The sequence below is a fragment of the Ahaetulla prasina genome, chromosome 1 (genome assembly GCF_028640845.1).
Source record: "Ahaetulla prasina isolate Xishuangbanna chromosome 1, ASM2864084v1, whole genome shotgun sequence".
Classification (NCBI taxonomy): Eukaryota; Metazoa; Chordata; class Lepidosauria; order Squamata; family Colubridae; genus Ahaetulla; species Ahaetulla prasina.
This window is the reverse complement of record NC_080539.1, coordinates 49,760,244-49,820,368: the sequence shown is the minus strand read 5'-3', so window position 1 is coordinate 49,820,368 and position 60,125 is coordinate 49,760,244. Positions and strand designations below refer to the sequence as shown.

The following is a 60,125-nucleotide window of genomic DNA, read 5'->3' as shown; positions in this document are numbered from 1 at the left end:
AAGATAAGATTAATGCTAGGGAGGGAGGATAAGAATATTTTTAACACAACAAAAATCAGAGTAGTTAAAGCAATGCTATCTGTAATGATAATACACAGCTATGAAAACTGGACATTGTGAAATACCGTGTGAGATAAAGAAGATTGAATTATAGATCTGAGGGTGGCTACACAAAGTACAATGGACTGCAAAAGGACATAATCAATCAATCCTGACTAAATAAAGGCTAATTGCTTCCTTGAAGTAAAAATCAACAGGTAGAAACTCATATTCTGAGTATGTTATATGAACAGATAAACACTAAAAAGATCACGGTGCTTGACAAGGTTGAAGGAAGTCAAAGGAGAGACAGCAAATAAAGGGGCTGGGAAGTTTCAGAGAGATTACAGGATGTAGCCGGAAGAGCTAAAGATTATTACTAGAGCCGTGTCCAAATGACGACAATTTGTCCATGGACTCACTACCGGTAGGAAGAGAGGTCAAAGGCATCTCACTAAAAAATAAGTTTTAAAATTTATTTTATGGACAAAGAGGGTTGGATTTTATACCACCACCCCCCCAAGAATCTCAAAAAAGATTCAGGCTTTTCTTATTCATTTATATATAATTTCCCCACGTTTCAGGTACAGAAATCTTCAGGCAGTAGAAAAATACAGAAATCTCTGGCCAGACATTTTGTCTGGCTTTTTGCCCCATAGAAGTAGTACAACCATATATGTTAGCCAAGTATGTTAGACTCATCTTCACTCACCCTTAATCAAATTATGAATTTGCCCTAGTAATCATTTTCTAAAGGCAATAGTGAATCAATCCTTTCTATTATATAGGTGTTTGATGGTTGGCCATGCCCATCTTTTCAAACATTTGGTAAAAATATTCATAAGATTTACATAACTAGCCTACACACAAAAAAATCCCTATGAATATTTTTATCATTTTCACTTCTCTGCCACTATCTAGTGAAGATCCAGATTTTTGTAGTCCAGAAATAGTAGTCCTATAAAACATACTTCAAAAATTCCAACTGTGTTCACAGACACCAAAAGTTTGGGACTTTCTGACTATGTTTCTTTAATAGTAAAGGAGAAATGAGTTCTGGTCTTGTAAGAAATCGTATCAGTTGCCAGAATCATCATCTTTATAAGTATCTTTCTACAGCGACATAGGAAATTCATATAAACTGTCCCTAACATTTTGTGTTGAAGAATTGTTTTCTTCATTTCACTTCACTTCACTTAACCTTCATATGCAGTGTTTGTAATCTAGGATTAATTGACCACCTTTTTGATTCCACAGCAGTGACCCTATTTGGCAGCTCAGCTAATTTCTTTCCAGGTCAACTTTGCAAATCAAAATAATGCAAATCTATTTTTCAGCTGAAATTCTGGAGCTTCATGGAGCTTTGGAGTGGGATATTCTCCCGTAGCAGAAGCTCTCACCTCTCATCTCCCTCCTCTCATATAACCATGGTTTCCTGATGCTAAATGTGATCATTCACCATTCTTTAAAATTGATATCATGCTTGCTTTCCCTCATTTCAATGGCTACAGCATGTTTTGACAAACTTCATTCATTCATTCATTCATTCAATTAATTAACATATATACCACCCATCTTACCTAAATGATTTTGAGCAGTTTATAGCCAGTCATTTAAAAATAATGATTCCAGAATGAGAACTGTGGTATTGTGAGACACTTTTCATGTATTCCCATTGACTATCTGGAAGACTTACTTCCAGATGTGAAGTTCTTTGCAATTAGAGGCTGGTTGTACTGAGAACAATTATGAGCCAGTCTGAAAGAATTTCTGAGAGTTTGGAAACTGAAAACAGTGCTGTGGAAGAAAACTACATAAAAAAAATAAATCATAGACACTCATCTTAGTGAAACTACAATTATTATTTTTTTCCCCGTCTATGGATCTTCTCTTGGCCTTTCACTGAGTTGACTTTTATTGGTGCCATTCCTCATCTCTACCATCTTCTTTTATATCTTTTCTCCATTTGCACTGAAAATGTACGGTGAAAATTGAGGGATCTACATAGCTTGTTTGTATACATATGCTTTTTCACTGTATTTCTCCACACTTTCCATGATGAGTTTCTACAGTGGCATTGATGAGAACTAGATATTTTCATTTGTTCAGAACAGAATCAGTTTGTTCTGGGACCTAAAACTATTTGAATGTGTATTGGAAGGAAAGAAATCTTTTCCTTCCATATATTACGCAACTATAATTTTCAATGTCTGTTATCTGCTATCTTGAGGTACTAGAAACATCTGGAGGGCCACAGCTTCTCCACCTCAGATATAGAGAGAAAGATCAAGATATAGTGTTAATTAGGCTAACACAGAAATGTATGCATGATGTCCCCCTCCATTTCTTATGTTTTAGGAAGTCAGTGAAGTTATGCCAGTGTGTCCTGCCAACCTCTCTGTTATGACTGATAATCTGGCTAATGGAGATCAACAGATGCTCTTAGAGACCCTGCAGCAGATAGAAATCATAAACAGTCCTTTGCCATTAGAGGCAGTTTTCAAAAAGGAGAAAAATGTCCACAAAGATGAGAATTATGACTACGCTGAGGAGCAAGAACAACGAAAAGCCAGGCACACGCAAACCCATGAAATGGACAGTGAGATAGAGAGGATGCGGTTGGATTTTGAACTGACCGTACTGAAGCGGCAGCATGAGGAGAATGACAAACAGAGGCTGCATGAGGAAAAGATGGAGCACATACGCCAGGGATCTCCCTCCAGGAGTGGTGCTCATGTGGAAGAGGAGCAATTTGGGGGTAAGCTGGACCCCATTACAGAAATTGAACTGGAGAAGTTGCGCATGGAGTTTGAACTGGCCAAACTGAAGCACATCTCTGAGGAGAATGAGAGGCAGCGACAACATGAGCAAAAACTATATGAAGAGAAGGAGAAACAGAGACAGCATGAAGAGAAAATGGAGCAAATGCGCCAGAGGCAAGGAAACCCCCATATAGTGAGCCAGAAAGTATCTGGGTGTGGCCCAGCAAAAGCCACAGCTGAAACAGCTTCTGTGGCCTTTGCTGAGATAGGTAAGATGAGGATAGAGCTCCAGCTGGCTTTGGAGGTATACAGGCCAGAGATGAAAGAAAAGAAGCTCTCCAGTGAGCAAAATGGGCATCAAGGGAGCCCAAAATGTGAACAGCAATTGGAAACCACTTCAGAGGTAAAAAAAGTTGATATGCCCCCAGAGCAACGGAATGATGGGGTGACTGAACATCTGGGCCTGCAGGTGCCACGCGTTGTGGTCAATGGGGCAAAGTCACAATGGTCAAGCAGCAGGCTGGACTTAGCCATCGAGACAGAGCTGGAAAAGAGGCGGATGGAGTTTGAACTGACGAGGCTGAGATATGAGCATGAAGAGAATGAACGTCAGCGCCAGCATGAGCAGAAAATGGAGCAGTTGCGTCAGCAAGTATCACCTAAGGATATAGCATAGGATGTACAGGGTGTGGGTAAGAAAAAAGAGAGCCTGTGGTGCCCAGATTTTGCCCTTTTTACTTGAGGATCCATGTACTCTGACCAAGGGGAGGATGGCAAATGATAAATAGTACAATTTTCCAATGGGGATGCTAGGATTAATAGTCTGAGTGCCATTTGGTTTGAAAGGAAACCCCACTAGGCATTTGCTAACTACACAATGCTATCTCCTAACTAATAGCTAACTAACTTAACTAATGCATGTTAAGAAACTCTCTTTGGGACAAGCATAGATCTAAGCTAATTCAAAGCTTGGGAATGGATGCAAGAATATAACGGTAGTCCTTGACTTACAATAGTTCATTCAGTGACCATTTGAAGTTACAATGGCACTGAAAACAGTGACTTATGACCGTTTTTCACAGTTATGACCATTGTAGCATCCCCATGGTCATGTGATCAAAATTCTGATGCTTAACAACTGATTCATATTTATGACGGTTGCAATGTTCTAGGGTCATATGATCCCCTTTTGCAATCTTCTGATAAGCAAAGTCAATGAGAAAGCCAGATTCACTTAACAACCGTGGTTACTAACTTAACAATTGCAGTGATTCATTTAGCAACTTTGGCAAGAAAGATTGTTGTAAAATGGGACAAATCTCACTTAACAAATATCTCGCTTAGCAACAGAAATTATGGGCTAAATTGTGGTCCTAAGTCAAGGACTACCTCTACTTTGTATTAACTTAGCTGGATCATTAGAAGACTAAATCAACAATCATCAGGAATTCAATAACATTAGTAGCGTTGTAAACCCTAGTTCACAGAATGGGAATTTAGCCACACACACACACACTTCACAGTTGCTTGTCGGGTTTGAGTCAATGGGGGCTTTTCTCTTGAATTACAATATGAAAGAGGTTGAATTTATGGATACCCATCTGTACAATCTAACACATTCATTCTTTTTCATCCCTACAGTGTGAATGAGGAATCCATGTAATTGCTGCTGTACACCTTCCATTAAAAGGCTGTGTTATCAGTGGCTGGGATCACTGTTCTGTATCACTATAATCCTTCACCTTCAATTGCCAAGGAGCATATTATAATTTACTGAAATACTCTGCTATCTGTGCATTGTGTTTTTCTTCATTAAATAAGTATTACAGAGTGTTTTGGAAGATAAAAGTCTTGGGTTCAAGATGTTTCCCTGGTCAAACCTGTTTTGAGAAGTTTTATGGGGAGTCAACTAATTCTGTGGAACTGCATACATCGAACTGTAATTCAGGTTCTCTGGAACAATGTTATGAGTCCAGAAATTCCATAATGAAAGAATAGGTTTCCTGTAATGTATTATTTGTGTCGCATCTAGCTGCTACAACATCTTCTTTTTAACATATTCCATCTGTGGCATCTTCCTGTTCTTTCTAGTAGTCATAATCAGTAGATTTTAAATGTCTATGGAGATTCTCAGTCATCCAGGTCAGAGTTATCCCAAAGGTGCTTTTCCAAGAGGCAACTGGACTTCCTGGTTTTTCTTTGAAGACATTTGACTTCTCATCCAAGAACTTCTTCAGCTCTGTCTGGATGGTTTCCATTCCCCTCCAACCAGTCAGAGTTGAAGAAGCTTCTCAGATGAGAAGCGAAACCTCTTCAAAAAACAAACAAACCAGAAAGTCCAGTTACCTGTTGAAAAAGTATCTTTGGGAAAGTAGATTTTAAAGGCTGAACTGATCTTAAAAAGATCATAACCAACCACAGACATTCAACTGCTCTGTGAGAAATATTGCTGTAGATGACTCAGAGAGAGAGAGAGAGAGAGAGAATGTTTTCCAGATTTTTTTGGAGGGGGGGTAGTATGACTTGACATGTGCATAGGTTAATACCTCATCTTTGACCATTCTAGTGTTGTTATTGCTAGCAGAAATGTGACTGTATGTAGGGACAAAGATTAGTGCAACTCATCTGCTAAAAAGACTGGGGCTTTTTCCTCCCTAATCTCCCTTAGTGAGATCCAACTATTGCTGTGTGGAAGTAGAACAAGCTGCCTGCATAAAATTATCTCGTCCTGCTCTCTTCCCTTCTAACATAATATGCAAGGTTACTTTATTTATCAAGAGATTGTCTTCTATTGTTCTATCGTTTATCTCCCCATCTATGAGGTGAAATCCGTTTCTTCTAGTTTATTAATTAACTATCTTAATGAGAAATGAACTGTGTATTAGGATATCCCAGCACCAACTTTCAGTTTAATAATCTTCTTGCAGCATTCAAGATCTGCAGTCACTGTACAGAGAACTAAAAGGCAAAGTTTTGAAAGTAAAACCTAGGGCATTACTAATAGCACAGCGGCAAGTGACCCAGTACTTCTAGCATGCTAAGCATGTGCCACAATGAAACAAAAATGGAATCACAGTACATGGGAACACTGCCTCCTGTTGCCTATGTGTGGTGTTATGTTCATTTTGTGGATGCAATATTTTAAATTCATGGGAAAGTGTGTTAAATCACAACACCCACACTTGTTTTTGAGTAAAAACCATTTTATACAGGACTACAAACTTTTTCAAGAGAGGAATGGCTTTTGTAAAAATCTGCTTTATTTTAAACTGCCATTGGATAAAAAGTTGAAACCCTGTTCATAAAAATACATTTCGTCATGAGATGGACAGTCAGAGATATTGCTGACTACCAGTCATGTACATACAACATTTTCTAGAGAGAAGAAAAAGAACAGTTACATCCCAACTGTATTGAAGTACAATCAGTGAATTGAAAAAATTCTGCACTTAGGCATCTACAAATGCCTATTCTTTTCTCTGAAATGTTGAAAATTGTATATGTTCTTGGAAGAAATATCCATCTGGTTCAGTTCCAAGCCGGGAGAAAGGCACTGGAAATAAAATGGTAGCTGGAGGCTGATTGGAAAGAAAGGTTCCATTTACTGATGAAGCAAAACCACCAACCACATATGATTTTGAGACAGCTGACAAAATGGAGTTGAGACTGGCTGGGTTTTTATATCTTCTTTGGGCTTTGTATTTGAGCTTCCTTTTCCTGTGCAAGAACATGTCCTTTAATATTCTATTGGCTCTTGTCAGATTCCTATGATGTCATGTAGGGGTTATGTAGGAGTCATAGCTGGCTCTATAGGCAAAAGAGGAAATGCACATCCTAGGTGCTTGTCTGAAGTAATCTGGTCACCCTCTGGCTTACTGTTTAGCTGAGCTACTAGGTTTCTGTGAGTTTGAGGTTTGGACCGCTCTAGGGGTGATGCAATGAAGGGGCTTGTGTTCTGAAAGGGCGTGGGGCAATTCCTATTGTGGCTAATGACTTTTGTCCTGTGTTGGATCTTGGGTGAGGGGGCTGCTTTCTAATCCTACCATTCTGACAAGGAGTTTCAAAATACCCTGTCTTGAATGGATTTCTGCCTACAGTATTTGCTTTGGTTATGAATACAACTATTTAGATACTTGTTTTCACTTTCAATAAACCCTTTATCTCTTAAGTGCTGGCATCTGCTATGGGCTATTAAGAAAGATCTGGGGGCTGCTTTCTGTCTTTAAGAGCATGTTTCTCCATTTCTCAATCAGGGAAATATAATATTCTGCTTTTTTAATATTTCCCAAATTATCTGATTCTTCTAGGAGGGGGGGATTCCCACAATGTATGTATGTATGCATGTGTGCATGTGTGTGTATGTGATTCTTTCAGATTACAAGTAGAAGGAAGGGAGGGAGGGAGGGAGGGAAAGAAAGAAGGAAGGAAGGAAGGAAGGAAGGAAGGAAGGAAGGAAGGAAGGAAGAAAGAAAGAAAGAAAGAAAGAAAGAAAGAAAGAAAGAAAGAAAGAAAGAAAGAAAGAAAGAGGCATAAATTTTCCAGACTTTTTGTGGGGAGGCAGTAGTATGACTTGACATGTGCATAGGTTAATACCTCATCTTTGACTATTCTAGTGTTGTTATTGCTAGCAGAAATGTGACTGTATGTATTAATCAACTGTAGGAACAAAGATTAGTGCGACTCATCTGCTAAAAAGACTGGGGCTTTTTCCTCCCTAATCTCCCTTAGTGAGATCCAACTATTGCTATGTGGAAGTAGAACAAGCTGCCCGCATAAAATTATCTCGTCCTGCTCTCTTCGTTTCTAACATAGTATGCAAGGTTATTTTATTTATCAAGAGATTGTCTTCTATTGTTCTATTATTTATTTCCCCATCTATGAGGTGAAATCCATTTCTTTTCTTTTATTAAGACAAATTCCTTGAGTGTCCAATCACACTTGGCCAATAAAATTTTTTATTCTATTCTATTCTATTCTATATTAATCAGCTATCTTAACGAGAAATGAACTGTGATATCCGGTGTCAGCTTTCAGTTTAATAGTCTTCTTAAAGCGTTCAAGATCTGCAGTCATTGTACAGAGAATTTAAAGGCAAAATTTTGAAAGCAATGCCTAGGGCATTACTAATAGCACAACAGTAAGTGACCCAGTACGTCTAGCATGCTAAGCATGTGCCACAATGAAACAAAAATGGAATCACAGTACATGGGAACACTGCCTCCTGTTGATGCCTATGTGTGGTGCTGTTCATTTTGTGGATGCAATATTTTAAATTCATGGGAAATTGTGTTAATTCACCTCACTCACACTTGTTTTTAATAAAAGCCATTTTATACAGGACTACAAACTTTTTTCAAGAGAGGAACTGGTTTTGTAAAAATCTGCTTTATTTAAAACTGCCATTAGATAAAAAGTTGAAACCTTGCTCATAAAAATACATTTCGTCATGAGATGGACAGTCAGAGATACTGCTGACTACCAGTCATGTACATACAATATCATCTAGAGAAAAGAAGAAGAACAGTTGTAGCCCAACTATATTGATGTACAGTCAGTGAATTGGAAAAGTTCTGCACTTAGGCATCTACAAATGCCTAGTCTTTTCTCTGAAATGTTGAATATATATATATTCGCCCACCCATTCCATCTGGTTGCTTGTATTGCCATGGCTGTGAAACAGGGGCAGGTGGAGCTTCCCCACAAGCCCCGCAATGGCTTACCTCAGGCCCTCCACAGCAGGCCCTCCACATCACAACACTTGCCTTGCGTCGGCAGCACCAACAGCTATGTGCAGCAGGAGCGCACGTGGCTACCAGCTTATTTCTACTTGCTCACAGCCACAATGGAGCAGGGGTGGAGTGGCGTGCAGGTGTCAATGCGTGGGTGGCCTGGCTGCAGGGGCCCTGAGGTAATCTGGTGCAGGGCGCATGGGGCAGCTTCACTCTCCCCTGCCTCACGGCACTGGCACTAGTGCACCGCGTGGCCTCTTGCCCCACTGTGAGCAAGCAGAAGAAGTGGTTCTCCCGTACATGGAAAAGAAATGACACCCCCAAAATAAGCCCTAATGCTTAAGAAAATTAAAATTTAAGAAAATAAGACTCTGTCTTATTTTTGGGGAAACACAGTAAATTACTACAATGATATACTCTGTGATTTACAGCACATAAATGAATATTGGAGGGCCAGTGTGGTATAGTAATTTAAAGCTCCTGGTTAGAATTCAGGAAATAGCCAGCTAGGTGACTTGGGCCAGTCACTCTCTGCCTTAAAAAGAAGGCCAGGGGCAAACCATTTCTGAAATGACCCATCTGAGCAGTCACCAGGTGTCAAAACTGACACAAAGGCATGAAAACGAGGACAAGACAAGACAGAAAGGTGGCCATCCCTTCAATAGCGATGCAATTCTAGACTAACAACCTCTGGTCTAATTAACTGATAACCTAATTTTCATCAGCAACTGTAGCTAAGTGAAAGTGTCCTGCTCTGTAATCTACTTCTCAGCCCCTTAGAGGCAACCTCCAACCAACTCCCCTCATCCCATTAAACAAGATGTCATCGCTGTTGGCCAGGCTTTGCCCCTTGCACAGGAGGTCTCTGCTCACTTTAAAAATGATTCAGAAAATGTATTAGGGATTTTAGCCACAAACAGCTCCTCTCTGCTATTTAGCATACTATCAGGCACCAAGGCAAGCCTGACATTAAAAAGAAGGGGAGAGGGGAGATTATAAAGTTTCCTTAGTTGAAAGAGAGGATTCCCTAAAGCACAATGTGCTTTATGTTGTAGCAGATAATTTTATGTACTACGCTTAGGTCAGACCAAGGCGGTATAGTTCTAAGTTGTCTAAGCCCAAAATTTCAAGACTGCTGGCATAAAATATTCTATTGTGAGTAGAGGAGTGGAGGACTCTTCTCGTGAAATATTTCTGGACTCTCTCAATTGTATTAATGTCCGATATGCAGTGCAGGTTTCAGACAGATGAGCTGTATTCGAAACTTGGTCTAGCAAATGTTTTGTATGCTCTAGTTAGCAGTACAATATTACCAGAGAAGAAGCTATGCAAGAATAGGTTAACAACTCTTAATGCCTTTTTGGCAATGTTGTTACAGTGGGCTCTGGCACTTAGATCATTAGAGTTGAGTATTCCAAGGTCCTTGACAGAGTGAGGGTTGTCTACGAGGTCGTATCCGCCCAGCTTGTATTTTGTGTTCTGATTTTTTTTATTATTATTTTTTTATTATTATTTTTTTTGCCAATATGTAAGACAGAGCATTTATTGGTTGAGATTTGGAGTGCCAATTGTTTGACCATTTTGACACATAGTCAAGGTCTTTTTGAAGGGCAATAGCATTGTCGGTGGTGTTGAATAGTTTTACATCATCAGCAAAGAGAACACAGTTGCTTATAATATTATCACAAAGGTCATTTATGTAAAGTATAAAGAGTGTTTTGTCCTAAGACGCTGCCTTGGGGGACAGCACTGTTAACAGGTGCAGGATTTGATAGGATGCTCCCTATTTTGACTAATTGTTGCCTGTTTGACAGGAATGCAGCCATCCACTTATGCAGGGATCCAGAAATGCCGTAAGATTTTAGTTTTAGAAGTAGTTTGTCATGTACCACTGAATCAAAGGCTTTACAGAAGTCTATGTAAATTGTGTCTATTGCTTTGCCCTGGTTGAGTTTTGAAGTCCATATGTTTTTGCAGTGTCTCCCACTTTGAGTCAGCAGAGGACTGGCATGAAACTTGTAATTGCTGATTCCTGTTTTTTCATCTGTGGCCTCTATTTGGAGCAATTGTATTCTCTGATTTTTTTTTCAAGGTAACAGATGAAAAACATGTAGCAGATGTTATAATATACATAAGGCTGCCATTCTTGAACAATATTAGAACATGAGGGAAAATTTTTATACTAGTATAGATAAAAACTGGTCTGTCGCTCTCACAGGATATGGACAAGATGAAGGCAATGTCATGAGGATGGAGCAGGAAAATAAATGTTGTCGGGAGAGGTTTTTCTATTATTAGATGAAAGTTTGAAAAAGCCCATAGCAAGCAGCTATGGAATATGAAATTGATTTCCTGATAGGCTTCTCCCTACCTGCAGAAACCTAGGAAAGAATATAATGTGATTACTTTGATCTTATTCAAAAGTGACAGCATAATGACTTTTTTTTTTCAAAAAGTTCTTTTTACTTTTAATTATACTTAATATTGCCCTGATTTAAAAAAAAAATAATATCCAGTCACCTTAACATCACGCCAACCTAAGAGGGTAAACCTATCATCTACTATACAAAGTATACTTCCATTGAGCTCTGGGCCAGTTGTAACAATAGGCAGGTTAAACATCACAGTGTAGAATCTGTGACATCAGCTTGACAGTTGGATCTGTAAACCTGGCTTTCCTGTGAGTATATTTTTCAGAGACCACAGTTATAGAAGTACATGATGGAAAATTGAAAATTAGTGGAATTGAAGGCAGCTTTTTGCATCTTCCAGCCTTTATATTCTTACTTCCTGCTGCCTTACATCTAAATTCATCATGGTAAGGTTTACACTTGTTCTTGAATAATAGAGAGCTTTAGCAAAATATTATGTGCTTAAATAATTCTTCACTGAAAAACAGCACAGAATTCCCAAACTCTCTGAATGGTTCAAAACTGCACAATTCAGAAACTGACATTGTTATATAAAGTCTGGACTACTGTAACACTCTCTACATGGGGCTCCCCTTGAAGGGTACCCGGAGGCTTCAACTAGTCCAGAATGCGGCTGCGCGGGTGATAGAGGGAGCACCTCGTGGCTCCCATGTGACACCTCTCCTGCGCAGTCTGCACTGGCTCCCGGTAGTCTTCCAGGTCCAATTCAAGGTGCTTGTTATCACCTTTAAAGTGCTCCATGGCTTAGGACCGGGGTACCTACGGGATCGCCTACTGCCACCAGTAGCCTCACACCGACCAGTGCGCTCTCACAGAGAGGGCCTCCTTTGGATACCGTCAGCCAAACAATGTCGGCTGGCGACCTCCAGAGGGAGGGCCTTCTCTGTGGGGGCTCCTGCCCTCTGGAACGAGCTGCCTCCGGGGCTTCGTCAACTCCCTGACCTCCGGACCTTCCGCCGCGAGCTGAAGACGTTGCTGTTTCGACGTGCAGGACTAGCTTGAACATAGTTTTAATTGGGGTTTTAAATTGGGGTTTTAAATGGGGTTTTTAATTGTATTTAAAAATTTTAGGCCATTTATCGAATTAGTTTTTTATACTGTTTTTAATCTGTATTATATGTATTTTGGTTTTATTGGCTGTGAACCACCCTGAGTCCTTTGGGAGAAGGGTGGTATACAAATATAATTAATTAATTAATTAATTAATTACGTAATTAAGTAATTAAGTAATTAATTAATTAATGGAATAACAATTTTCATGGTAATGCAGTTATAATTCCACCAATTTTCGTATTGTTTTTCTTCTTTTAATCATTAACTACCTAGTTGAGGTAGTCCTCAACTTACGACCACAACTGAATCCAAAATTTATGTTGCTGAGACATTTGTTAAGTGAATTTTGCACATTTTATGACCTTGTTTTGCCACAGTTGTTAATGAATCAGTACAGTTATTAAGTTAGTGACATGGTTGTTAAGTGACTCTGTTGACTTCCACGTTGACTTTGCTTGTCAGAAGATCGCAACAGTTGATCACATGACCCCAGGACACTGCAACCATCATGAGTCAGTTGGCAAGCATCTGAATTTTGATCACTTGACCACAGGGATACTGCAACGGTAAAAACGGTCATAAGTCACTTTTTCAGTGCCACTGTAACTTTGAACAGTCTCGAGGATTACCTGTATATGGTTTTGAAAATTATTTTCATTTTCTTGCTTACACTAAATTATCTTTGTTTTATATAATAGTAATTGGTATTCAAATTATTATAAAATAATTGCCAAATCACATTTACTGTACCAAGACCTGGCTTTATTTTTGAATTATTCAGAGTGTTGTTTTCATTTTGCTTTATATAACTAGTCCATTAAATATCTCAAACATCCACATCTTATTCTAGGAGGACAACCCTGAAAATGTATCTTCAGCAGCTGACAATGCGACTGAGCAAACAACAGGTCCTGATGATTTGACTGAGCCACCTTGTACACCTAATGATGTGACTGATCCATTGGACATTAGAGATGAAGAAGCACTCATCAGGACAAAGCCACAGCTGGGGCTGAGCAATCTGCACTCAGCCAACAGAGAGGGCGAAATCGATGCATGGGTTCAAGATGAGCAATCAAATACCAAGCAGTTCAGTAACTTGTCAGCCCAGCTGGAGAAAATGCGCCTTGACATGGAGCTCGCCATGACCAGATACCGTTATGAAGATAAGGAGAAGCAGCGACAACATGAGGAGAAAATGGAGGAAATGCGGTTGCAGGCACCATCAAAACAGGTGAGGTTGGCAGATAGAAAGAAATTCTAAGAAGATCAGTAGAAAAGGAAATTGCCACCATGTTGTTATGGATTTCTTCAACAATCCTTCTTTCACTTCTAGTAATCCAGGAACCATAGATCAAGGGATCTTTAGAGAGATATTATCATAGTTAACTGCCATAACTATTGTGGAACCAACTGACAAACCATATTTTGCAAAAGGCTTGATCTCCTGACATCTGTTAAGAATATATTAATGCTAAAGTTATTAAGATAGGATTGGGTTTGTTAAATTTCCTCATAATAAGCAGGAATAGCAACAGGAAAGTAGAATTAATCAAGAAAAACATTAGGGGCAAATCACCTACTACTGATAGTATTTCACTTTTTCTTTCCAATTAGGAACTCAGGTCAAATTGGTCAGGCAATGTAGATTAGGCCGTATCATTTGCTTTGCTCCTGCACTATGGGAAGTGGGGCAAGCAATACCACCTTGTCATATCATCAAGTGAACCCTATAAATTGTGTCATTTGCACAGAGTATCATTTTATTTGTATCAAATGCCTATCATTCTTGCTGCCTTTTGTTGCATAATACATTTAACCTTTTCACTTATTAGCATTCTCTAATTCTTATTAATAATAATAATAATTAATAATAATAATTATTATTAATAATAATAATTAATAATTATTAATAATAAAAATTCTTATTAGCATTCTCTAAGCGATGGCTCAGGGGCTAGGACATTGAGCTTGTCGATCGAAAGGTCAGCAGCGAATCCCTAGTGCTGCCGTGTAATGGGGTGAGCTTCCATTACTTGTCCCAGCTTCTGCCAACCTAACAGTTTCGAAAGCACGTAAAAATGCAAGTAGAAAAAATAGGGACCACCTTTAGTGGGAAGGTAACAGCATTCCGTGCGCCTTTGCCGTTGAGTCATGCCAGCCACATGACCACAGAGATGTCTTCGGACAGCGCTGGCTCTTCAGCTTTGAAACCGAGATGAGCACTGCCCCCTAGAGTCGGCAACGACTAGCACGTATGTGCAAGGGGAACCTTTACCTTTTTTAATTACTAAGAAAATACCTACCTCCTATTGGATAATGAGCAAATCTTCAAATGTACCACATTGGCTAAGAATAATTGGGAAATATTAAGTGTCCCTTTGTGACCAAACAACACACCTTAGCTTAAGAAAGTCCTGAACCAATTGCATAGGGTAAGGAAGATCTGAATGTGGATTCACAAACTGAGTTTAAGTTCAAACAAAAAGAAGAAGAAGAAAGAAAACAGTCATGGTTAATCCACAGATACGTTTCCACTCACTTTGAAAAATCAGAGTTGCAAATTAGAGATACCCCGGCTACTCAACTCAGGTTTGTCTTTGCCCAGCTTGGCAGCTATATTCTTTCTCAGGAAGTATTGATCTGGCTGCATCTGATAAATATCCCCTTTCTGGTCTCTTCAATGTGCTTTTGGTGGAGCTGCTCCTGAGAAACCTTTTGAAAATATAACTGGAACAAAATTTATCATCAAAGTTGCTCTCAAGTGTGTTGTGGATGTCATGTATTACAAATATGTGGTGTAAAATTATTCAATTTGTTTTTGGGCTAAATTCAAGACAGTGCCATCCATAGCAAATTATGATGTGAGAAAAATGATGACAGGCTAATTACTTCTGTACTCGATCCTAGTGTCTGGTGCAGATGCATATGTCATGATATCTTGGTGAAGAGGGCATGCTTGGTTCATCATTTACCCCCTTGACCTTCTCTATCAATCCCAGTGAATGCAGCTATGGTACAAAATTGCCTGACCTTTATTTAAATTCTTTATAACCTCATTAACAATGTCAGGGAAGCCTCTAAAATAAAAATCCAAACTCACATTCAGTTGAAAGAGTAGAGTAGCCATCAACACCGAATAAAGATATGGACTGCAGGATCCAATTTGAGATGGTTACCGGGACCGATCGGTTTTTTCTTCCAAGTTTTCACATCCTGGAGCACATCCTGGAGAGTGAGAAGGTCCCAGAGGTTAGGCTCCAGCATGAGTCCAAAAGCTTGGAAGAACAAAGCTCTGGTCCTGGTAACTGACTCAGATTGGATTCTGCAACATTATCCTGGGACACATAGATTTGTCTTCATTTGCTTTTTGAGACAAGAGGCTGAATAATTCCATTTCCTATTACATGTAAAAATATTGGCTGATGTGGCTGTGAATTTTTTAGTACTGAACATGGTACAATGCCTCTGATGTATTTGAAAGAAGCTTACCAACTTAGAGGTTGGGTAGTCTATTCAGCACATCCTTCTCTGCCAACATTTTAAGGCTACCTTCTAGCATCTGCTGGATGTATAATTGTTTTACTTTGCCTAATGCTAAATTCAGCCCTATCAAATGAAACAGTATTGGTATAAACATGTTGAACTACATAAAAACAGAATTAAAGATTCTTAATTAAGTGACTGAGTAGTTCAGCATAGTTTAGAAACATAGAAACCATTAGGATAATGGAGTCACCTGAGTGACTAACATACTATATATGGTATGAACACATTCATCTTCTGCCCTTTACACCCAACAAGCAAATAGATACAAAACTAATCATTTCCAAAGACAATTATAGAATTTAGTCTATTCATGCATCATTTTCAAAGGTCTTTCTCTATCAGCTTCTTAATGTAATTAAACAATTATGGAATACTTCTCTGATTTTAAAAATATTCTGAGGATTGGATTTGAAAGTCATATTAAAATGATATTACACAGGCATAATCAATTATGACATTCATGGCTTACTTCCTAAGAGAGGTTGACTTGCACTCCATCATTGGAAATGATATCCTGAGTGGGGTCGATGTTAGGATTGTACTGTTAAGAACATTAAAGAAAGGAAAATTACTATCCTCATCATTTCCCTGAAGTGATTTATTTATCTCAGGGAGCCTTGCTGAAGTATGCAAGAAAGAGCACTTTCCTAAAAGCCGGAACTGGTGGGACCACAAAATAGACAAAGTAATAGAAGGCAAAGTGACTAAAGTGCTCTTGGACTTTAGAATTCAAAGAGGCAGGCACCTGCCACATAACACCCCAGACATAACAATTGTTGATAAGAAAGACAAAAAAGATCTGGATAATGGAGTTACCTGGAGACAACAGAAGAGAAGAGAAAGGATTGAAGAAAATCACAAAATATCACTTGCTTCCAGGCAAGAACTGGTGGAACTATAAAATAGAGCAAGTCATACAAAATGAAGAAGCTAAATTGCTCTGGGAATTTAGAATTCAAACAGACAGGCATCTGCTGCATAATATTCTAGGCTTAACAACTGTAAATAAGAAAGACAAAAAAGTCTGGATAGTGAATGTGGCAGTATCTGGAGACAACACAATAGAATAAAGATCTAGAGTAGATCACAAAATATAAAGACCTGCAAATAGAAGAGAATGATTGTGGCAGAAGCAAGTAAAGGTACACCAAATAGTAATGGGATATACAATCCCAAAACAACTGGCGCACCATTTTTTTTTTTTTTTATAAAAAGTTTTATTTTTACAATCATATCAAATAATTCATCCAATGTACAGTTATATACAATTAGTCGGGCTTGCCCAGTCACCACCACCCTTTTTAACACTCTTCCCTCTTCTACGTTCTTTTACTTTCCAAACCTTCCTCTCCTTCTCTTATCTACATCCACTCCTCCCTCCACCCTACACCTTCCTTCTCCCTCTACTATCCCTCTTCCTTCCTCTTCTCCTCTTTCCTACCTCCTACTCTCTCTTTTCTCCCTCCCCACCGTTCTAAAATGGTAACTATGCAGACCCGACCCTACATTAATTATATTTCTTCAATAATCCCTGTACATTAACCATCACTCCATCTCTACCAAACCCCCAATTCCCTCCCCTTACCCCCACCCCCACCCCGACTTCCCAGAACAAAATGCAGGGTATCAAAACTAACAATCATAATCCAAAATAATTCCTAAATTATAATCTTTAGTCACACCACACTTAGTCACACTCTCAATTCCCCTCTCCTTCAAAAATATATCTAATACAAAATATTTCCTAAATTTACTCATATGCTATTCGATATTTTTTTATCTGATACTTATTTTAAATATAATCAATCCACATTTTCCATTCTAAAATATATTTTTCTAGTATATAGTCTTTCAAGTAAGCGGAGATTTTGTCATCTCTGCCAGATTTGATACTTTGAGTGTCCATTTGTTGTTTTGTTTTGTCCATTCTTGATTGTAGGTAATTCTTCTTTCTTCCAATACTGAGCAATCAAAAGTCTTGCGACTGTTATTAAGTTCAAAATCAATTTAGTCTCTATAGCTGTATAGTCCATAATTATTCCTAGTAGAAAGAACTGGAGTAAACTTAATCTTCTTTTCAAAATATTCTGCATGATCCACCAGCCTTTAATCCAAAATACTTTAACTTTTTTACAAGTCCACCATATATGGTAATAAGTAGCATCTTCACAATCGCATCTCCAACATTTAGCAAGATCTAATATGTGTTTCTTGTAAACAGGTAATGTCATTTTTAAATTATTTCAAATAATGAAATACTTTCCTTCTCTTCTGCGGTGAATTCAGGCCATTAACATTCCAAGATAATAGTTTAATTGCCATTATCGGCCAAAGGAAACTTTTGGAACACCAGCCGCAGATCACATTTTACTTTAGGCCTTGCTCCTCCCACTGTTTCCATTGTAGTAGTTGCCAGTTGTTGTTGTGCCTTCATCTCTTGTTCCTTGCGTTTAGCAGCAGCTCTAGTCAGCCTTTGTTCTTTTGAATCTAAACCCGTCGTAGGTATTTCCAACACTTGTAATAAATCTTCTTCCATCACAATCTGTTCTTGTACCTGCTTCACTTCTCTTTCCTTCACTTCAGCCTCCCTTCTTCTAGCTTCCAATGGGGGAAGACTTCCAACTTTTAATACCTCAACATAAAATTCTCTTGCTTTTCCAACCGTATTGAAACGATGTACTTTCCCTGCATAATATACTATTATACCAGTTGGAATATCCCATCTATATTCAATCTGATGTTTTTTAAGTTCATTCACCAGGAAGGCAAATTCCTTCCTAGCCCTTAACATTTTTGGTGGAATTTCCTTTAATATCAAGATATCTTGACCAGCAATCTGAATCTTCTCCCCCTTATATGAAGCTTGCAAAATCTGATTTCTCACTATTCTGTTTGTAAAATAAATAACAACATCCCTTGGCAACTTTTTTTTGCCTTGCTATCCAAGAATTCACACGATATATTTTTTCAATTTGATAAGCCACATCTGCTGGACGAGCTGCTAATATCTCAGCAAATACTTCAGAAAAATTTCCTTAAATTCTCTTCCTTATTTTCTTTCAAACCTCGAATTCTAAGAGCAAATTCCATATTTCTATATTGTATCAAAACTATTTCATCCTCTGTTTTTCCATTTTACTTTGAAATTCATCCATTTTATTTTCTAATTTTAAATTATGTTGCTTAATTTCTTCAACCTCCTCTTCCAATAAAATCACATTCGTTGCCAAACTTTGTACTGCCATTACAAATCCTTCTTTAACTTCTTTATTTCCCACTTGAATTTCTGATATCTGCTCTTTCATTTCAGACATCTCATCAGTTATAACTTTAAATTTTTCTTCTATAAAGCCTTTTAAGTTCTCTTGTAACGCCTCTAAATTCAATGTTCTAGTCTCTGCTGTATGAGCTGGAGAGGCACCAGCTGATAAAGTTCCAGAGCTCTTTGTTACAGTAGACTTTAATTGTTTGGCTGCCATCTTCTATAAAATTATTTATTTATTTATTTCCAACTTAATATTCACTTTAAATCTTCTTAACTTCTGAGAAACACAGTCTTTTAAAGCAGTATTTAAAAAATCTCCCTAGATTCTATCAGCAGGCAGCAAAGAGTTAAAGCAGCAAGTAACATGCAAATTACCAACTGCAGAGGCACACGCTGAAAGTATCACTTTCGCTTTCCACTCGTTAACTTGTTAACAATTCGCCTCCATTTTCTTGCTGTTTTCAAGCTTGTTACAAAGTATCGGGGAATCGGCTTGGCTACTTGCTTAAAGTTCTCCCACTTTCGTTCTGTCCGGTATAATCCTTTATTGTCCAAAATAAATCTCGGCGTTTGGTCGTGGTGATTGGTTCCGCCAAAGCAGAAGAATCCTCGGATCTGGAGCACTTCGGGTTACTGGAGGGAACTTAACCCTTCAAACCCCTTTTTTCTCAGGGGCTTTAGGGAAATTCAACCTCTGCCCTCAGCTCACCCCTTCTCCTTCTCCCGAAGAGGGGGTTTTCCGAACCGCTGGACAGCAGATTTAAGCTGTCCTAGCGATTCCACATAATCCAGAGGTTGGTGATCGTAAAGATCACCGCCATCACCTACGGTGCCAAACCGGAAGTCCTCAACTGGCGCACCATTTGAACACTATTGGCATTGACAAAATCACCATCAGTCAATTGCAAAAGGCAGCTTCACTCAGAACAGCTTCCATCCTGTGACTATATCTGTAACACCTTCAAGCATCCACATCTCTCTAGCCCAATAGGTAGACAAAATCTGCACATCTGGCTGATTGTGCAACGAACCATAATAAATAAATTGCACAGAATTTAATGAGATTTATTTTCTGTATAAGTTAGAACAGGGGTAGTCAACCTTTTTATACCTACCGCCCACATTTGTATCTCTGTTAGTAGTAAAATTTTCTAACCACCCACCGTTCCACAGTAATGCGCTGTGTATCGTTGTTTGTGCATGCCTCTCGCGCATCGTGGATTGGGTTTGGGGGGGGGCCGGCTACCAGCTCTGCTTGTCTGTTATAGCTGGGTGGTTTGCAGAGAGATGCACGAGCTATTCTGGGACAAGGCTCTTTGATTGCAGTTGCACTCTAGTGCCATTTAGTTTCACTTACATAATGTGAACTAAACTTATGTGCGGGCGATACAAATAATACATTTTCAGACATTTCAATTGTCATGGGGAATTTTATGAAAACCTAATGAAAATGTTTTTAAATAATGCTATGAAAAAATTTTTTTAAATTTTTAAAAAAAATTTTTCAATTAAATGGAAAAAAAGGAAAGTGCTTCAGTATTGGAAAAAACCCCTACCGCCCACCATGAAAGCTGGAACGCCCACTAGTGGGCTGTAGGAACCAGGTTGACTACCACTCAGTTAGAACTACAGTATCAGTTCCATGGAACAAACACAGAAACTAAAATTATAAATCATAATTATGTAAATTTCACCCAAAATAAACCCCATATTCTGTTCTTCAGCTTAATGTGAAGCAGTAAAAAGAAGAGGCCACAATGTGGGAAGAAATCAAACTGCTTACAAAGAAGGCCAAAAATGTACCTTTGTTCTTTGCATTTTTAGTGACTGATAGGATATGAAATGTAACTGGAATGTCGTCTTTCTTCTTTCCACAGGTTTCAGGAGGTGGCCGTCATTTCCTCTTACCACATGACCCGCTTACCTTATTCTTATACTGTTTCATCTTCATACACCTCATCTATATAGCAAAAGAGCTTATCTTCTTTTTCTTTAAGAAGCATGGGATGTTTGCCATTGGTGCTGTTTTAATATTTGCAATTAAGATATTCTGGAATTAGAGCCTTTTGACCTGTGAGGTTCTCTTTTCATAAGACCCTGACAAAGCCATGCCCTGCACCTGAGCACTTCATAGACTCAATTGAACGAAACCTTCTTATCTCCTATATTTGATGTATAGAAACTGTAAGCCCTTTCCTGCAAGAGCTTCATCAGCTCTATACAGTACATGTATATTCAAATCTACTTTGTGCAACACAATAAAGCACACAACTTTTAAAAAATTGACATATATACCATTGAGTTTGAAGAAATTATTTTAATAACTGAAAATAGGGATAGCCTCAAATCTAACCTCTGTTTCTTTTTCCCCAAAGATCACTCTTTGTAGTAGTTCTCTAAATAGGAATGCTGTTTTTTAATTGCTGCATCTTTTGATTGCAATCTAACTTTACAAAATGAATGCAGGTCTGTTTATCATTAGAAAACACAAATGGATTTAATTGAATCAGCTTTAAAATAACTAGGAGCGGATTGATCTCCCTTTAAATTTAACATGGAAAATGCAATCCTAAATGAGCTTATGGGGAGGAAAGCAAAGTAGCAGATTTGCTAGTATGCATCTAGTTGCTTATTTATTTATTTATTATATTTAAAACATGTAATTGCCTGGCGAAAACGGACAGGCTTTTGTTCTATCTAGCAGTAGTTCCCATATGTATGAAAATTATCACCTGTGGTCTGGATGAACAAAGCCTCAAATCTTGAGCCAAAGGAGAGAATGGAGGACTCCTGAACACAGCAGGTTTCCAGAACCCCATTTTGGAGACTTACCATGATGTGGAGTGCCACTCATTTATTTTTTGTCAATATCGTTATTGACTTTTCTTTGGGAGATCAAGGTAGCCCTTATGGGGTCTCTCTTCAATTTTATCTACACATCAATCTGTGAGACTTGTTGCATGGGCAAAGACTTCTTTGGATCACTCAGTGCTTCCCTTTGGACTAAACCTGTTTCCCATTCTACAAGTTTAACTATTGTAGTGTTAGAAGAAATGTCCATCTGGGTTCAGTTCCAAGTGGGAAGAAAGACATTGGAAACATGGAGGCTGTTTGGAAAGATGGTTCAATGGCAGACAGGACCGTATGGTTTGAGGTCCTGTGCAATCAAGCACATGGGTGAGAGAGAGGAGAGAGAGAGATTTATACCCACTCTTGGGCTTTGAACTTGCTTCCCGTTCCTGTGAAAGAAATGTATTCTGATTGATTGTCAGACTCCCATGGGGCCATACAGGGACAACTTTGTAGGTTATCTTGAGTCCCATGCTTGGTTGAATCTTGCTGGGTGATATAATGAAGGGGCAATTGCTTTGGGCAATTCTTATTATGGCTGAGGGCTAATCCTACCTTTGTTGGATCTTGGGTGAGGGTATTTGCTTATGAATAGATTGAGGAGGGTGGGGGCTATTAAGAGTGAGTCTACTTCCTGCCTTAAAAAAACATGTTTCTCCATTTTTCATCCAGGGAAATATAATATTCTGCCTTTTTAATATTTCCTAGAATATTTCATTTTTCTAGGAGAAGGGTGTGTTCTAACTTTCCACAGTAGTAGACCTACCATACCCCAATGTTTCTCAGCCTTGGCAGCTTTCAGATGTATGAACTTCAACTCCCAGAATTCTCCAGTCAGGAATTCTGCTCTATCCAATTCTGGCTGTTTTTCAGAAGCACTTTGATGAAGAAAGAAAGTGCTATGATTAAACAGCTTTTCCCAATTTGGAGCTGTCCAAATAAGTTTGCCTATGGCTGCCTGGCACTGAAGTAAGCTGTATGCCAATATTCTGAAAGGCTTCAAGGTAGATAAGACTTGGATAAAATTCTGTCTTTAGAGCAGTGTTTCTCAACTTCAGTCACTTTAAGATATGTGAACTCTAACTCCCATAATTTTCCAGTCAGCATGAATTCTGGGAGCTAGAGTCCACAGATCTTAAAAGTTGGTGGGATTAAAAAACACACTTCTAGAGAATGTTAAATGCCAGGAAAAAAAGGTGAATCCATTTTTTGAGAGAAAAAAGAAAGGCTATTGTTTAATAAAATTTACTGGGTTTGCTAGGTGAAACATTTTGACATTCATTCATTCATTGCAAAGGAATAACATTCTGATTTGTAATCCCTTTATAATGCAATACAAATAATTCTAAATACAAGAATCTGTTTTCTTTCATCAGTATGAAATTATATTATGAGTAAAAGAGGACAGTTCCTTGCTCTGAGGACTTTATAGTCTAAAATTCAGTACATGTAAAACCACAGAAGAAAGGAAGTGGAAGCAGAATAAATAGGGAAACAACTTGTGATTATTTCACTTGCACGTACATCAACTTTGTTCAAGCTGACTCACAGACAGACATGAGGACATATTTCCTATGCCTACAAAGTGCATGTTTTTCTCAACCTCCCTGAGAGGAGAACCAAGCTGAACTGGATGGAAAACGTGAAACAAGGATAAATAATTTAGAGAGAAAAGTTGAAAAAGGCCAGGGGAAGCTCTAACTATGGCAGACACAAATAACTTGTGCCTTAAAGTCTTTTGAAGCGGGCAGTCATAATAAATCTAATAATAATAAAAATAACTCTTAATCAAATCCACATGGTTTGTATATTGCATGTACCTCTTATTTGGTGTGATATGGGTGATAAAAACTGGGATTGCAAAGTAAATCTCTAGATCAGAGATTTCAGGTTTCATAGAAGGAACATGCTTGGGTAAAACTGAATTTTGTGCTTAAAGCATTTGGGCCACAATAGATCAGGAATGATGTGTATATCCTTACTATAAACAGAATTTTACATGTGGCATAGGTATGACCAAAAGCCACCATATACTCATCTTCATTGCCCCATTTTGGGATTTACTCCCAATTAAACAAGGCTAGCAAAGCTCATAAAAATTTAAGGCTGCCCTGATTTTTTTTGCCCCTCCATTCTTGTTGGGGCAGTGTGATGACTGAATGGTTAAGACGCTGGGTTTGTTGACTGGAAAGCCCGCAACCCAGGTTCAAGACCCAAGCGCCATGTGATGGGATGAGCTCCAGCACTTGTCAATCTAGCAGTTTGAAAATATGCAAATGTGAGTAGATAAATAGATACCATATCAATGGGAAGGTAACAGCGCTCCATGTCATGCTGGCCACATGACTGCAGAAATGTCTTCGGACAGCACTGGCTTAATGGGCTTAAAACAGAGATGGGCAACATCTTATAGTCGGCAACAACTAGTAGAGTAAAATCCGCAGGGACTCATAATATTTTTAAAACATTATATCCATAGGAATATAGACTTCTTGATAGTGGTCTCTTCCAGGTAACCAAGAGGTTGATATTCTTATGTCTAGAACTTCTAAATAATTCATATATGATTTCCAGTTCCAGGAAGAGTGGAAATTCTGAAATGATATCAAACGCTTGTATGCAATGAAGGAGAGGACTGTCATATGAGCAAGACTATCAAACTGAGCTCTGTAGAACTCTGGGGGTTTATGAGAACTTGATGAGGTTCCACAAGGGACTAAGTCAGGGATGGGGAACTATGGCCCTTTTATGATTTGTGGACTTCAATTCCCAGAATTCCTAAGCCAGCCATGATTGTGACTTGTGAGTCATAAAGGGGCCATAGATCCCCACCTCTGGACTAAGGGCAAAAAAAGCATTTGAAAGTAGGCAGGGATATTCATAGTAATTTTCCAAGGCACAGTAGAAAAGACAAAGACAAAACAGGCCCAACAGGCATTATTTAAAAATTTTTGGGTACACGTACATATGACAGTTTTAAGTAAAAATTCTTACAAATTCTACTTAAATTCTTATAAATTCTACTGAGCTTCTGTGGCTCAGACTGGTAAGACAGTCTGTTATTAACAGCAGCTGCTTGCAATTACTGCAGGTTCAAGCCCCACCAGGCCCAAGGTTGACTCAGCCTTCCATCCTTTATAAGGTAGGTAAAATGAGGACCCAGATTGTTGGGGGCAATAAGTTGACTTCGTATATAATATACAAATGGATGAAGACTATTGCTTGACATAGTGTAAGCCGCCCTGAGTCTTTGGAGAAGGGCGGGATATAAATGCAAAAAAAACAAAAACAAATATTTTTTAAAAATCTTTAGCTATTTTAAAAGGTGGTTGTCTGAAGAAGCCCTACAGATATTAAACATGCCTTGTCTCAAGATAGTCTAATGACATTTCATTGTGGTTTAATTCATATATGATACTTATTCAGGTTGGTATGAAATCTGAGAGATGCATTCACACAACATGCTAAAAATAATTAAATTTAAATCTTGGTTGCTTTTTTATTTACGGCGCTGCTTAGTTTATGGTTTATTGTATTCTCAAACTCAGAAAATGATTAAATGTATTAACCAAGAACGGAATCTTGTGTGAATACAGCCTGAAGGCCCTTCCTCACTTCCAAATAATTTCAGCACGAACATGTTATTGCAATATCCTTTTTTGGTGTCCTGCTGGCATTACTATCATCTTATCTCCCATAGAGATAAGGCTGGAGTTTTTTGTAAGTGTTAATGAAATATTTTCTTCCTTATTCCAATATCATTCAGCAGCACTGTCAAGGGACCAAACTCTAATTAGATTTTGCATGCAAGTCAGGGAACTGCACTGCCTTGAAATAGGCAATAGAAGCAAGATAAGGTAAAGGGAAAAGTTCCCCTCGCTCATATGTGCTAGTTGTTCCTGACTCTAGGGGGTGGTGCTCATCTACGTTTCAAAGCCGAAGACATTTCCGTGGTCATGTGGCCAGCATGAATAAATGCCAAAGGCATTTACCTTCCCACCAAGGGTAGTCCCTATTTTCCTACTTGCATTTTTTACATGCTTTCGAACTGCTAGGTTGGCAGAGGCTGGGACAAGTAATGGGAGCTCACCCCATTACGCGGCACTAGGGACAGTAAAAAAAAGATAGCAATAGTGAAGAAGCAAGATAGGGATCCACAATTGGGACAAATCATTTCATACCAGTGAAATTTTCTGCCAATTCAACTGATAGCACTTCAGATCAGCACCGGGGAAAAGTCCCAAGTCTTTATAGGAAGCAAAGAAGGAATAAAAATGTATACTAACTTAATTCATTGATTTAGCTAAGTCCCATTGAATGTCATGAAACTCATTTCCTTGCACACAGTTAGAAAACTGAGGCAGGGGAACATATATATGACATTTTCTGGGTATTCTCACAAAATGGTAGCATAGAAGACTTTACAGTTCTCCCCTTTTTATCTGGGTGAATGGACATAAGAGTCAAGCAAATGCACTGGGCTGCAGCTGCATCCCATTTATTTTCCTAAGAATCCTTATATAATAAACCATTAGATCCAGAAACATTCTTGCAAAACTAAAGTGTATGCTAGGTTAGTGCTTTCTAGTATTTCATCCTTCCATTTATTATTCTTAAATTAAGCAGGGAGATTAGCAAGGAAACTATCATTAGCATATGGTTGCCCAGCAGCCTTATATTATCCACTCCTGTCCAAGTGGATTCACCATTGTTCTCCATAGTTTTTTCTATAACCCAGTGGTAGCACATTTGTTTGCCTGCAACTCTGTTTAAAGAAAGATTAGGGAAGAGATAAGGGAAGAGATATCTAGTGAATTCTTTACTTCCCAAGAATTATTAATTGAAGACAGTAGAAACTTTTCACTGTTGTTTTAGCTGATAAAACAACAAATAGGAATGAACCAGAAACTGAATCATGTTTTAAGTCTATCTTCAAACTTATATAGAGATGAACATTTTGAAAACCAGCAAATAATATATAGTGTGATCTCAAGCATCTCTAGCACACATGCAAGATGGACACATCTTATTGGGGAGTAAACCTCATTAGTGGGCCTTCAGTCAAGGGACACAAAAAAGTGATTGCTGTAACATGGAATCAGATTATTTGTTCTAGGCATTCTTCCACAATAAATTCAGTTAAAGAAAATAACAATTTCAAATGTCCAATCTTGCACAATATGCTAGTGGTTTACTATTACCTTTTTAAGATTCTTTTTTAAAACTTTCCATTCTAGCCTAAATTTCTGGGCTTCTTCAAGACAACTGCCATTTAATGACTAATCTGTACAGTACTAAAATCCGGGCAGTAAAAGATTGAGAAAACTCTTTCTGGCCACTAGTGCTTATCTGGATTTTTGCAGACCAAAGGTAGGGCCCTTATCAGTCTAACTTTGAGAATTTTTTGTCTGCTATTAAAAGGCAGGCAGCAATTATGGATTTAATTACCGCAGCTTTGCAACCACATTTTTGAACTTGGGGAAACTGCACCAAACAAATAGACGGTACACTATTATAACTAGTAACAGATTACTAAGAATATATACAGATTTGGAAGAAAAATTCAAATCCCTCTTCATTGTGGAATTCTTCAAAAGGCATTTTTACCTCTAATGAGGTTGCTCATGTGTGGCTTTTACAATATATCAGCCAAGTCATTATGATATCTCTATGCAATATTTGATTCTTGTCATTTATTTAATTATGATTTTGAATAAGTTCACATGCCCTTACAATCTCTTTAAGGAAAAAATGCTACCTCTCTACAAAAAATGAAAATAAGAGACCAGGAATGAGTCTCCTTAGCTCCTTCTTGATCTTAGCCTTTCACTGGGTTGTTGTGAACAATTTGTCCCACCAGTGATCAAGTATAACCAGCTTCTTTCTTATTCTTTCTATTAGTTTTATTATGTCCAGGACAAGATGCTTGAGTTTCTATTCACACGTTTTATTAAGGTTGCCTAACAAGTTTCCTTGAATCTATCTCTGCAATAATTTCACACCAACACTGTCTTTTTATGAAAGATGAAAATGTGCTTCATATATTTTTCGCACCTTGTTTTCTAACCTGTGCAAAAGGCACAGGCTTAGTTAGTAACATCTCATTCTGATGGAAAGGAATACAAAGGAGAGCTGTCTATGGAGATGCTCAGTCATCCAGGTCATGGTTGTCCCAAAGGTGCTTTTTCAAGAGGCAACTGGACTTTCTGGTTTTTCTTTGAAGACCTTTCCCTTCTCATCCAAGAAGCTTCTTCAGAGCCAGAACATCCAGTTGCCTCTTGAAAAAGCACCTTTGGGATAAAGGAGAGCTGCATCTCTAAACACCACAACATCGCTTGCAAATCGCACCGAGGCGATTATAGCGGATGCTGTTTGGGGATGTCAGGATTCATTTACAACCACCAGAACAATTGTTTATTTTATTTATTTATTTATTATTTAGATTTTTATACCGCCCTTCTCCCGAAGGACTCAGGGCGGTGTACAGCCAGATTAAAAAACAGTACAATATACAAATTAAAACAAAAATTAAAATAACATATTCTATAAATTGTGTGCTTAGTGCTGTAGGAGCAAAAAAAAAAGGGTGGGTGGTTAGGGGGCTGATGGGATTTTCTGCCTCGAGATTCCAAGCAGTCTGTCTAGTTTGGGTAAACGCCGCTGGACTGACCACCATCCCCGTCCAGCTGGAGAAACCTTCCGCCCTGTTGCAAAAGACGCCGCTGGATTCATTGCGTATCAACAAAGCTTTAAAAGCAACAAAACCTGCTACATCCTCGCCTCGGCCTTCCACCCACTCGTTCCCCCCTCCCCGCGCTCCAAGTCGAGATTCCCGGATCAGCGCAAAACGTCTTCGGGAGCCCCTTCGAGAGATACACCACACGTGCGGCGCTTGTGTAACGGGCTCCCTTCTGGGGACGTGCAGTTTCAGCCGGCCGCTTCCTGAGGCGCTGCCCACTTCCGCGGCCGCTACGTGAGTCGGAGCATCCTGTCCGTGAAGGAGGGGTTGTTTTCTTGGCTCCCGGGCACTCAAGAGTTCCCGACTGCGCGCGCCCCCTGGGCTCAGCTCCGGCCACTCGAGCAGGGGTCTCCAACCTTGTCAACTTTAAGACTTGTGGACTTCAACTCCCAGAGTTCCTCAGCCAGCTTTGCTGGCTGAGGTACTCTGGGAGTTGAAGTCCACAAGTCTTAAAGTTGACAAGGTTGGAGACCCCCTGCTCTAGCGACTCCTTACTGCGGCAGTCTTTCTCCAGGGCGCGAGGGAGGGGCGGCTTGACATTCGCGAAGTGGCCGCAAGCGGTGGAAGCGGCCACCGCCCTCAACTCTTGCGGGATGGCCGCTTCTTTCTTCTTCTTTGCAGGGAGTCCTCGACTCACGACCGGAGTAGAGCCCAACATTTCTGCTGTTAAGTGAGACATGTGTTAAGCAGTGATGAAATCCATTTTTTTTAACTACTGGTTCTGTGGGCGTGGCTTGGTGGGCGTGGCAAGGGAAGGATATTGCAAAATCCCCATTCCCTCCCCACTCCTGAGGGAAGGATATTGCAAAATCTCCATTCCCACCCTACTCTGGGGCCAGCCAGAGGTGGCATTTGCCGGTTCTCCAAACTACTCAAAATTTCCGCTACCTGTTCTTCAGAACCTGCTGGATTTCACCCCTGGTGTTAAGTGAATTTTGCCCCATTTTACGATATTATTATTATTATTATTATTATTATTATTATTATTATTATTATTATTATTATTATTATTATTATTATTATTATTATTTTGAATTTATATCCCGCCCTTCTCCGAAGATTCAGGGCGGCTTACAATGTGTTAAGCAATAGTCTTCATCCATTTGTATATTATATACTAAGTCAACTTTTCTGGATCCTCATTTTACCTACGTTATAAAGGATGGAAGGCTGAGTCAACCTTGGGCCTGGTGGGACTTGAACTTGCAGTAATTGCAAGCAGCTGTGTTAATAACAGACAGACTTAGTCTGCTGAGCCACCAGAGGCCCCAGTTGTTAAGTGAAGCCCTTCAGTTGGTGAATCAGTAACCGGGCTGTGAAGTGAATCCGTCTTCCCCATTGACGCTGCTTGTCAGAGGCTTACGAAAGGGGGGTTGCATGACCTCGGGACTCTGCGACCGTCATAAATATGAACCAGTTGCCAAGCATCTGAATTTTGATCACAGGGATGCTGCAAACGTAACTGTGAAAAACGGTCATAAGTCACTAACCGAACAGTTGTAAATCGAGGAGTACCTGTGTTTCCTCTTTCACCGCTTGTAAAGGGTATGAAGGGTGTTGAGGGAGGGACCTTCCTTCTGCTGCAGAAATACATCGCCCATCGTAGAGGACAGGCACTCGGAGGAAAAAGTGCCCATATCGATTGATGCCACGGATGGAAACCTAGAAATGACTACTGGTATTTAAAGATGAGAACCTTACACCTGTATATGTTTATAGACGGACTGGCTCTGAGATATAAGACAGCTCTGGAAATAAGACTTTAGATAACATTGGAAATTCACTGTGGAACCAATTGCCAATCTGAATTTGAGGTGCACTCCCTTATTTCTGTTTAAGAAGATTTAAAGTCAGTCTTTACATTCTACAGTACAGTTCTGTAGAATTGGTAGAGATTTTAGAATGCTAATTTTGGTTTTAAATGTTTAGTATGTTTATATTACAAAGTCTCCAGAGCTGTTAGAAGATGACTGACAGGCAGGCAGGCAGACAGGCCTGCCTACAGAGTTGGTCAGCTCTCTTGAGTCGGGCAGAGCTAACTCCTTGAATGTTTCTTAAAAATTTAGGGAGATATTCAGAAACATATCTGCCTTGGAAAAAGCCTATGTTTAACAGTATAGCACAATCAAGCATTAAGAGTTGACCATAGGAAATGTTTTATGACATTTTGTATTATGTCACAAAAATGTTTTATAATATCTGTATATCATAAAATGTTCTAAAATTTGCCAAGTTTCAATTCCATAGGAGTCATTGGTCTCAGATTTTGGACACATTCTGTAAGTTAGCCCATTTGAGATACCTTGGTTCAAAAGGTTTTGCCCTATAAAGATAACAACATGTTTTGCCCAGATAAAGATACCAACATGAGAATTTTAGTAGCATATAGATAATAGTAGCAATAATAATACTACTTGAACATTATCGGCATTCATAAATTCACTATCAATCAATTCCAAAAGGCAGCTTTAGTTGGAACAGCTTTCATCCTGTAATGATATCTCTAACACCACTCAAACATCCACATCTGCCTTTCCCAGCCTTGATAGGACTTGATAGGTGAATAAAAATGTCAGATCCAATCTGAACATCTAGCTGACCATATAATAATATAATATAATATGAAAAATGATAATAATATAATTATAAAAATTATAATAATATAATATAATATGAAAATATGATGCCCAAATTCCAGCAGCTCTGGGCAAATGGACAAAGTTCCAAGCCCAGTTGATTCTGGTCTTTCATCCTAAACCAGGCATTATCAAAGACCTCTTTAGAAAAAAGACTGCCCTTCAACTTTGCTCAAATACAGAGCAATCTTTAAGTATGGTGCATGAATGCAACATCTGTTTGCTAAGAACAGCTGTTGCACTCATGTACCATACTTATTCTGGTCTGCAAATTTAGCAGCTGCATTCACATTACTTTTAACTATTAGTTTATAGCCAGTATATTTGGTAAATTCCGATACAAGCTACTTCAGTAATCAGGTTAAGCATGTTGTGTGAACACAACCAATATCTGCTTGCCAAAATGGATGAATTCTATAAGTGCCAACTAATCAGTTAGAAAATAGATGCTGGTTTATTCCTATACCTAAACTATACACTTTATCAACAAAACAGAAGTTGGGCCAACCTTGGCCCCATTCTCATTCTGAGACCGGTAGTGTTCATCAGTCTTGTTTTTTGTGTAATTTGAACAGCATGCTTAGCACTTATTTATTCTGGCAGATATTTTCCATCTTTAATAGCAGTTTAATAGAAATTAAGCTGATGTGATTTCCCAGTGTAATAACAGAATAGCAGAGTTGGAAGGGACCAAAGTATGTGTTCAGTTAAAGAAAAACAATGGTATTGTTCAGTCATGACATGACAGCTACCAACATTCTATTGTCTGTCCATTTGTCTGTCTGTCCAACCAGCTAGCTAGCTAGCTAGCTATCTTTCTATATATTTCAACAAAATAGATAGAGCCAAGAGGACTGTGGCCAAAATAGTCTTCTGAAAAACAATAAAGGTAATATTTTCAAGCAGGAGATTGAAGCCAAAAATTGCAGAATGGAAGATGGATTTGGAAGAAATGAGGCTCTGGAGTTGTACTTTCTCATTAGCATTAGATTTGCTATCTGAGATTCTCCTGCATCCAGAATAAGTTTGCTTATTGTGTAACAACTATAACTAATTCCAGCTATAGTTCCAACATGTTTCAGATAGAGAGAGAGACAGACCGACAGACAGACCAATTAATCTTGATTAGGGATGCTCCCAGAGAAACTTTATATGACATGCCTTGCATCTAGACCAGAATTTTAAGGGCAGGGCAGACTTTATTACTATTTGGAGTTTTTTTCTCCTTCCTTACAAAAAACTGAAAAGTGAAAAACAAAATAGCCACAATGTAAGCCTAAATTTAGATTTGCAAACTTTGGCCACTTTTCTTGGTGTAAGACCAACTAACTCTTTTGGATTTATTTCTGAATGAAAGTTTATGGCTTTTCAGTAGGCATGTTAGTTTGGATCGACTTAAACAAACGTTAGTTTGTGTTAGCTGTGCCTTTGTTTCAACCGGCAGAGCACTGATGTCTCAGTTACTGATCATTTTACAAACATGCCTCTATAAAGAAAAATGTGTTTTCAGAGATCTATATCACTGTTACACCAACAGCCACCTTAACAGCATCTATAAACTTTATAAAAAACCTTTACATGTTAAGACACTAGAGGTCCTCAGTGAGCAGTTCTTCGAAGAACACTGATAATAGATTATTTCAGGGGTCTCCAACCTTGGTCCCTTTAAGACTTGTGGACTTCAACTCCCAGCTTTGCTGGCTGAGGGACTCTGGGATTTGAAGTCCACAAGTCTTAAAGGGACCAAGGTTGGAGACCCCTGGATTATTTGACTTGTTTTACTTTTTTTTAGACCCCCTAGGTTTAAAGGAATATTTAGCGCAAGCACGGATTGAAGTTTCACGTGTTTTAAGAACATGAAATAACTGAAGCATGTCCAGAGAGAGTGACCAGATTGGTCAGAAGATCTGTATTAAGTGTATGAAAGACTAGCAAATTAGGCTGAAGAAAAAAGTTTATAAAGAGAAATATCCAAGATCTTCCAGAATAGAAATTGCTTGTTCTCAGCTGCTGTAGGCAGCAGAATTAGTACTAATGGATTGAATTGCAGAGATTTCAGAGATTATAGAAAAATTATAGAGATTATAACTAATTACTAGCAGAAACTCTTCAATGGGACTTCGACGTCAGTTTTCAATACTCTGTTTTATTTAATGATTGGAAGGGCCTTCCAATCATTCAAATATTAGAAGGGGTGGACAAGCTTGATCTGGGCCCTGATTTTCTAAACACTTTTTCAATTCACTTTTGACAAAGAAGAAATACTTCACTTAGGGTTGTGAAGAGGGGGAAATGAGATATCAGGGATGGACACATGGACGTCAGAAAGAAGTGTAGGAAGTTAGCACCCACCCCTCTCTTAGAAGAATGAAATATTTTAGAAAATATTAAAAAGGCAGAATATATTTCCCTGGATGAGAAATGGAGAAACATGTTTTAAAGACAAAGCAGCTCCCTGCAGCTTCCTGCCTCCCCCCCCCATCTTTGTCAATGGGCCATTAAGGCCTCAGCCAAGCTCACTCATTCCCCCCACCTTTGTCAATAGGCCAGAGGCAGAAACTCATTCTCCCCACCTTTGTCAAGGACCATCATCTGCAACACAATAGGACCCACCAAGCAACAGAAACTCAACATATGACACCTGGAAAGATTACATCAGCCAGCAAGGCTAGCTAAGACCCCCACCCCCTGGGAGTCTGACAACCAATCAGGATACTCTTCCTGTGCCCCAGGAAGCTCAAAGCTCAGAAAAAGCATAAAGCCAGGGAGCACACATGATTTCATCCCTTTTCTGTTGAGGAACTCAAGCCATGTGATCCTGACCACCATTAAACCATCTTTCCAAGCAGTCTCCATGTTTCCAGTGTCTTTATCCCCACTTGGAACTGAACCCAGATGGATATTTCTTGCAACAGAAGAAAAAGGGGTTGCTTTATATAAGGGCATTATTTTTTAAGCCCCTTGTTTAAAGGAATATATAACTGAACGGCAGGTCAAAAAGTTTGGTTTTAAGGATAGGGAATCTTGCTTAATTGATGTTGTTTTACTGATATTCTAGATGTAGGATGCATCTGCTTAGTATATTGTTCCTGCCTAATGTATCCCTAGACTGCCCTGATACAATATCATAAAAATAACTTTTGTAATTGAGGAATTATTCTGAATATCTTTTTTTATCCTTCCCCTTCTCTGCTGGAGAGTTTCTTCCATAACAGCATTGTTTCCTCTCTTTTTCTACCTTCTCTGTGTACACCAGATCTACCAAAGTGAGATTGAGCCTGGAAAGTACTTAGATGGGTGACTATCAAGATTGCAAATGAAGACTGAAAAGTTGGGGGGGTGGAAATCCCACAAGAAAGCAATGGCAAACTACATGCATATCATTGTCAAGAAAGATGCACAGGCATATCCATGAATTTACTGGGAGTTGAGGCCAAGACAAATGCAACTTTTATCAAAGTAAGACCCACAGACATTCAAGATAATGATTTTAATGTGTTTTTAATTGCTTTTCAAAGAGAGACAAATAGAAAAGGAAAAAAAGCCCCACAAAGATGAAAACACATGCATTCCCCCGCCCCCCAAAAACCCACAAAGTAAATTCAAAACAGCATTTTGCTGAAGATGTAATAAGGATAATGCTTTTTAAAAACAAATGTTTTTGCAATGTCCTACACTTATTAAATTTTTGAAGGAAGTACTGGATTATCTAAACATAATTGTGTGACAAAAGCTAAAATTTTCAGATGATATTATTTTTTTGAACTGCATAACTAGAATCAGAATTTTACAACCTGACAACATAAATGGATATTCTATGCCAAAGACTGATACTGCAGCATTGGAAAGATAAATCTTTGGCTGCTTTTACTCAATGGATTGAATATGAACAAATATAATGAAATATAGGACTCATTTATACAAAATATAGTAGGTTAAAAACATGATAGTTATATAAATGTACTACAAATATATATAACTAGCTGAATACCCATGCTCCGCTACAAAACTATGTGATCGGGCTTGATAAATCAACACTTACAGCTTGAAAATTAATGAGTAGTTACGATCAGCCTCTTCTCGCCCCTCCTCTCCCTCAGCCTTGCCCCACAGAAGCCTGTCTTATCCTGTCCCCTTCTCTCCCTCAGCCTTGCCCCACAGAAGCCTCCCCTATCCTATCCCCTTCTCTCCCAAAGCCTTGCCCCAAAGAAGCCTGTCCTATCCTGTCCCCTTCTCTCCCTCAGCCTTGCCCCACAGAAGCCTCCCGTATCCTATCCCCTTCTCTCCCTCAGACTTGCCCCACAGAAGCCTGTCGTATCCTATCCCCTTCTCTCCCTCAGCCTTGCCCCACAGAAGCCTCCCCTATCCTCTCCCCTTCTCTCCCTCAGCCTTGCCCCACAGAAGCCTCCCCTATCCTATCCCCTTCTCTCCCAAAGCCTTGCCCCACAGAAGCCTCCCCTATCCTATCCCCTTCTCTCCCTCAGACTTGCCCCACAGAAGCCTGTCGTATCCTATCCCCTTCTCTCCCTCAGACTTGCCCCACAGAAGTCTCCCATCTTATCCCCTTCTTTTCCTCAGCCTTGCCCACAGAAGCCTCCCCTATCCTATCCCATCCCATCCCATCCCATCCCATCCCATCCCATCCCATCCCATCCCATCCCATCCCATCCCATCCCATCCCATCCCATCCCATCCCATCCCATCCTATCCTATCCTATCCTATCCTATCCTATCCTACCCCCCTTCTCTCCCTCAGGCTTACCTCATAGAAGCCTCTGCTATCCTATCCCTTGCTTGCTGCTGTGAAAGTAAAACTGAAACTCCTCTCCTCTGCTTGTGTGTTGCATTTGGAACAGATTTCTTTTCAAGTGGGGAGGGGGAGTTGAACTCCTTAGCATCAGAGGGCTTGGAAAGTGTAACAGTATTTGCTGTGTGAGCAAGGAGGAGACGGGAAGGAGCCTAGCCGTGGCTTAGGTCAACTGTTCTATAGTAAAGCTGTTTGCTGCTGTGAAAGTAAAACTGAAACTGAAAGTCCTATCCTCTGCTTGTGTTTTGCATTTGGAATATATTTGATTTCAGGTGGGGAGAGGGAGTAAAACTCCTTAGCATCAGAGTGTATTAATAATAATATAGGAAATAGTAATGCTCTGATGGTCATTTCAAAAAATCCTTCTTAAGTGAGCATCTAGAAGCCAAGAGGAACATACATGGCAAATTTCAGCTTTGTAGGCTTTACAGTTCTGGAGATTTTGTAATGATGCGTGATATATATATATATATATATATATATATATATATATATATATATATATATATATATATATATATATATATCACTATATGTGTGTAGGTCTTTGGTTGTTCGGGTTTTCTCCCGTGTAAAATTGAAAGTGTCTTGGCGACGTTTCGACGAAGTCTCATTCGTCATCTTCAGGCTTCAGCTTCGTGCTTCTGGGAGCAATGTGTGATCGCAGCTGTTTCTTCCTTTTAACTGCTAGTGGGGTTTGAACTGATTGGGTGGGAGCTTGGCTGTGCTCTGATTGGATGGGGTTTTTGTGCTCTGATTGGCTGGGGGTGTGTCCTGTTTGGGTGGGGGCTTGGTTGTGCTCAGTTTAGTCTGTGTTGCAGAAGGACTTGAGCTGGTGAGCTGCATAGCTGTTGTTTGACTTTGTGGTCGTGCTACATCTTCATAGTGGGTGTCAGTCTGCTGCATGTATGGATTGGAGGGGTTTGAAATGGCTAATGTTGCAGCTGCGGTCTGGCTTCTGGTCCTTGGTCGTGCTTCATGATCAGTGTGGGTTTGGGTCTGCTTTCTGGGTGGATGTGCAGTGGTGACATCCTGTGTGGACCTCGTGAGTGTGGGTCTGGTGTCATTCCTCGTGTTAGGGACTCGTTTGTCAATAAGGGCAGGTTTCCAAATGGCTGGTAGGCGGGAGGTATCATCTCGTTTGTTCATGCTGTGTGGGCGTTTTTCTATCTCAATGGCTTCTCTGATTATTCTGTTGTTAAAATGTTCAGTTTTGGCGATAGTTCTGGTCTTTTTAAAGTCAATATCATGTCCTGTGACTTTAAAGTGTTGGACCAGGGAAGAAGTTGGTTCCTCTTTTTTGACTGAGTTCTTGTGTTCTTCAATGCGTGCACTTATTCTTCTGTTGGTTTGTCCAATGTATGTGGAGGGGCAGGTGGTGCATGGGATTTCATGTACTCCTTGATTTTCTAACTCAATTTTGTCTTTGGGGTTTCTTAGGATGGTGGATATTTTTCGGTTTGTGCAGAATGCTGTCTTGATGTTGTGTTTGTGGAGGATCTTGCTGATTCTGTCTGTGGTGCCTTTTATATATGGGAGGAGGGCTGTGCCGTTTTCTTGTTCTCTGTCTTGGATTTTAGTGGGGGGTTCTTTTTGGATTAGCTTGGTATAACTTGGGATTAGCTTATATATATATATTGCTTTAAAGAACTCTATAGAATTATAATAATTAACTGTTAAAGTGATATATTATCCTTATTTTTTCTTTTTCCTTTGTTGTATTTTTTGCAGTTGTGGCCCAAATTCCAGCTTCCAGAATTCCCAGCCAGTAAGGCCATTGCTGTGAATCTTAGGAATTGAAGATTGTGATCCTATAGCAGGGATGTTAAATTTGATTTCATTGAGGGCCTTATCAGGGTTGAGTTTGACCTAGGGGACCAGGGTGGGCGTGGCCAGGATGGGCATGGCCAGCTTGACATCAATTGTGTCAGGGGCATCTGGTGGCCCTAGCGCTCTGCCAGCAAAAACAGGCTCTAGAGCTCCGTTTTCAGCTGTGACGGCCTCCTGCCACCATCTGCCAGTGAAAACAGAGCTTGGAGGGATGCGTGCAGCCTTCCCGAGCTCCATTTTCACCGGCAGAGGGCAGCAGGAGGCCGTCACAGCTGAAAACGGAGCCTGGGCTCTTGCGAGCTCCATTTTCACTGGCAGAGGCATCGCGGGCTGGTCCTTTGTTGTTTCTAGGCTGGCCCTTTGGGCCAGATCTAAGCACCCCATGGGGATCCAGCCCCTGGACCTTGAGTTTGACACCCCTGTCCTAGAGGATGTCTAGGATATCTGATCCAATGCCTGGATAAGATTCCATTCAAGCAATGTGTCTTAGACCAGGAAGTAATTATGGGTTTTTCAAAAATTGTTTCCTTTTATATGAATTTACCTGGTGAATCCTCATAGCCTTTGAATATTGAGCTTGTAGTCTTGTGTATACTTGCTTGGAAACACAGTTCCACTGAATGAAACTTGCTTCTGAATAAACTTGTGTAATATTAAATTGTGATAGATGTTCTGTGGCTTTTACTTAAAATCTGGAAATAGTTTTATGACATGAATTTGAAAGCCAAACGTTTTGGACTGTTTTTTTAATGGGACTCCTAAAAAGGCAAAAATGCAGTGGCAAGTTGCAAAGTTACTCTTATTGCAGGAGCTGATACGAAAGTATTTCCTGTTGCAACATTTTCCCTCACACTTTCTAAGAAAGTGCAAATTAATTCAGAGTAGAAAATTCTGAGAGTGCAAACATTTCTGTTTGATGATTGGAAAGCTGGGGATAGCATTGTCTGCATTTGGGGCATAAGAAAATAGTAATCAACACCCCATTTCTTGTGGCATTGTGTGTGGCACAAACACAAACTTAATCCTAGAGGAAGCACTGTTGAGTTATCGAGTTCAGAACCCTGGATTTGATACAGGGAATCATATTTATTGCTTCTTCAGTGGTCATAAAGATGTATCTCCATGTGCACATATATCTCATTTTAGCACAGAAGAGCGATTATGTGGTGAATTGGTTCTTCCTTCATCCTAGCTTTCTGAGTTCTTTTTTCTCTCTTACTGAATTAGATGCAGCAAGAGTAATTGCAAATTGTGCTGTTTCTCGATAGAGCAGGGGGTCGTAATTCCAGAAAAAAATTCAGAGGAAGAGCAGTGTTGAAATGCTAACATTATAAAATGATTGATTGACTGACCTCTTTGCTCTGGCAAGTGAATGCACATGACAGATTAGCATGGACTCTCAGAGGCCACATGCACTCATTCTCACTCTTAATCTTGAAAAACAAATATAAACAAAAATGGTGTTGCCAATTTTGCCAGAAGACAGAGATTGCAGATTGTTTTATCTGTAAAGGCTATGTGGCACCTTCTCTTTCTGCCATGGTATTTGTTTTTCAAGATAGCAGTTTAAATGGTGATCTTACTTTACAATACTGGTTTTATAATTAAAAGTTAAAAGGTTACAATTCAACTGGCAAAAGATTATTTACAAAGTTCAGTGCATTTTACAAGCTGAATTTCTCCTATTAGAAATAAGCACCATTGAGTTCAAGAGAGATTTATTCCCAAGCAACATGTTCAGTGGAGCTTTCTCTCAATTAATTAGTCACATTTACCCCAATAAATTTGGCATCATACTTTATTCTGTTGGATAAATAGAACTAGGCTCAGATGTCATGCTAGGCCGCCGGATATCTACCACAAAGTCAGGATTTGCACAGTCCACTAAGTCAAATCAAACAACATTTTGGCATTGTGTAGTATGTAAAACCAAGCGCTGTCTTGATGTCCTAATTTTGAATTCAAATCTTTCAGATTTTATTGCAGTATCCCTAGATATAATTTATTAAATGAAGATGTTTAATATAGAAAATTCTGGAGGACCTAATTTTGTGTTTTATTTTTCCTTCTTCCAAATTGTCCAGTGCATGAAGCTAACAATTGGAGAAGAAATATCTTCTCTCATCTTCAAAAAATGGAATTATTCTTTTCTCATTACATCCAAAATTTTGGCAAAGAAAATCAGATATGAAAAACAGCTTGAAAGTTTTTTTAAAAAAATCCTGTAATCTATAATAACAAACAAGAATCTCATAATCATGGTATTGAAATCTGCACCACACTGAGTACTGGCGAAATCCATGTGGAAAAACATATATAAAATATACTTTATACCAGGGGTCTCCAACCTTGGTCCCTTTAAGACTTGTGGACTTCAACTCCCAGAGTTCCTCAACCAGCTTTGCTGGCTGAGGGACTCTGGGAGTTGAAGTCCACAAGTCTTAAAGGGACCAAGGTTGGAGACCCCTGCTTTATACAACTTGTGTTTCTATGAAAGGGGAAAAATAAAAGGAATTATTTGCAGGGGTGTCCAAACTTGGTCCCTTTAAGACTTGTGGACTTCAACTCCCAGAGTTCCTCAGCCAGCTTTGCTGGCTGAGGGACTCTGGGAGTTGAAGTCCACAAGTCTTAAAGGGACCAAGTTTGGACACCCCTGAAAGGCACTGAAGTTTATTCTGTATTAGTCCCTTAGATATTCCTAGACAGTTTCTGCCCTCTATCTTTTGGTCCAGAAATGTTCCTCCAGGCAGCTTAGGTTCATTCATTCAATCAATCAAATGGTTGCCCAACTTGCAATGCAAACGTATAAGGTCAGAATCAGATGAAAACAACAAAGAAAAACTAACAACCCATCACATCCAAAGTCACACATTCATCCAGTCGATCAAACCCTTAAAGATAGCCTCACATAATTTTCTCCCTCCTCATTTTAGCTTCATAGAACATTCCAAGACCATCTAATGAATTTCAAACCTAGAATCCAGAATCAGAGTCCTAGATAAAAATAATGGTATTGTATAAATTTTTGGCATATTAAAGAGTATGCTGTTCAAGCTTCATTGGCAAGAGTATACAATAAGTCAGAATAAATCTTTAAAATGCACAAAAACATTCCCCTCCCCACTGCTGTTTTGGTGGGCAGACTAACATAGTCATCCTTATGGACTCTAAATTTTTACAAAAGAAAGGATCAAAAAATTATATAGCATTAGATCGGATTCACATATTGTGTCAGCCATCTATGCTTTAACAAATTTATTGGTTACCTGTATTTCATAAACCGGCTTGGGCAAATTGCAGGCAACATACAACCTACTCTGGCCTCTCTTCTACAGTCTTTAGAATAACATCAGATTATGTTGCCTAAATTCTTCAGAAATAGTATAACTTTCTGAAATAAATAGAATAGAATAGAATAGAATTTTTATTGGCCAAGTGTGATTGGACACACAAGGAATTTGTCTTGGTGCATATGCTCTCAGTGTACATAAAAGAAAAGATACGTTCATCAAGGTACAACATTTACAACACAATTGATGATCAATATATCAATATAAATCATAAGGATTGCCAGCAACAAGTTATAGTCATACAGTCATAAGTGGAAAGAGATTGGTGATGGGAACTGTTGTAGTATTTAGTAAAAGGCAGAAATATATGTATTAAGCTTTTCAAATCAAACTGTGTTTGCTCCATCTGTAAATCTCCTTATTCCGCTCCTTCTTTCTTTCCTTCCTTCCTTCCTTCCTTCCTTCCTTCCTTGCTTCCTTCCTCCCTCCCTCCCTCCCTCCCTCGTGGCTGGAAATATCACTATTGTCTCTCCAGTTATTTTATATATATATATATATATATATATATATATATATATATATATATATATATATATATATATATATATATATATATATATATATATATATATATATATATATATATATATATATATATATATATATATACTTTATTGAACTTTTTTACATTAAAAGCATAAAAAAGGGGAAAAAAGCTTATATCATTTAACAGCTTTTTTGTTGTGTTTTTCATCTAAATTTTTTTTGTGTTTTTCATCTAACAATAATCCGTGCAATAATGACAAACATTAAATTATACATATTTGTGTTCTTATTTTATCTATTGATTATGCTTAGTAACTAAATATTCCTATCTCCTTTCCATCCATCCATACCACCGTTCCCATATACCATAAAATACTGATGTCTCTTTATCCTTCAGACTCAAAGTTAGTTTGTCCATTTCTGCGCAATTCATAATCTTTTGTACAATAAGTCTCTCTGTGGGCACACATGGCTGTTTCCAACATTGAGCGAAGGCCATCCTAGCAGCAGTTAATATAGGTAGTATTAAATATTTTATACTCTTCACGTATTTTTTTTTAAAGATCCCCAATAAAAAAAGTTCAGGTTCTACATCCAATTGTTCATTCGTGATTTCTTGTAGCCACTTTTTAATTTTTAACCAATAATTACGTGCTTCGGGGCAAGACCACCACATATGGTAATATGTTCCCTCTTTATTTTTACATTTCCAGCATATGGGAGACATTTTGGGATACATTTTCGCTAGTCTCGAAGGGGGCAGGTGCCACCTGTAGAACATTTTATATGCATTTTCTTTGTATGCTGCTAATTTGGTTAGTTTATAATTTCTGTTCCATATTTTCTCCCAATCTGATAAATTTATATTATGTCCAATATTTTGACCCCATGCGATCATACATCCTTTCACTACTTCTTCTTCCAATTCTACTTCTAGCAAGTATTTATAAATTTGGGTAATATTTTTTTTGTCTGGCCCTAGTAAAATTTTATCTAATTACTGTAGTTTAAGATATATTCCATATTCTTTTATATCTTGTTTGTATCGATTTTGTAACTGAAGATAGGCCCACCAGTCAACCCGTAGTCCTTGTTCTTGGAGGTCCTGTAGTGTTTTTAATTTTCCATGAATATCTAATAGATCTTTATATTTTAGCATTTTATTCAAATCTAAATTATTTGGGTGAATCATTGCTTCCATTGTGGATAGCCAGATTGGGATTTTTATATAGTGTTTCTTTTTAACTTTAATCCAATTGTTTATTAGGGAATCTCTAATTTATTTATTTATTTATTTATTTTTCAGATTTATATACCGCCCTATCTCCCTAAGGACTCAGGGCGGTTCACAGGCAATTAAAAAACAAACATATAAATACAATTTAAAATCAGACATAAAAAACTTATTCAATAGCCAGATTAGTAAAAAACAATATAAATACTAAAAACCCCATTAAAACCAATAAATTTAAAAGCTAACCCAGCCCCGCGCAAATAAATAGGTGTGTTTTGAGCTCATGACGAAGGTTCGGAGGTCCGAAGTTGACGAAGTCCTGGAGGAGTTTGTTCCAGAGGTGGAGCCCCACAGAGAAGGCCCTTCCTGGTGTCGCCAGACGGCACTGCCTAGCCGACGGCACCCTGAGGAGTCCCTCTCTGTGAGAGCGGACGGGTCGGTGAGAGGTACTCGGTAGCAGCAGGCGGTCCCGTAAGTAACCCGGCCCTATGCCATGGAGCGCTTTAAAGATTGTCACCAAAACCTTGAAGCGCACCCGGAAGGCCACAGGTAGCCAGTGCAGTCTGCGCAGGATAGGTGTCACACGGGAGCCACGAGGGGCTCCCTCTATCACCCGCGCAGCCGCATTCTGGACTAACTGAAGCCTCCGGATGCCCCTCAAGGGAAGCCCCATGTAGAGAGCATTGCAGTAATCCAGACGAGACGTCACGAGTGCGTGAGTGACTGTGCATAAGGCATCCCGGTCTAGAAAGGGGCGCAACTGGCGCACCAGGCGAACCTGGTGGAAAGCTCTCCTGGAGACGGCCGTCAGGTGATCCTCAAAAGACAGCCGTTCATCCAGGAGGACACCCAAGTTGCGCACCCTCTCCATCGGGGCCAATGACTCGCCCCCAACAGTCAGCCGTGGACTCAGCTGACTGTACCGGGATGCCGGCATCCACAGCCACTCTGTCTTGGAGGGATTGAGCTTGAGCCTGTTTCTCCCCATCCAGACCCGTACGGCTTCCAAACACCGGGACAGCACTTCGATAGCTTCATTGGGGTGGTCCGGTGTGGAAAAGTACAGCTGGGTGTCATCAGCGTACAGCTGGTACCTCACACCGAAACCACTGATGATCTCACCCAGCGGCTTCATATAGATGTTGAACAGAAGGGGCGAGAGAATCGAGCCCGGCGGCAGCCCACATGAGGCGCCTCGGAGCCGACCTCTGCCCTCCTGTCAACACCGTCTGCGACCGGTCGGAGAGATAGGAGGAGAACCACCGATAAACGGTGCCTCCCACTCCCAATCCCTCCAACCGGCGCAGCAGGATACCATGGTCGATGGTATCGAAAGCCGCTGAGAGGTCTAATAGGACCAGGGCAGAGGAACAACCGCTGTCCCTGGCCCTCCAGAGATCATCCACCAATGCGACCAAAGCCATCTCAGTGCTGTAACTGGGCCGGAAACCGGACTGGAACGGGTCTAGATAGACAGTTTCATCCAGGTGAAGGGAAAACTGATATGCCACCATACTCTCTACAACCTTCGCCACAAAGCGAAGGTTGGAGACCGGACGATAATTACCTAAAGCAGCCGGGTCCAGGGAGGGCTTCTTGAGGAGGGGCCTCACCACCGCCTCTTTCAAGGCGGCCGGAAAGACTCCCTCCAACAAAGAAGCACTCGTAATCGCCTGGAGCCAGCCTCGTGTCACCTCCCGAGTGGCCAGCACCAACCAGGAGGGGCACGGGTCCAGTAAACACGTGGTGGCATTCAACCTGCCCAACAACCTGTCCATGTCCTCGGGAGCCACAGGGTCAAACTCATCCCAGACAATATCACCAAGACCGCCCTCAGATGCCCCGTCTGAATCGCCGCAATTTTGGTCCAGACCGTCTCGAAGCTGAACGATTTTATCGTATAGATAACCGTTAAACTCCTCGGCACGTCCCTGCAACGGGTCTTCCCGTTCCCCCTGGTGAAGGAGGGAGCGGGTCACCCGAAACAGGGCGGCCGGGCGGTTATCTGCCGACGCAATGAGGGAGGAGGCGTAGCAACGCCTCGCATCCCTCAGTGCCACTAGGTAGGTTCTAGTATAGGACCTAACTAGTGTCCGATCAGCCTCTAAACGGCTAGACCTCCAAGAGCTCTCTAGGCGTCTTCTCCGGCGTTTCATCCCCCTCAGCTCCTTGGAGAACCAGGGAGCCGGTTGGGATCTGCGCCAGGTCAGAGGCCGCAGAGGCACGACACGGTCTAAGGCCCCAGCCGCAGCCCGTTCCCAGGCTGCGGCTAGTTCCTCCGCCGTGCCGTGGGCCAGACCCTCAGGAAATGGCCCAAGCTCCGTCCGGAACCTCTCCGGGTCCATCAGGCGCCTGGGACGGAACCACCGTAACGGTTCCGTCTCCCTGCGGTGTTGAGTAGCGGTCAGAAAGTCCAGGCGAAGGAGAGAGTGATCTGACCATGACAAAGGTTCTGTGACTACATCTCTCAAATCCAGATCCTTCAACCACTGACCAGAGATGAAAATAAGGTCCAATGTGCCTCCCCCGATGTGAGTGGGGCCATCCACTACTTGAGTCAGGTCCAGGGCCGTCATGGAAGCCATGAACTCCCGAGCTACTGTCGATGACGAGCTGGCAGATGGCAAGTTAAAGTCCCCCATGACTAAAAGTCTGGGGGTCTCCACTGCCACCCCGGCAAGCACCTCCAGGAGCTCGGGCAGGGCGGCTGTCACGCAGCAAGGAGCCAGGTACGTGACCAGCAAGCCCATCTGACACCTATGTCCCCACCTCACAAAGAGGGATTCACACCCGGCAATCTGAGGTACAGTGGTCTCCCTCGGCTCTAGACTCTCTTTAATAATGACCGCCACCCCCCCACCCGAACCCTGGGCCCTTGGCTGATGGAATGCACGGGAACCCAGTGGGCACATCTCAACCAGGGGCACGCCCCCTTCAGTGCCCAACCAGGTTTCCGTAACGCCTATAATATCCGCGGCACCCCCCTGAATAAGATCATGTATTAGGGGGGCCTTATTGGCCACGGACCGTGCGTTGCATAACATCAGACGGAGGCCCAGGCTCTGAGGGTCTTGGCCATCCGGGGAACGGGAGAAGTCAGAGGGATCGGGGCACGCGATCGCCTGCGTACATCGAACGCGTGACCCCCTAAACCGATACGATCCCCCCCTTCCGCCATATCTGCCCCTCCCACTTATCGTGCAGATGGACTCACCCTCACACAAAGGAACACACTCCCCCCCCATAACCTCCGAACCCATTAGATAGTCGCCACGAGCATGCGCTGGGGCTGGTTTCCCTCCTGACGGGCTACCCCCATCACCCGCCCTAACCCTCCCACCCCTTAAAAATGCCCTGTCTAAAAAACCCCAAAGGCTCTTTCTTTTCACATGCCATCATGCCATCATAATCAAATGTCTGTGGAAATACTTTTGTTTCGTATGGCCTGTTTCCCACAGGAAGGCATGCCACCCTCTCTGTAGGTCGTGGCCTTCTATAGCTAGTATTCTTTTATTCTTTAAATTGATCCAGTCTTTTAACCAAACTAGTGTTGCTGCACTATAATATAATTCCCAATTTGGTAATCCGAATCCTCCCCTGCTCTTCATATCTTGTAAATATTTCATTTTTATTCTAGGTTTTTTCCCCTGCCAAATAAATTTTCCAATTGTTTTATTAAGGTCATTAAAAAAGGTCTTTTATAATTTGACTGGAACAGTCTGAAACAAATATAGGAATTTTGGTAGTATAGACATCTTTATGGCTGCTATTCTTCCTAATAGTGACAGCTGCATCTTCTTCCACAATTCTAAATCTTTTTTTGTTTCTTGTAATAATTTGTTGTAATTATTCTCCTTTATTGCTTTGCAATGAGCTGTCAACCATATCCCTAAGTATTTGATTTTTCTTGTTATTTGAAGTTCAAGTGATCTTTCCAGTTCTATTGTTTGTGGTTCTGTTAAATTTTTCGATAGAAGTTTTGTTTTCTGTCTATTAATTTTCCGCCCTGCTACAGTTCCATATCTTTCTAATTCCTTAATTAGTGCTTTTCCTCTCTCTAGCAGATTTACAATTCTTAATAACTACATTCATATACCCAAACCACACTGTTGATTAGAGTGGTATGCAAACCCAGTTTCATTGGGTTTTATCAAACTTGGTTTGCAGATCGCCAGCAAATCAGTTCTTGTTCTTGGTTGCCCATCTGGAAAAAAAGCCTAAAGGACAGGCAATACTGAAAAGGATTTTTCCCCCTCTTCTCCCTACTTGAACACTGACAGTTGCCTGGGTCTGCACATACTAAACCAAACCAAACCAAACCAACCAGACCATCTTGATTGTAAAATATGCAAAGCTTGATCCATGTTGATCTGTTGCTGTTCACATAGCTTGATTATTAGCTTTTCCTGCAGAACTTCTAAAAAGCTTACATATTGAAGCTATTATAAAAATCATCTTGGTCACAGGAGATTTTAGCATTTGGGCTTCTGTACATTTTTGTTACAACCAAGATCTGGGTGAATGGCTTTTACATTTCTGAGAATTATTTCTAGGGAATAAAGTAGTGCACTTCAGCTGCAAGAAGATTGTTTTTTTAAATAAACTTCACCAGAAGATTGGCACTAACTTGGCATAACACATTTGTAGTTGTGGAGCATATGTTTTTATGCACAGCACATCAGGCATCTTATAAATGGGTCCATAAAGTGGTTTGTCAGGTTTTGGCTTAGTGAACTGCAAGAATCCAAGCACAATATTTTTTTTAACTTTCATATCAAGATTCAGACCTACAAAGCAGTAGCCATGTGATGAACCAACCCAAAATCTGCTGGTTGTACTTGGTTGCTTTCCCATTTGTTTAACAGAATGACAGAGTTGGAAGGGACCTTGGAAGTCTAAGAGCTACAGTGGCGCAGTGGTTAGAGTTAGAGTCTTCTAGTTCAACCCCCTGCAAAAGCAGGAAACCGTATACAATTTCAGACAAATGGTTTCAGACAATCTCTTGTTAAAAATCTCCGGGGTTGGAGCACCCACAAGTTGTGAAGGTAAGTCATTTCCACTGATTAATTGTTCTAACTATCAATAAATTTCTCCTTAGTTCTAGGGTGCTTCTTTCCTTGATTAGTTTCCATCCATGATCTGTTCTACTGGTCATCGTATTTCAGTCAATACTGGTCAGTTTACCTACCCACCATAGAAGATCTCTAAGCAGCACAGCCTGGTTGGGTGCAACTAGGCTGAAGCAGCAGGGACAAAATGGCCATTCATTTGCCTGGAGCTCTTTGGAATGCTGGGTTATAAAAAAAAACTAAGAAATTTCCAGGAAGATTCATGGAACCTAGTTGCTACCTAGGAATACCAAAACTGGATGTCATCTGTAACTGGGTACTCAGAAGGGGCACACAGGTAGTCCTCAACTTACAATGATTCATTTAGTAATGTATGTTACAATGGCATGGAAAAAAGTGATTTATGACTGTTTTTCACACTTATGACAGTATGAGAGTTGCAGCATCCCCATGGACATGATCAAAATTTGGACTCTTGGCAACTGCCTCAATTTTTTGACAGTTGTTGTGTCCCGAGGTCATGTGATCACCTTTTGTAACCACCTGACAAGCAAAGTCAATGGGGAAGTCAGATTCACTTTACAGTCATGTTACTACTAACAATTGCAGTGATTCATTTAACAACTGTGGCAAGAAAGGTCGTAAAATGGGGCAAAACACACTTAACAACTGTCTTGTTTAGCAATAAAAAAATTTGGGCGCAACTGTGGTCATAAGTCAAGGACTACCTGTATATTCTCATGTGTAGGAAAATGAATGAAATGGCTGTGAGAAGATTAGAAGAAAAGGGGCGAGAAATCAAACTTTCTGGCAAAGATGGAAAGCGCATGAGCTAATAGAGCTAATTAGGCTTGTGCTATGATATGAAAATATATTCAAATCATATTTGGTGAGATAAGTAACCCAGCCATCCCATAGATCAAGGCATACTACAGCAGAAGAAGAAAAGCTGTAAAAGCAAGGAAAAATGACCAGGCTTTTATCCAATGAAATAAATATTTGAGATATATAGTGAAGCTTAGTAGCTAGATAGTCCACTTGCTTTAATGGCTAATACACCATTCCATTTTTGTTATACGAAGCTGAGTGTTGGAATCATATTTTACATTACATAATCCTGCAAAAAAAAAAAAGCAGGATAGCAGGGAAGACATTCAGAGTGCCACAAGTTTCCTCCTGTACTACACCAGAACTACCCTAAATGCCAGCAAATTACATTATTATTTATTGCAACATATGCATTCATCTCAGTTTCTTCTGATTCTTTTTGATACAAGTAAATAATACATGACATCAAAATAGAAATTTTAGGCTGGCTCCATTCATGGAAAATAATAAGCTTCAGATCTGGGCATCACATTTTAGTGGTCTGGAAAGTAAGCCCAACGAGTAAAGCCAAGAATGCTGTAGGTTTAGCTTTGGAAAGATATGTCTAAGGAGTACGACAGGAGATGTAGTAGCACTTCTAACACAGTGGTGTTAGACGTAAGAATGCCACAATGTTTCTCTCATCTTTGAAGGAAGTTAATGGAATAATGGTCTTGGGAAATGGGAATGCAGATTCCAATTGAATGCTTGGAAAGCTATCCTGAATGTGTCCTCACATTTTACTAAGCCATAACGATTTTGGTTTAGTGTGTTGTGGTTTCTGGTTCAATAACTTAACCACAGTAATCCCTATATCCGTAACCACAAAATTGTACTGCTGTACATAACATTTTTTACTAGGGCTTCCCTTGGGAGTGGTTTGGAAGGATCAATTAATGCAGAATGAGAATCAAAGGTGTTCAATAAAAGTATCATATGCATATGACTATAGCTTAAATCAAATTTTTTAAAATAATTAAAAAGGGCGGGGAGGGAGGAGATTGTTAAAGAACAATAGAGCATTGGGCATGCTGACATCATCCTGAAACAGCCAATACAATCCTGACAGATCCCATCTGCTACCCATCACTGACAGTAAAATAGACCAGATTTTACACAATTTGCAGTTGTCACTGGTTGCTGTTGGCTTAATAGAAGAAACATGGCTTTACCACTGGTACAGCTAAGGATTTTTACATCTTTCTCACTCATGAGTTGATGAAGGTAATGCAATAAGGACCCAGAAAAAAGATGTTATCATAGGTATTATTTATTTGTATCCTGCCTTTATTAATTTTATAAATAACTCAAGGTGGCAAACATATCCAACACACTTTCCTCCTCCTATTTTCCCCAGAACAACAACCCTATAAGGTGGCTTGGGCTGAGAGAGAGTAACTGGCCCAAAGTCACCCGGTTGGTTTTCATGCTAAGCGGGGCTTGAACTCACATTCTTTTGCTTTCTAACTTGGAGCAAACTGGCTAGTGTTTAATGGCATGTTTGTATCATGGTTAGATGAAAGTAGGTAAAGGTTCTTGATTCCTGAATTTCAGGATAATTTCTCCCTTGAGATTAGGTGAATCACACCATAGAATATTGCACGTGTATGTATGTATGTAATATAATAAACGATCACACAATAGATACAAACTTAAGGTAAATCGCTCCAAACTTGATTGCAGAAAATAAGACTTCAGCAACAGAGTGGTCAATGCCTGGAATGCACTACCTGACTCTGTGGTTTCATTCCAAAACCCCCAAAATTTTAACCTTAGACGGGCTACTGTTGACCTCACCCCATTCCTAAGAGGTCTGTAAGGATCGTGCATAAGAGCACCATTGTGCCTACCATCCCTGTCCTACTGTCCCCATTTATTCCTTTCCTTATCCTGTATTCCTAATCATGTTTATACTTATATCTGTTATCTTATACGTGTTTGACAAATAAATAAATAAAAAATAAAAAAGTATGTATTAGTAATATTTATATATATATATCCCAGCTATTAATTAAACGAGCTGGGTAAATTGCTGCTTATTACTTCTTTGAGTAAACTTTTCTGCTTAAGCGTATTTTCAGAGTTCATTGAAGAAAGGATTGTTAAAGAAAGATAATTTGGGTCTTCTTTTTCAATGCTGACTGCTTGTTAGCCTCTTTTTCTTGGATACTACTTTCCCTTTATAGGATGTGGAGAATACTGAAACTCTGCCTCTTTATAGAGACAGGCTGTTGGTCTCTACAGTTAAAGAAAATATTTTTGGGTCCTGAGTTTAGTCTGTGAATCAGTAAATGTTCAATGGATATATTCATCTACCCAGTGGTGGGATTCAAATAATTTAACAACCGGTTCTTTGCCCTAATGATTTCTTCCAAAAAACCAGTTTACCAAATTGCTCAGAAAGTTAACAACCGGTTCTCCCGAAGTGGTGCGAACTGGCTGAATCCCACCACTGCCATCTACCTTAGAATTTTTGTTGGAATGATAATGATTGAACCTAATTTTATCGGCCTATGCCATAATATAAATGGGATTATATGGATAACTTGGGTTAGGGGAAACAAAATGAATTCAGACCACTCAGTATAATGGCATTTTCTTAGATGTCTTAAACAGCACAACTGGATCATTTGGGGATTTCTTTCACCCTTCAATAGAATATTTATAATCATAGTAATAATAGGTTATTTGGTCCAGAAAAGGTATTTTCTAAATTAGCTGTATAACTGCCTCTTAAGAACAGCTGATATCATTCCAAGACTGAACGTCAAACCCATCCAGCCAATAGATTAGGTCTAATAAAGGAAAGAATCAAGAAGGCATGTAGCCATCTGCATTTTTTATTACTACAAAAAATATCTTCTTGAGCCAGAGGCAGAACAAGCTGAAACCAATTTTACAAAGTTGGAGAAGATAGTGTGTTGCATATGTTACTGTTTTCAGCATTCAGATGACTTTGATGTTGAGGATTTTTATCCTAAAGCATCTAGGACAGTGATGGTAAACCATTTAGACACCAAGCATTGTGTCCCATTCCCCCTCCAATGACCGGGTCTAGAAGTCCATATCAAACGTGGCAACGAAGCCTCTGCAGCTTGTCAAATTCCTTCGAGGTTTATCAGGGCAGGCAGGAGTCCAAGTTGTGACTTCAGCGATAGAGTCCGATAGCAGCAAACTAGATGAGACTTTGCTTGACTCAAGGTTGGAATGCCCAAAGCAGGTCCTTTATATAGGCTGTGGGGTGTGGCTCCATGACTCAGCATTTATCCAAGCCTGCCCCTCCCTTCTGCTGGTGTTGCCTCTCAGATCTCCGGAAGCGAGGATCCTCCCACTTTGAAGTCTCTTCAGCTGGATCTGCTGTCAGTAATTCCAGCACGTGTCTGGCTTCCTGCTCACACGCTGTAGGAGTTAAGTTTATCCTGTCTTCACTCCTGACATCCTGTCTGGGCATGGGGCCAGGGCCGGGGGCTGGAGGCATGACAGGCCAGTCATCTTCATTATCAGACTCGGAGTCTGATAACAGGCCCGGATGGAGATGGGAGGGGCCCGGCTGAGGAGAGGAGGGAGGACGAGGCACAACACCAAGTGCCCAAACTGTGCATGTGTGCATGCCCAAACTGAAAGGTGTGTGCATGAACACATGGACATGTGTGAATGTGCACATGCACAGATGTGCACATGCACACACATGTGCATGTCAATAGCAGATCATTTTATTAGATCCTCACCTCTGCTGCAGAAAGAGGTGGGGGAAATAATGTCACAAAGCCAAACTTCCTCAGGAAGTTGTTAACACTGACAATGAGGCTATACATAATACTTTTAGAAATTTAGGACTGCCCAGTGTAGATTGTCTCATAGTATTCAATGCACATTAACAGATTCATTTGCATTATAGCCCATACTCTAACCAATATACATCAACAAATAATTATTCCTGCCTTTTTTCAGCCACTACAACATGCAGGAGCGAACCCTGCTGCAGTAGTGCAAATGCCAGGCTCTCTGTTGTTGTTTGTTTATCTAATAATGAACATTTTGGCATTCATGAATATAAGTAAAGCAGTAATTAATTCACAGGTACAATTTTATGCTTACTAATCATGCCTATTAAAGTGATCTGTGATTAGACATCAATCAGATGAATTTTCTGTATTCTGTTATTTCAGATGTTTAATTCCATCCATCCTCCTCAAATGAGAATTAATTTCTCTTGGGGTAGGATGTTAGCGACTGGAAAAGAGAATCTTCAATGGATTGCCTCTGATTTGACCGCGAGCAGCCCTTCACCCTCATATTTATATAGTTGCGCTTAGTCAGTGTAATTTGCTGTCAACCTCTCAAAATATAAGATCGAACATCTGATGTTCATTACCTCTACCAATTGTCATTAAATTAGCATTTTCTGTTTTTAAAACATGAAATAAATGTTATAATAATTCAAAATGTGTCTCTAGGACAAGAACCTGCAGGAAAACATGTTCAGATTTCAGATCCCTCTGCAGCTTCCCAAAATATTTCTTCAGTTCAGCAAGAACATACGTACTTCACATGTTTCCAGTTTATTTTCCAGGTGCATGACTTGGACTGGAAGATGCGCTTACCTGATCTCCTTATTCCCCTGCCTTCACTATTTAATTAATTAGTTGTATTATTACATTCTAAGCATCAGACAAAAGTAAAAGATCAAAATTAGAGAACTGCTAGTCTTTAGCTATAATAAAGTTTATATCGGGGTATCAAACTCAGTTTCATTGAAGGCTGCATCAGGGTTGTGTTTGACCTCAGGGGGCTGGGATGGGTGTGGCCAGCTCAACGTCCATCATGTCGGAGGTGTCTGTGGCGGCCCAAGCATTGTGCCAGCGAAAATGGGTTCCTGAGTTCCGTTTCCAGTTGCGACAGCCTCTTGCAACCCTCTGCCAGTGGTGTGCAGCCTTCCCGAGCTCCGTTTTCACTGGCAGAGGCACTGCAGGCCGATCCCTCACTGTTTCCAGGGTGGCCCCACGGGCCAGATCTAAGCACCTCCGCAGGCCAGATCCGGCCCAAGGGCCTTGAGTTTGACACCCCTGGTTTATATACAGTAATTGTCAAAAATACAGTTGAGAGAAGAAAGATATTGCATAATGACAAAACTTGGTGTAACATGATTGATTCATTTTTGCAGTAATTGACAGAGTTATATATTATCTACAAAACTTTTCATACCAATTTTCCTTTAAATTGTAGCTTAGAATAAATTTTACTGATTTTCCCTATAATGTTTTCCATTGATCCACTGTGATATTTCTTTAAAATTTTGCATCCGTTTTTCAGGCAGTGTTTAATCCGTCTCCATATCATATTTCACTAACAGTGTAGACACATGACCTAATAAGTGACTTTATATCATAGACCTTTTTAGATAGATAGATAGATAGATAGATAGATAGATAGATAGATAGATAGATAGAACTTTTTTATTGGCCAAGTGTGGATTGGACACACAAGAAATTTGTCTTGGTGCATATGCTTAGTGTACATAAAAGAAAAGGTATAACACTTACAACATTTAATGATAGTCATAGGGTACAAATTTAACACTTAATGATACAACACTTAATGATAGTCATAGGCTACAATTAAGCAATCAGGAAATAATAAATATCAGTATAAATCGTAAGGATACAAGCAACAAAGTTACAGTCATACAGTCATAAGTGGAAGGAGGTGGGTGATGGGAACGATGAGATTAATAGTAGTAAAGATTTAGTAAATAGTTCGACAGTGTTAAGGGAATTATTTGTTTAGCAGAGTGATGGCCTTCGGGAAAAAACTGTTCTTGTGTCTAGTTGTTCTGGTGTGCAGTGCTCTATTGTGTTGTTCTGAGGGTAGGAGTTGAAACAGTTTATGTCCAGGATGTGAGGGATCTGTAAGTATTTTCACAGCCCTCTTTTTGACAGTGCAGTATACAGGTCCTCAATGGAAGGCAGGCAGTCCTCTGAAGTCTGTGTCTGTCTTGTTGGATTTTAAGATTGCTTTTTATCTTTTCAGCTATTTGCAAATGCATTAAAAGCAGTAGGTTCCTTCCATCATGGAGCAATACCTGTTGTATCTTTAATATGTTACCTGAATCTGCATATATCACATTGATATTGTGATTAAATTTTCCTTCCAGTATTTGTCTTTAGAGTAAAAAGGCATTTTATGAAGAATGCTAACGGTAAGATCATTGGACTTATGCTTGCTTTTTAATGATGTGGTCTCACCTTACTCCATCTCTATATATGAGTTTAAGCTATGTGCTTCAAAACAAGAGTTCTTTTGTGAGTTATTCTTTTTTTTATTGAAAAAGTTTTAACAAACAAAAACATTTTTCCCCCTTTTTCTCCCCCTCCCCCCTTCAAAACCCCCTTCACCCCTCCCTTCACACACACACACACTTCCCGGGTCAATCACAAGGTATTGTTATACATAAACCAAACATAGAATAAAATTTTCCCTTCTAATCCAATTAACCTCATCCAAGTCTTTTCATTTCCAAACCTCCCCATTACATAAAATAATACATTCTAATTATTCAAAGGCAATCTGATATCTCTTAATCTGATATCTGTTTTGTAAATAATCAATCCATTTTTTCCATTCAATTAAATATCTTTCTTGCGTATTGTCTTTCAAAAAGGCTGAGATTTTAGCCATCTCAGCCAAGTTAGTAACTTTCAATATCCATTCTTCCATTGTAGGTAACTCTTTTTTCTTCCAATATTGTCCAATCAGCAGCCTTGCTGCTGTTATTAAGTTCAAAATCAATTTAATCTCAGTCACTGTACAATCCGTTATAATTCCCAAAAGGAAAAATTGCGGCAGGAACTTTATCTTCTTCTTCAGGACATTTTGAATAATCCACCAAATTCTTATCCAAAAGGCCTTAATTTTCTTACAAGTCCACCAAATATGAAAATATGTAGCGTCATCATAGTCACATCTCCAACATTTCGCTTGGATATCAGGATACATACATGATAATTTTTTGGGATCTAAGTGCCATCTATAAAACATCTTATAAAAATTTTCCCTTAGATTCTGTGCTTGTGTAAACTTAACATTTCTAACCCAGATTTTCTTCCATGTTACCAACATTATTGGTTCCTGAATATTCTGTGCCCATTTTATCATACAGTCCTTTACCAAATCCTTTTCCGAATCTATTTCAAGCAACACATTGTACAATCTCTTTATATGCTCCTGGGTCTGATTTCCAATTTGCTTTATTAAATTTTCCTCCCTTTGCATTATACCAATTTTTTGATCTTCTTTCCATCTAGCATTTAGTTGCCCATATTGAAACCAAGTATAATTCCTCCCTTCTTCATTTAATACCTGTAATGATTTTAATTGCAAGCTACCTCCTTCAGCATACAAAACTTCTTTATAAGTAATCATTTCCTGTTTCTGTTCTATATTTATATTTTCTATTGCATGTGTGGGGCTTGCCCATATAGGAATCTTATAGTCTAGTTTAAAGGAATATTTTTTCCAGACCCGCAAAAGAGCACTTCTCAACACATGACTCTTAAAAGCCCTATCCACTTTTTTTTCATAAAAGAAATACGCATGCCATCCATATAGTAAGTCTTAACCTTCTATATTCAAAATTCTTTCCTCCATTAAATTAAGCCAGTCACTTATTACTGAAAGAGCTACTGCTTCATAATATAGTTTAAAATTAGGCATTTTTAGGCCTCCTCTTTCCCGTGAATCCTGAATTATTTTCATTTTAACCCTCGCCTTTTTACCTTGCCATATAAATTTATTAATCCCAATCTGCCAATCCTCCAAATTTTTATCCTTCTTAATTATTGGTATCATCTGAAACAGAAACAAAAATCTAGGTAACACATTCATTTTGATAGCCGCTATCCTCCCCAATAGCGATAGCTGCAGTTTTTTCCAGACACTCATGTCATTCTGAACTTTTTGCCATAGCAAGTCATAATTATTCTTATAAAGTTTCTTATTCGATAACCTAATATAAACCCCTAAGTATTTAACCTTTTTTACCACCTCAAATCCTGTTATTTCCTCTAGTTTTTGTTTCTGTTGTTTAGACATATTTTTGATTATCACTTTTGTTTTATTCTGATTTATTTTAAATCAGAAAATAAGAAAAATTTGTGAGTTATTCTTAATTTTTCTTTAAAAGGAAGTTATTTATCAGCCTAACTGATGATAATTAATGCCTACCTGAGAATAGGTCCTTTGAAAGGCATGAATGGCTTAGCAAGTAATTTAGCTCATCCATCTTTTGTACCTTCAGGAAAAGAGGCAATAGTAGTAATGTTTGGTAATGTTTGAAATAGGTAAGTCTATTCCTGAATAAAATAATATTAGAAATTATTTTTAAAAAGATGAATGAATTCACTAGCGTTAGTCAAATACAAAACCTGCTGTTTCAAACAGAAATTGCTAATTAAGTATACTTCAGACCAAATGTGCAGTGTGAACAGATCAAATCCCATAGGTGTGTGTGTGTGTGTATATGTGTGTGTGGTATGTGTTTGTAAAACAGCAAATTTATGCCACACTGTGATATTTTCTGTAGAGGGACTAGAAGTTGGCAGGTTCAAAACCTTTATCAATCTCTCTGCTAATTGTAAGTTTGACTAGCTTTTGGAACTTTTCTTCCTTACACTGCAAGTTCTTTTCACTATAAAAGGCAGAAAAACAAAATAATCAGTCAAGGGAGTAACACACACCACTTTGCTAATTGCACTGGAAGACATTTGTGCAGAGCTTTAATTGGGTGCACCATTACTGGAAGCATTTTAACATCCAGGTTGTAAAACTATTCTCCAATAAAGGACAATATTTGTAGCTTAAGAGTTGAAATGTGGGGTCCATGGTATTCTCTGAGCTTGTTTTCTTGCACCAAGGACCCCTCAAAACTTCTCTGATGTGTGTGTGTGTGTGTTGAATTGGTTGGTAAGCGCTATCCAGGTAGTCCTCAATTTATGACCAAAATTTCTTTTGCTAAGTAAGACATTTGTTAAGTGAGTTTTGCCTCATTTTACAACCTTTCTTGCCACAGTTGTTAAGTGAATCACTGCAGGTGTTATTACATGGTTGTTAAGTGGCTTCTCCATTGACTTAGCTTATTAGAAGATTGCGAAACGTGATCCCGTGATCCCAGGACACAGCAACCATCATAAATATGAGTCAGTTGCCAAGCATGTGACCATGGGGATTTTAATCATGTGACCATGGGGATGAGGCAACGGCTGTAAGTGTAAAAACTGTCACTTTTATCAGTTCTGTTGTAACTTTGAATGGTCACTAAATGAACCTGTTAGTCGAGGACTATCTGTAGATCACCCCTTTTTTTTTTTGGTAGTGTTAGAAAGTTGTGACTATCTTATGTTTGTCTGTGTAAGCTGTGACCTGTTTCATATAATGCCAAATCCTTTAGTACATGATAATTAATCATACCGATACTAATCATGTTCTTTAGAAGACCTTCCAGATGTTGGAATATAACCAATAAAAGAGAATATTTGTAGCTCAAGGTTGAAATAAGGGGTCCTTGGTGCTTTCTGAGTATGTTTTCTTGCCAAACAAGAAAACATTACCAAAACTAGGTAACATCATTAATGCTAGTTATCACCGCTAGCACTCATGATGTTACCTAATTTGGGTAATGAAACGTCTTCAAGAAAACAACCAAGCTCAGAGAGCACCGAGGACCCCTTGTTGAAATATAACATTTGGGATCTTTTGCTACTGGCCATGCAGGTAGGAGCTTCTGCAAATTGTAATTAAACAAGACTGGGAACCCACAACATCTTCACTTTGTCTCTAGAAGAAACTGGATGCGTTTTAGAAAGTTGCTTTGGATCCAGTCAGGTTATTTATTCTGTTAGGCAAGGTCTCTGCTCTGGTAGATAGCAGCTTCCAGGTTTTCAGGCATAGAATAGTTTCTTTTTCACTCTGTTCTTTTTAATCAGAGATGCTGGAGACTGCCCTGAGAGTTCCTACTTGCTAAGGAGATCTTGTGTCATGGTCCTTACAATGTTTTAGAACTTGCCAGATGCCTGATACTATCACCAACCACTATCTGCCATGGGTAAATGTCAGCCTTATTTGATGTGTTTATATTCCTTTATGTCTTGCCAAATGAAAAAACAAGATGTTACAGTAGGTTCCCACATAAAATCTCTAAGTATTACCTCAGAACTACTTAGCTGCAGCAAGATGGCTGCATCATATGCCTTCAGGCCTTGTTTCTATCCCTAGGATCACATGTATTTTTTATGACATGATCATTTGTTGATATCTTTGTCCAAATGGTATAAAACATATATATTCATATTTAAAATCTATGTTATTATATAGTTATAGATCTGTTATTATATATTTCAAAATGGCATAAAAATTAAAAGTTTTGAAATGCAATTCACTAGGAAGTTGTCCTAGTGGAAATTGATCCGAATAATGGGATATTTAGTCACATGATAAATGTTTTGCTAATTTTCTTGTTCTCTTGCACAACAGGCATGATTGTGATCATTAGCTCATTAATCAGTGGTTTATAGACAGCCTTAAGCTTCCATCAGATTTATACATCCTTTGAGATGAGAACCAATGCACCATGATTTATCTCTTTTGGTTCAGAAGTGGGTCATGTAGAGAGCATATAGTAAGGTGACCCTTTTGTGCAAATCGTGTTAAAACATGTGTTGAATTAGACTACAATGATTATATTTTGTATGAAACTGTTCTGAGGTTTTGTTATTTGAAAGCCCAGATTTTAATTTCCCTTTTTAAAAACAACAGCTTACCCTGTTATAACTGGAAGTAATTTATACAGATAGAAGAATGAAGAATATAGATAGAAGAATGTTCTCTATAAGTGTTTCAGCATCACAATTTTTAAACCATGGGGGCTTTAGGGGCCCAATGGATGCTATTGTAAATCTTAAAAATCTAAAAATGCGAAAACATGAATCTGGAAAGTTAGGCCACATCCATTCTGAAGTCCTGGACTTGTAAGTGACTTATGACTGCTTTTACAATTTTACAGCATCCCCATGGTCACGAGATCAAAATTTGGGTGCTTGGCAACTGGCTCATAGTTATGACAGTTGCAATGTCCTGGGATCATGTGGATCCCCTTTTGTGACCTTCTGACAAGCAAAGTCAATGAGGAAACCAGATTCATTTAATATCCGTGTTACTAACTTAACAAGTGCATTGATTTACTTAACTGTGGCAAGAAAAGTCATAAAATGGTAAACCTTTCTTTCTTTCCTTTTCTCTTTCTTTCTTTTTTCTTTTCTTCTTTCTTTTCTTCTTTTCTTTCTTCTTTCTTTCTTTCCTTTTTCTCTTCATTATTTTTCTTTTCCTTCCTTCCTTCCTTCCTTCCTTCCTTCCTTCCTTCTCTTTCTTTTCTTTC

The 60,125-nt window shown here is 39.4% G+C and overlaps 1 long non-coding RNA gene across 1 annotated transcript; it reads left to right on the top strand.

Annotated features, from left to right (window-relative positions):
• The first annotated feature begins 29,678 nt into the window (after positions 1–29,678).
• Positions 29,679–38,324, top strand: LOC131189210 (uncharacterized). The gene is made up of 3 exons (XR_009152945.1): positions 29,679–30,096; positions 34,311–34,513; positions 37,593–38,324. It is a non-coding gene; the product is annotated as an uncharacterized LOC131189210 (long non-coding RNA).
• The last annotated feature ends 21,801 nt before the right edge of the window (positions 38,325–60,125 follow it).